The sequence below is a fragment of the Haliotis asinina genome, chromosome 3, assembly GCF_037392515.1.
Source record: "Haliotis asinina isolate JCU_RB_2024 chromosome 3, JCU_Hal_asi_v2, whole genome shotgun sequence".
Taxonomy (NCBI): domain Eukaryota; kingdom Metazoa; phylum Mollusca; class Gastropoda; order Lepetellida; family Haliotidae; genus Haliotis; species Haliotis asinina.
Genome location: NC_090282.1, coordinates 67,608,126 through 67,662,500, shown reverse-complemented (window position 1 = coordinate 67,662,500; position 54,375 = coordinate 67,608,126). Strand labels below are relative to the sequence as shown.

The following is a 54,375-nucleotide window of genomic DNA, read 5'->3' as shown; positions in this document are numbered from 1 at the left end:
TACTTTGTAGAGTCCTGCTGAAGGCAATCTGTAATTACGGGGCACAGAAGGGGTTCGAGAATGTTGCTTTAATAATCCGTGCATGGGGAGTTATGTCAGCTCTATGTAGGAAGTACGATAGATAGTTCTTGCTATGATAATCAAGCTTAATTGTAGTGATAATCATTTTTGCGATTAAAGTTCCCATCGTTATTATTGAGCTTGATTATAGTGATTATGTTCATCACGATGAAGGTGGCATGTGGTCCTGTACCCAGAGCTCAGGACTGGAACCTTCTAGCGCCAAACAGGCAGCTTGGCTTATGCGGGGTAATAAGAATCAGATTCTTATTGACTGCTGCGAGCACAGAAACTGTGCTACAGAAGATAACTTATATTATTATCATTATTATCGAGCTTATCGAGTGATTATCATTATCACTACAGAAGGTTTCCATCGTTCCACTCGCACCCAATTATACTGATAATCATTAACACGATGAAGGTTCGCTGTTTTTGAACTGAATTATACTGCTTGACAAGTATTAGATGAGCCAGAGCATTTTTCGGGTTCGTGAAAAGCTGGCGGGGCAAGTAATCTGGACAAATACACTTGGTTGCTACAGGTAGATTGGCGATTAAGTACGTGCAATACATGCTGACCGTGGCGTGAAATCAATACCGCTACTGTTTAACACGTGTCTCGTAGAACGATGTAGTTCAGCAAAACACCATCACGACACGAGTCATTTTTTGAATATTTGCAGATTTCAGTTAGATTAACATGTCCAAGTTAGGAAAGCATGGGCAAATTGTTGATTCTCAGGCAAGGGAGTTAGCCTATAATGTTATCATTTATAAGGAAAAGACGTGTGCAAGTAAAGCAGACACTATTTCAAAAAGTAGCCTTGTTACTGGTCTTTACAAGGCAACTTTAAAACGCATTAATGCGGAAGGTGATAGGGGTGTGAGTATGGGCCTACTTTTATTAGTTCCACCAAGTTGCGCAAACCCATAACTTTCAAGCATAAACTTGATGACTTTGATTGGTGTGCAGTCCGTCAGTTTACATGGAGTACAAAAAGCAATTGGTTCAAAGGAAAGGTTTCGAAAACATCTGAAAGACATGGGGTTTAGGTGGCGAAAAACGCAGTCGAAGCGTAAGGTTTTATTGGAACGAAAAGACACCAATGCAAAGCGTTTGTAATACGTGTCAAGCAGGAAATTGAACTTTTCAATATTTAGACGACAACCTGTTTCCCTCTTGTTTCAAATGGAAAATGTTCTGGAGGGCTTTTCCATGTATGCAAATTGGGGTCATTTGTCTGATCGTGGTTCATCTAATACTTGTCAAGCAGTAGTGATGATCATCATCAACTACGAAGGTTCCCATCATTATTAACCAGCTTAACATAGCGATTATTACGACCACGTATTGAAACTTCCCAGCTATACTTGCTTTGGTTTGTATTTTTTGAAAAGTAGGAAGAGTATATTTAATCAGTGTGTTCATTACAACTTTGCCCAGCCCAAAATTCTATGAAGAGAACGTTTTTAACGTGGGGCCCATTCTGTCTGTAATAATGCCTACTGTTTTGTTGGTGAGGCAGTTTTTCTTTGGAATAACTACAGCCAACACATTTTATTAAACACTAAAATTTGTAGTTTCACTCATCTAAAAATGAGGACACACTCTTTAAACATTCTTTACTCAAAAAGTGATATATACAGTTTGGTAGAAACCTCTATATATCTACAAAGAAGGACAATGAAAAACATCTTTTCCTGTCTCAACTATTTTCAGTTTTTGTTGACATTGCAGGAATATTGCGAAAAGCGGCGTAAAACCATGCTCACTCATTCAGAGGAGACCATGTGATTCAGTAATTCGTGTAATTTGGGCCCACATCCTACATCATCCATCATCCGTCATCCATCATCCAGCTAGTACGCGAGCAGCAATTTACTCCGTTGACAAACACGTCTCACAGTCACCTCAGACAGTCTCACAGTTATGCACATAAATCAGCCAACCCCGTCTGTGTTTAGATTTACCTCCCTTCGTAACCCGAATCCCCGAAGATGCAGTTTCGTCAATTAATTTGTACCAATATAATCCACTCTAGTACGCTAGATATATAAGTACCTGTTTACATTACAGAAATGGAACTGGTACAAGAGGAAGCACCTGAACCTGACAAAGGTTCCATGGACACTACGGCAGAAGCATCCCCCGAAAACTTGGAGACCTTTTTAACTCCAGACCATGCCAGACCATGCCAGACCCTGCCAGACCATGCCAGACCATCAAGGTAACAAATGTACCAAACCGTACATATCTATGTTACATCAGTCACATGTCTGGAAACCCTGACCACTACAACTGGATTCAGAAATCACATCAGTCCCGAGTCACATTATTCGTGGAGAGACAAATATCTATGTTACGGAGAATGTGTGAAACCAGGGATTTCACGTAATCCGTAATCGCGTTTTAGTCATTAAGTGTGTCGTTGCTTAATGGAATGGTTCTATTCAGACTGACCCGTTTGCTGAATTTTTTTTTTTTTTTTTTTTTTTTTTTTTTTTGATATGGCAGCCGTAGGTTTGAAATGATACAAGTACATGTGTATCGCTGGATATAGTATCCGTATGAAAAAATTATGACGCATATTGTGAATCAGGCTATGTGCAGGATTAATAATATAGGATTCAAACAGAAATGAAAACGGGCATCACAATATATCATTGTAATGAAATACCGTGCTATTTGTACCAATAAACCTTGGGTGAGTGGCGTGGAGCGGAGCGGCGAGAGGAGTGAGGGAGGGAAGGTTGGTTTCTGGCACTACAAGTGTACGCAACTCTGCCAAGTGATGTCATTGTTTCTAATATCCTACAGTTAACAGTCCATTCGTAAGGCGTTTTCCCATTATCACGTTCAAAGCCGACTTAAACTGTCTTTGAGGTGACGGATGGCTAAGTGATATCTCATTCTACTTGGTATCCATCCACTGCTGGCTGAACAGAGACAGATCTCAGACAAATTCATCAGCGTCGGACAGGACTGTACCACGAAACTGTCAGGAGCCACATTATGGAACATAGTGACCCATTCGAGGACATCACCTGAAGAATTTGCCGATGTGGCTTGAATTTTAACAATATTTTAGTTTTTCACAACCTGTAATCACAACCTGTCATCGAAATCTCCAAAGTGATTAATGTGTATTGTGCTGGGATTCGAACTTATGATAATAGCTATCTGGTGTGACTAAGAGACTAACTCTGCTCAGCAAATTGCCCCGCCTTGAATGACAGGGGTACAGTGCCCCATGATTACAATGAATAGTTGCACAACTAATTCGCTTTGCTGCTAGAACACACTTGACTGGCTAAATACATTTGCGATATGTAAAACAATAAAGAAAGATTTGCATTAAGTTCAAGAAGAGAAGGCCCATTGCCATTTCGAGCACTACTTCATTTTAGAAACCATTGGAGGTAACGAAAGACCAGTGAAGTCTGGAATAGAGTATAACATTTTCTGCGCATGCGTAGATTAATTGATTTTGTACACATGCGCACCGGTAACAAAAAGGGCGACAACGCGACAACGCGACAATGCGACATACATTTTGTCGCATTGTCGCGTGTCGCGTTTCAGTCAATTTGTTAAATGCATACTATGGTCAATATTTTAATAAAGCGCGACACGCGACAGTGCGACATCGCGACATTTTGATGAAATGTCGCGTTGTCGCATTGTCGCGTGTCGCGTTTTAGTGAATTCTTACATATCTTAGATAGGGCGACAATGCGACAACGCGACATATTTTGACTTTGAAAAGTGTCGCTATGTCGCGTGTCGCACTTTGGAGGAACAGAGAAACTGTTATTCGAAACGCGACACGCGACATCGCGACAAACAGGCGAAATGTCGCGTTGTCTCATTGTCGCATTGTCGCGTTTTGGTTAAGTTTTGCCTCATTTTGCGTGTTTCTGAGAGGGCGACAACGCAACAATGCGACAACGCGACAATGTCCCTTCTCGGATTCCATACTTGTTGGACCCAGGGCGTATTATTTTCAGCAATACAATCCCCTGGTGGGCCATTCATCGAAATAATTTGTAATATATATCATCCGCTGTGCGAGAAGACCTTCACATTTTAAAAGGTAATGGAAGGTTAGTAACCAACGGACGGAGAATCGTAAAGTTTACGTCTTTCCTTCTCTAAGAATGTTGCACCAGCGTCCTGTTTCTATCGGTAAACTTAAATCTAGGAATTGGAACACGTATTGGTTTGGGAGGGAAAAAAGTTACTGTAGTTTTCACAGCATATATTTCATCTTTGTCTTTGTCAACGTCAGCTCTCCACGAATAATGTGACTCGGGACTGATGTGATTTCTGAATCCAGTTGTAGTGGTCAGGGTTTCCAGACATGTGACTGATGTCCTAACCAATGCTATTCCTTACGTTGTAAATGTTTGAAAGCGCTACTGAAGTGTAAAAATTGAATAATATTCTGTACTTGCAGTATAAATTTGGTTTTCTCTATTTCAATAAAGGCAATAATTTCATGATTTCGCTTGAAAAGTCAGGGATTACATGAAATCCATGGTTTCACTCATCCCCTGTAATCACTTTGTGTATTGTGTTAGTAAATTAATTTCTATTCTGTCACAAAATGTTTATGCAGGATGTCATTGATGACATATGATGATATTTAATACTTTTCATGTCGATTTTATATCCGATTATCGATTCCTTTTTCCTACCCCTCGTCTGCGGTGATTTTGATATATCTTATAAATGTTGTTGATTGAGCTGAACCATAATTTACCTAATCATGCTCCAGTTAGCACGTGTGCAATGGCGTAGCCTATCCTCGTCAGGCCAATGACCCGATTTCGTTTCTCCACATGGGTACAATGTGTGGAGCTCATTATCTGGTTTCCCCCGCCATGATATTGCTGTAATTGCTAAAAGGCGGCGTAAAACCACACTCACTCACTCCATTCTACATGTGGTAATTATAAATATGTATCTCAATATCGAAAACGATACTTCGCGTTATGTATGAGGCTAGCTATTCTCGAAAGGTTCGTAGCCCTACGAACTTCTTAAGCCCATTCTTAACACATTGGCTACGATCAAAGTTAAGAATTCTTAGGGCTACGAACGTTTCGAGAATAAGGGCCCAGATGTAGTTATCAGCTTGAGCACAACCCGTTTCCTTTCCCAGGGCTCAAACACCGGAACTGACGTCACTGGCCAAGGTAACAGTACTAGCATTGTGCATGTGCAACACGTTCCTCAGTGTCGGTTTTGCCGTCGGTCTCGGGGTCGTCTTTGTCGAAATCCTCGACGTCTTCGATGCCAGCCGTGCACAGACGTCACTGATGCAGTCCTTGTGTTTGGGGCTCATATTTACAGGAGGTATGCGGTTTTTTCATCAGTTGGTTTTCTTTCATTACGTTTTCAAAAATTAAACCAAGCAATATACGGCATACAATGCCCGACACCGAGCGGCATACAATGCCCGACAGCGCCACCGTCTACGGTTGTAAACATTCCAGCAAAGGTCAATATCAAAGTAATTACAGATTTTGATGAATAAGCTTAAACATGATTTCACTGGTCAATATCTTACAGGTATGCAACTTAACAATCCTAATCAATAAAACATAACATAGTGAGAATACATTGTGATGAAATACCTTTCAAATCAGCCTGAAATTTGTTGTCATACTGAATTAAACTCAATTAAATGGTTTTGACATATGCCACGCTAGGGACGCAAGGCGTCACTTACGTCGAAACGGAGACGTGCATTTTGAACGTTGGAAGTTGGACCAAGCTCTAAGCGTTTCACAGGCAGTAATTAACAGATTACACTCACGATATCGACAGACAAACAACATTTGTGACAAATGTCCATCAAAGTCAAAGTGCCGTTCACAACCTAATGTTGTTGGGTGAGTGACCAAACTATTTGTAATGGTCAACACAGATGGAACCTACATACTCGACATCCATGTGTTCTAGATAACGATAATCTTGAGGGTTATCTTGGCTTCAGACAGACCGATCTTCTTGAAGGTTGTCATGCATTTACACCGTGAAGGTCCCGGGGTAGAATAGGCCTTCAGCAACCCATGCTTGTCGTAAGAGGCGACTAACGGGATCGGGTGGTCAGGCTCGCTGACTTGGTTGGCGCATGTCATCGGTTCCCAATTGCGTAAATCGATGCTCATGTTGTTGATGACTGGATTGTCTGGTCCAGACTCGATTATTTAGAGACCGCCGCCATATAGCTGCAATATGGCTGAGTGCGGCGTAAAACTATACTCACTCACTCACTCACTCACTCACTCATTCACTCACTCTTCCTTTGCAGCTCTAGTATGCGGACCAATCGTCGCTACGATCGGCCCAGGAAACTCGGTGGTATTGGGTGGCATATTGTCAATGGCTGGATGTGTTGGAGCTACGTTTGCCCCGGACGTGAATGTTCTCATAATCACCATAGGAGTTATAACAGGTAACATTCACATGGGGCGGTATTGTAGTCAGGTGGTTAAAGCGTTCGCTCGTCAAGGTAATGACCCGGGTTCGATTCTCCGCATGGGCACGATGTGGGAATCCCAGTTCTGGCGTCCCCCGTCGTGATATTGCTGGAATATTGTAAGTGACAAGGGCTTATTATTTGCTATCGGTATTCATGTTTCGTGAATATGTTTATTCGTCGCATTTAGTCAATACTCCAGCAATATCATTGTGGGGCACGCCAGAAATGGGCATCACACATCGTACCCGTGTACAGAATCGAACTCGGGTCTTCGGTGTGACGGGCGGACGCTTTAACCACTAGAATACCCACCGCCCATGTCGTGTAAACAAGGGACTTCACTAACAAAATGACAAAGAATTGCAACAGAGAGAAATATATTTCATTACTAGACATATATCGTTCTAAATGCACTGATTATCTCGATTAAATTCTGTTATACAGGCATCGGACACTGCTTCTCCTATCTCTCGTCCTTCGTAGCAGTGGGCCAAGTCCTGACAGCGAAGAAGGGGATGGGCGTCTCCCTCATCACCGCCACTTCTAATCTTGGGGCGTTTGTGTTCCCTCAACTCAACAGACTGGCTCTCGACGAATACGGATGGAGAAGCACATTCCTCCTCTTAGCAGGTCTAAACTTCCATTTATGCATTTCAGGGTTAATACTCCGCTGCCTTACGAAACCTATATACAAAACCAAGTCTGAAAAAGATCCCAAGAAAAAATCGTTTGTTCAGGAGCTGCATCTTCATCTGTTTAAAAACGGACCGTACATGACTGTCCTGCTTCTCCAACTCCCGATCTGGTGTTTCTACACTGGAGAAATCGTCTTCATAGTGGACGTTGCTGAAACCAGGGGCTACGACCTGGAGGCTGCGTCCTACCTCCTCTCCGCCCTCACTGTAGCCTACGTACCCGGGAATCTGGTGGGCGGGATGCTGCATACAGTGTTTAAAATATCCGGGCTTCTCTCGTGTTCCATGGCTCTGGTTATATGCGGGCTCCTCAGTATTAGCTTTGTGTACTTCAGTTCATATGCCGTGATGATGATGTTGGCGATCGGCCATGGATTTCTACTGGCGGTTGTGGAAGTGTCTGCACCCATCATTGTGGAACAAATTACTGATCCAGCCTCTTATTCCGCTGCATTATCCTATCTATTCGGAATTACTGGTTTTGCCGATATATCAAGTGGACCTGCTAGTGGTACGTAAATGTTGCAATAGACGTTTAAGACTAGTTATCATTGCTTGTATTACACTCTGTTCTGTGTGACTGGGCATGGTTTTACCGTTTTACACCGCTTTTAACAATACCCCAGCAAAAGCACGGCGGGGGGCACCAGAAGTGAGCTTCACACAAAGTACCGGTGTGCGGAATCAATCCCGGGTTTTAAGCGTGACAAGCAAATGCTTTAACCACCAGGCTACCCCACCTCTCTCTCTCTCTCTCTCTCTCTCTCTCTCTCTCTCTCTCTCTCTCTCTCTCTCTCTCTCTCTCTCTCTCTCTCTCTCTCTCTCTCTCTCTCTTTCTTATCGGATAGGTAGCAGATATAATATTACACGCTACAGCTCATCTTGTTTGAGGCGCACTCCGGCGCAGTGACGACTTAACATAACATCACTGCTACGAGCTAATTTGCATGTCACGTGACCGGACGTTTCTCTTGTTTGTAAATAAACGCGCATATTTGCAGGTCAATAGAGACTGGCCTAATACAAGTTTTCGGTTGGCTCCTCATTATGTTTTAGATTGTCAGATCCGTAGGTCTTCAGTGAGACCTCATGTAGTATTCAAAGGTCCACAAAGCGATCTCAGAGCGGTGACTGTCAAAGCATCAATAGACCAATTTCAATGAATTAGCGTTAAGATCACTTTGTGGAACGGGTCCCAGTCTTAAGTAACTTTGGCAACTATGCTCTATCTATTTCCAGGTGTCATCAGGGACGCGACAGGGAACTATCTGCTGATGTTTTACCTGGCTGGAGGATTTGCGATGCTGATGGCGCTTGTCTGCATTTGTCTGGAAATATGGATGCGGAGGAAAAGGATGGCGTCAGCTGAAACTACAGTTTCCTCAGAAACTGTGTCTACTAACTTGTGAAATTCAATACATACATTCCTCATACCTATTTACAGAGGATTATATCCTGGAGCTGGCCCAATCTGGGTCTGTTTTGCTTGGGGCCATGGCGGCGAATGGAAGGGAATGGCAAATACATGCTACTCCAAAATCTGACTTCAGTTCAGCATCAACAACATAACTGTGAGAAATATTTCAATGAATCAATCTTTACATCTACTTCGCTATGAGACTGAGAAAACGTATTGTTCCAGAGAAGAACTTATGAATGACTTCTGTCTACTCATGTAAAATCTGTACTACAGGCCTGCGGCCTTTTAAGTACTGAAATACAAATTGATTGATTGACAAATATTTGGCCTGAGGAAATATACTATCCAAAACTAGAAACGCATAGATGAGAAATCTGTAGCGAAAATGTTGTATTTTCAAACGTATATACCTCGTCCACAAATATATTTAGTGTCTTAAATTTTACACCAGTTTAGAAAAAAAGATAATATCTATACAATCAAGTGAATACTTTTAGATAACGTTCTTTTAGAGAACAATCTCTTTCCACCTGATCCGTACAGTTTGACCGGATATCCTCTGAAGTCCAGGAACCCTGGCTTCTGTGCTTTCACCCGTGGCAGTGCGATCCCGCAACTGCAGTACCCGGATGTTCCGATCTTGGGCTGCAGTTGGAGCTCGAGGTCTGACTGTACGGGGAGGGTCATTTGTTATACCTGTTTGGTTGCAACGAACTGCAAACCATGATATCTTGCTCAGACTAACATTCAGACGCCTGGTAACAGAAGATTACTAAAGTAATCTCCAGCATGAATTCTTTCAATGATGTTCCTTGTCGCAGAGTCAAGACGTGGCGTAGTGATTTGACCTTGAAACTCCTTCAAAACGAATGCCAATTTCTGAAAGTAATCTGGACTTTTATTGACAGACAGTGAATGCTCTTTGCTGCACAATTTCAAATGGAAGTTCATATCTATTGCATTATGACGATGCCTTTCTAATTCTTGTAAGAAGTCTCATCAAAATCATTATTTTCAGGTAAAATCGTTTTTTTACTTGTATAATTGTGTAAGATCATGTTATCAACACTTTCGTTACATCTTGTGACAATTGCTTGAACACAGTAGGTAATAAATAGTTTTTCAAAATACAAATCGCCTATGCGTTTCTTTTTTAGGATAGTATATATGAAAGTTGCGACGAAATGAACATTCAATGTACATTGACTTACTCGTGCTTCCTCGAGATGGCAGAGATGACGAAACACTCGTGTGCTTGATAAATGGATTTTGCGACGTCTCAGAGATCACGGGTATTTAGACATGGCGCTTTCATGAACAACTAATCTTTGGCGACTGACATAAGCAAATTATTGCAAAACAAGATATGTTCTCAGGCACAGCTTCAGAATTTCCAAAATTCCAAGTATATCTTGAGACAAATATACTGAATTGCAAAAGAAACGAAATTTTCGGAAAAAATGAAATCTCATAACAGTAAACATTGATGTTTGTGTTCTCTTTTAGAACTTGACAAAAATCCAGTGTTGCGTTTATTCTGTTGTTCAGTATATTTCACAAATAAACAGGTCATCGTTCACCAATGATGTGAAATATGACTTTCAGACATTTACTGCCATTTTTCATAAAGCTACTTCTCCGATATATATCGATTTTCGATCGATATTTCTTTAACGATTATCGATCTCAATGATCTGTTTCGATCCCGTGAAGATCCGGGTTAGAATTGTTCCTCACTAACCCAGTGGTGTATAGTCTGAATGGATATGCTGTTACTCCCTGAATTGTCGGGTCCAGATCCGATTTTATTTACGGATCGCCGCCATATAGCTGAAATATTCCATTTGCGGCGTAAAACTAAACTCACTCAGCTGATAACTGCTCACACAATGCAGGTTATCGCCTCTTGGTATCGAACCCGAGTCTTCGGTGTGACAAGCGAACGCTTTGACCTCTAGGCTACCCAACCGCCCCTGCTATGCAGGATGACAGAAACCTATGATCTTGGGTTTGAATCCAGGGCCACTGCTTCACAAAGCGATCGTAACGCTAGTGACTGTCGTGAGGCTATGCAGTCTATGTAAACTGACGTTCTGTATTATTCGTTACGCTGCTTAAGTCAGCTACGGTTAACTTTACTTAGACTGAAGTCTATATTGAAGTATGGGAGTTTCTCGTGAGTTTCACCACGTGGTATATTATAAGTTGGTCATTATCTGGTCAGCATTTGGTTATTTACAGACCGCTTCCAAATAGCTGGAAACTGTTGAATGCGACGTTAAGCAAAAAACTAACAAACCATGGCACGTCAGCAGGCACGTCACTCATCCTGACTTCAAAATCCCTAAATACGCGACCCCTGAAGATCGGTATTTGAATTGTTCTTCAAAGAGGCGACTAACGGGATCGGGTGGTCAGGCTCGCTGACGTGGTTGACATATGTCATCAGTTCCCAATTGCGCAGATCGATGCTCATGCTATTGACCATTAGATTGTCTGGTCTAGACTTGATTACTTAAAGACCGACACCATATAGCTAAAACAACTCCGAAGCATAATTTGTTGGCTATGTTTTCTAATCTGGAATACAAGCAGGTCCATGTAACGTAATTAAATTTATGGAGTAGTTTTAAACAATTCAGTTTTTATTGTATGTTAATCAACAACGAGTCGTAAACAACTAAGCAATCAATAGTATTGTATTCACAGTGTTTCCTTCATTCATTCAAGAGTACGGTGTAAAACTAAACTCACTCACTCCTTATATAAAGCGTACTAAAAGGGAACTGCCTTTAGTCTTGTCACGCGAGTATTGGGGGTCACGTGCATGTTGACATCATGTGTGACTTTCAATATCGCCTCCCAGGTCTAAAGAGGCTGTGAGTGGCACGTATGTCTGTGCGCACCACAAATAGCTGGATATATATAATCCTTGTGAAATTCTTCAGGCAAGTCTTAGTTCACTATCCAGGTAAGTCACAATCGCATCTGTTACAAAGCATGTAAATAAATAAATAAATGCATTGTATTATTAATTTGAAACCCCAATTAGAAATCACTGGTTCTAGTTGCTCTAGCTTATGTTTGTTAAGTGACAAAATACGCTCCAGTATATTCTACCCAACAGAAATCGTTTCTCACATTCAACGGACTGACATATCGATATGTATTCGAAGAAAATGATATTTCGAATAGGATGACAAGACTAACAGAAAATATTGGATTAACGGATCAGATAAATGCAACCATTAGCAGCTATAACGGCGAAGTATGGGGTCACAAAATAATCAGGTAGTTGCTAGTGCACATATATTTAGTCGTTTTCTGTTCGTCCCCAATTATGCAACAATGGAGTGTTTTAAAGTTGCAATTCCTTCTTATTTGGCTGATCGTTTAGTTTTGTTGAGCCATTCTGCTTAATCTTTGTCTCAAGAGAAACAAATGAAAATCCTCGTCACCTATATTTTGTAGCAATCAAGTTACGCTTAAATGCATACGAACATCGCATATTTTTAATCTGTTTACCCAGTCTACGTAAACTTATCCCCAGTTACACTCCTGCACTGGGTCTAAGAAAACCCAGCAAGAGGTCGCGTCAGGTAACCAACGCGGGCTAAGATTACTAAACCTGTATGTTTACCAGTTTTAACATTTTTTAAACTTTTTTTAACTACAAAGCATAATGTTTTTGTGAATATCGAGTACTCAATTTTTGTTACCTGCAGCACAATGGACTTATCATAACACCAAATATTCAGAACTTGTGTTTGATATTAACTTTAATAAATTACTTCTCATCATCAACAAAATACACCGTATAGATGTTTTGGAATTCTGTACTAATAAATAAGTCACGGGATATCGTGTTCCAAATTACTAATCTGGGAAAACAAAAATGTTTTATGTACCACCTTTATGGCGCAGCGCACATTGAAGATATTCATCTGTATCTTTCACAGGACTTTAATTATAACTGACATGGCATATTGCTCTGAGAAACCAAATACTCATTGTTTTCTAAAAGCCGTACATAATACCTGATTATTCAATAATATTAGACCTTCACAAAATCAGAATAAATAAAATTAATCATGAAATAGTTACCCGAACAAATTGAATACAAATCTTCTCATCTGAAGTCATGAACACTGGTCCCGCCCTGTTGTGTTTTGTTGCTGATGTCTAAAGTTGCACTCAAAAACAGTCCATCTACATGGGGGCTGTCTGTAATTTATCGCGTTTGGTTGATATCATGAGCCCTGCATAACCGAGTCACCTAGACTGACCCAGACTGACCATTAGATCCCGTTAATCGTTTCTTACGATGCATGACAATTGTTATCCTTATCTTAAAGGGTTGACGCCAGAAAGTGAGCTGAAAGTGAAAGGTACCGACCAGTATATATATGCGGATGCTTTCTTCGACAATGTATACAATAACATAATACAAGTAAAACACATCGTAATAAAGGTGAAGCATGGTTTTACGCTTCTTCTAGCAATACTTCAGAAATATAACGACCGGGAAACACCAGAAATGGGCTACACACATTGTACCCATGTGGAGAATCGAATGCGGGTCTTCGGCGTGACGAACGCGTTAACCACTCGGCTACCACACCACCCCGTAGTAAAGGTAGCACTGAAAGGTTTAAACATGAAAGGTCCACATTCAGTAATCTGCGATCGCATTGTATTCCAGGAAAAAAACTTCTATCTGTCAAATAAATCAAAAGCTGAATTTAAAGAATTAACTGTTCAGTGATTTACCAAAAAGGACGGAAACACAAATATATCTTGGTAAAACATATATTTAGTAGTCGAGAAATTTTATGTGTTATGATATGTACGGCTTCAACGTACACAAGGAGATATCACAGTTTAGTTCGTTAAACACATTTCAACTAAACTAAAGAGCAAGTGGGCGGGAACACAGTCACATCCGTCAGTTTCGTATAATCTTGTTCCTCGTTATAAATGTAGTTTGCGACACATGTTTTGGGTTTTTTTTAACCCTCCGTAATTGCTGTAATATATCATAAATATTTTTAAAGCACAACGGAAACATCAGAAGTCCAGGAGTCAAATAGAGTTACTGAAGAAATGACTGGAAAAACACTTTCTACGAACACCGTTACTCCGAACGGATTGATCACAAGGCAGTCGGGGAAAGACATGGGTCAAAATGGACATGCGTGTAGCGGTGAGACCGCAAAACAACTCCCTTCAGTAAGAAATGGACGCCCTTCCGGCGAGACGAGGTACGTTTGTTGATAAATTTGCATAACATTCGACAGTCGTGCTTAAACACGACCTGAATAGTTGTCCAGTTTCACAATGACGTCTCCACTGTCACCTTGCCAAAAAGCAGGAAGTCCGTGTTCGATTGCCCATACGAGTACAATGTGTGAAGCCCAATTCTGGTGTCCTTCACCATACTCTCTCGCCCTCTGATCATAAGAACCTTATCAGTTTCCAGTTTCACCTTTCTCTGCGTTCCTCAATCTCTAACTTACGATGGCCCACCTAGGTATCAAGTCGATTCGGTTGTTAAAGTGACCGGTGGTTGATTAAATAAGACATTGTGTTTGACTTTTCTTCGTTGGTTTTGTATAGATTTTCCTTTCCTCCCTTCCTTAATTTAGTTGATTCCACCACACCTCCTTTCTTTAAGTCATGGGTCTGCCCCTTGATGACTGACAATCGAGAAGCATGTGCAGCTTTTCCACTTGTGTTTTCTTTGTGTTTTACTCACTCGAAGGCACCATATCGTGGCTAATTCGTTGTTCAATACATGACACATGTAGACTTGGGCATTCAAATCCGCAAAGTATTCAAGATGTACAAAATAGAACAATGTAAACTAACAATAACCAGTAAATGACTCATTTTACAGTGCATGGGTGACACAAGGAGTAGCTGGGGGTAGCCTAGTGGTTAAAGCGTTTGCTCGTCACGCCGAAGGCACGGGCTTGATTCTCCACATGGGCACAATGTGTGTAGCCCATTTCTGGTGTCCACTGCCATAATTTTACTGGAATGTTGCTGAAAGCAATAAAACTAGTCATTCACCCACAAGGATTAAGTATATGTGATGTAAATCTTCATGTTAGGAATTGGAAAGGGTCAATTTGATGAGCTTTAAACGTCCATTTTGTAATCACAGTTCTCCTGTACTGGAACTGACGTCATCTACCAAGGTCATAGTACTTGCGTCTTGTATGTGCGTCAACTTCCTGTGTATCGGTTTTGCCCTCGGTCTCGGAGTCGTGTTTGTCCAAATCCTCGACGTCTTCAACACCACCCGCGCACAGACATCACTGATGCAGTCGTTGTGCATTGGAGTGATATTCTCAGGAGGTATGTTCTTTAACCTCATCAGTCTAGTAGGACCTCGCCCACCATACAGGAACTTGTTTGTAGATGACTGTCACGTGATACAGCACATCCTGATGGCAGTCGTGAACAGTAGATACAGATCACTTTTATCTTCTAAAACGATACAGTTAAACAACCCTGTGGCGACATTCGATGTGTTGAACTTCGCTCGTCTAAAAAATGTAACATCTTTCTTATTTAGTCACCGTTTTCCGACTGTGTCAAATATCGGTTTTAGAGGTGATGCACAAAACATGTCAGAATAAGCATGTCAACTTCTTTATTACGAGAAACAAGACATTCCGGGAAATATTATTGCTCCCCCTTCTCATAATAAAGAATTTAACATCCATAAATTCGCAGTTTTCGTTGAAATCTTCACAGAAACAGGCCCGCTCTATTGTACTAAAACGTCACATAAGGTATAGTATGTAAAGCAAAGGCGACTATGCTTGTCGTAAGAGGCGACTAACGGGATCGGGTGGTCAGACTTGCTGACTTGGTTAACACATGTCATCGGTTCCCAATTACGCAGATCGATGCTCATGTTGTTGATCACTGGATTGTCTGGTCCAGACTCGATTATTTACATACCGCCGCCATATAGCTGGAACTCACTCACTAGTATGTAAAGCAGTTCTGGCAGATAACGGGGACAATATATATGAGGTTGTATCATTTAATCTTCAGCTGCAATATGACAAATCATCTGTCACGTCATGGACGAATAGCTTTCATATAATTATGATTAAAGGTTTTGTACCTTAACGTAAACAACCCTAGTCGTAAGTGATGACTAAATTGATTTATAATTGAATCCAATTTCTCCTTAATAGTTGTTTTTTTAAATATTACTCCATGGAGTCAGTTTCTAAAGTATATCAACTGTATTGTACTTTATCAAGAACCAGTTGTTAATGAGATCCACATTTTCTACAGCATTAATATGCGGACCAATTGTGCAGAAACTGAGACCGGGCAACGCCATGATATTGGGAGGATTCCTGTCCATGGTTGGGTGTGTCGGAGCTAGTTTTGCCCCTAACGTTGATGTCCTCATCGTCACTGTTGGATTCATAACAGGTAGTATAAAATACATCTAATTATTCAAGAAAGACAGTTGTTCGGTTAAAAGGAAATCACGTTCCTAAATTCCTAACTGGTCCTTAATCTGCAAATATATTCATAACTATGAATTAAATGATATTATGAAATATGTAAACAGTGGAATTACGTGTTAATTAGTCCTCAGGAAATTACTTGTCATGATTTATCTACGTCCATGTGTATATATTACTAAGAATCAAACCTTATTTCTTGTAGCTGTGGTTGATGTCAGTTTTGTGAAGCGTTTTCTGTTCAGCTTATGACTATGACCGATGGCGGACAAGAACTTTTTTTTCTTGCTGCATATGCAGTGCGTATGACTCATACCGCGCGCGATTGGTGCGGGACAGATGCAACAGGCAGCATAGTTTTGTGCATGCCCAAACCTATTACGCGTACTCACGCGTACTCTGCGCATGCCCGTACGGCTGCGAATGAAAGAAATGTCAATGCGCAACTCTTTGGAAATAGAATACGCAGAAGTGTGTCCATTCACTGTAAATGGACGCTAGACTTTGGTATAGGCTGATGGTACCATTTTGCTAAACAAGATGACGTAAACAAAGTCGCTTGGTCTTATCAAATGCGTAATGAGGTCAACACGAAATCCACACCTCTTGCTTTCACACGTCTGCACCTCTCCTGTCAGAAATAGACACAAAATTTCACCATGACCAGAAATTTGCCTAATACATGGAAATACCAATGTTAATTTGCTAAACTACTAGAGAGGTGCGTAATTACTGAAATCTGTAGAGAGCCCTTTGTGTAGATTTTCAGGTGCTTTTAAACCCCTCTCGCGTTGTAAATTCTTATTCTCAAGTCAACTCTTAGTTCTTGTTCGATACCTGTAAATATATCTGGAGACAACTCATTGGTCATGTCAGACCGGCCCGTAATCCGACCAGTCACAGCGTCGCTCGCCAGACGAATTGACATCATACGGTATAATCATGGCCGACTATCACAAACACGGCTACAGACTATAATTGCCTATTACGTGACCGGACTCTTGAATGTGGACACGCGCACATATTCTCAAATCGAAAGACTGACAATGCAAGCCTTAAGCTTCTCTTTGCATATTGTTTTGCATAATTACATTGATATGTCACTACACATTTATGTCACAACACCACACTGCACTACAGGTGTATGACAACATTTCTTACACACAGACGTGACTTGTCGGTGGACAACAGACATGGACGTCACAAACTGCACACATATGGGGAATCGAGCCCGTGTCTTTGGCGTGACGAGCGAACGCCTTACGCACTAGGCCCCCACGTCTCGGGATATTTTCTCAATGTAACTTCATTCTTCCATGACACATGTTTATCTAAATGTGTACGTTCGTAAACTATGGAACGGTGATAAGCACATGTGATATTTTGGCTAAGATGCCATCACATGTTACCATGGAAACGGTTTTCGGGTGACATGACAAACTAGCTGGGAAGGTGATCTGGAAAATGGCAGTTGTATGCCTTTTCTAATCATTCATATAAGAACAGGTTACCTCGGGATATTCCGTACGACAGTTATGGGCCGTATCGGCAAACACCAAAGTCCCGTGTCTCCGATCAGTCAAAATTCGTAATCTCAATCTTATCGAAATGCACTTACAAAAGTTCCATGTCCATGCTACTGGTCAGTCAGATTTCACTTCTCGTATTAGAGCAGCGTTCGGACTTAACATCGGTTGTTGCCCGAAGCCGACTGAAAACCACTCGGACCCAGGTTTTTGTTTTCAGCAGGTCCTTATGACCAACAGCTTTTACATCCTTAGTAACTAAGAGTATTTAGATATGGGACCAACACATTCTGATCAGGACTCACAACTTTTTATGACTTTGGATCCTTAAGGTTTGCTTTCTATCGAGGCTTAGGGCAAACAGTGGTATGGCCTGCCTTTCTTTCAAACACGATGGTGACTCATGGTAAAGACGTTCTAAACGATGGTCAAGATACACGTTGGCATGTGACGGATCTTTCTGCTAACTTACTTCATCATCTTACTTAAAACATGGAAATATTTAGAATATGTCTGTCGATATCGTCAACCCGGCTGACGGTCTCAGGTTCTACTCATCCCTTTCCCCTATACAAAGCAGGTTTCAGTTACGTGATTTTTCTTTAACACAAAATGTTCAAAATTCCAGTCTTTTTGGACAGGAGTGGAAACTGCATGTTTATCTTAGTTAACTGTCTTGCGTCGGGAGAACGGTTGGGTGGCCTAATGATTATCTCGTCCGCTCGCCACGCCGAAGACCGGGGTTCATTTCCCCACATGGGTACAATGTGTGAAGCCCCTTTCTTCTGTCTCTGGTCGTGATACTGGTGAAATATTGCTAAAAGAGGCGTAAACCATTCTCACTCACTTGGTAAAATGGCATAAGGTCGTCCGGACGTGACTTTTAAAGGGGAGTAATCAGAAGTCATGGTCTGATTTTGCTGAGATTGTAGAACTGGTATGGCATCAGTTGCAATTGCCAATTAAATGTGTTCATCACTCGTTGCAGGTTTTGGAATGTGTTTCGCGCACCTGTCCTCCTTCATTGCAACAGGGCGAGTTCTTGTGAAGAAGAAAGGTCTGGGGGTGTCTCTCATAACGGCAGGGGCAGGGCTTGGTGCCTTCGTGTTCCCACAGTACAATAGGCTCGTGCTGGGGGTGTATGGATGGAGGGGGACATTTCTCCTTCAGGCAGGTGTCAACTTTAACTTTTGTGTCCTGGGACTCCTAATTCGATGCTTAACGAAACCAATCTACAACATGAAAACTTTAGAGGAAGATCCCAACACCCAGTCTTTCGTCAAATCCCTCAATCTTCATTTATTCAAGAATGTACCATACATGATATTCCTACTCTGTCAGCCAGTGATATGGTGCTTCTATACCGGCGTTGTCGTCTTCATCGTTGACGTTGCTAAAACCAGGGGCTACGACCTGGAGGCTTCGTCCTTCCTTCTGTCTGCCATGACAGTGGCGCATGTAGGTGGGAGTCTTCTGGGCGGAATGCTGGACACCGTGTTTCACTTCCCGCCGCTTTTCTCCTGTTCAGCGTCTCTGGTTATTAGTGGGGCCTTGAGTCTCTGCTTCGTCTTTTTCACTTCATATGGCGTGATGATAACGCTTGCAATTGGCCACGGTGTGATGCTGGCCGTGGTGGATGTGTCTATACCGATTGCCCTGATTAAAATGACCACCCCGGAAACCTATTCGTCCGCCTTGTCCTACATGTTCGGACTTTCCGGGCTCTCTGACATAGCTAGTGGGCCAATAAGTGGTAAGTGGATCGTTATTTTTCTCTACTATAACAAGTGGGTCTATAAAAGGTAAGTGAATCGCTATTTTTTCCTCTATAGCTAGTAGGCTTATAAGTGGCTAGTGAATCGTCACTTTTCTCTGCTATGACAAGTGGCTTCATGAAAGGGAAGTGAATTGTTATTTTCTCTGATATATCTAGAATTCCAATAAGCGGTAAGTGAATCGTCCTTTTTCTCTTCTATAGCTAGTGGACTTGTAACTTGTAAGTGAATCGTCATTTTTCTCAGCTATAGCTAGTGGGCTTATAAGTGGTTAGTGAATCGTCATTTTTCTCAGCTATAGCTAGTGGGCCTGCAAATGTTAAGTGAACTGTCATTTCTCTCTGCTATAGCCATTGGTCCTAAAATTGGTATGTGGTGGTTTTTCTGCTACAGACGGTGGGCCTATGGGTGGTAACTATCATATTCACACACGAAAGACTTCCGGGTCCAAACTGTATCTACTCCCGTCTGAACAGCGGTTATAAGTATAGGTCGCATTAAGTACGTTTTAGTTCGCATTTGGTGTTACTTAAAGACACGGGTATTCTTTCAAATCCTCAAATAAGAGAAATCCAAGTCAACTGGCAATCCGAAAACAATACGCACAGCCTGTATTCACTCATAAACAGGGGTACAAGCCTACATCGTAAGCGCAAAGATACATTTAAATGCTCAGATAGTGCTGTATTTATGCTCATTGCTTGTAGCTGTCAGTCGTGTAGCAAGTCGTATTTTTCGTATAAGCCCGATAGGTTGCAAAGCTTATATTCAGAGAGAATTGCTCAACCTCATGTGTAAGTGCAGGCTTTTTATAATAGCAGCTAAGGCCCTGGCTGTGACAAAGTGTAATCATGGCTGGAAACATCCACCTGTTTATCACAATACAGTTATGAGAGTTCTCCTTTGGAACTGAAAGTACAACTCTTTTCACAGGCGCCATCAGGGACGTGACTGGAGACTACCTACTGATGTTTTACCTTGCTACAGGAGTGGCCGTGGTAATGGGGACTGTCTTTCTCTCTCTGGAGCTCTGGACACGACGGCGGAAAACCAGTTACATGGAGGAAACTATTTCTGAGGAAACTATTGACACCAAGCTGTGATATGTTGAATGTACCGTTATGTCCAGTTGCCAGATCGGGTGTGATTTTACTGCAGATTCAGCTTGATTCCAGCAGCATCACGCCGGGAGACATGAAGGGACTTCTCATAGTGTAGGCTTGTGAGGACTTGAACCCCGGCCTTACAGTGACGTATTAAATTTACGCAATAATGCCGCGAAAATAAAGATCGTGACACGTATCCAGTCGTGACATGGGTATCGTAATACGTATCATGACATGCCTAATAAAATGCCATACTGTTTATAGATGGCAATCTGTGTATTTGTGATAAAAGGTTGGAGCAATCAGTGACAATGGTCAATACTACACTTCATAATGGTCAGCTATAAACCACATACAATTATTAATCAGAAAATAATTCCATAGAAAAGTTTGTGTACCTCCGATTCTCGACCTGTAAGCAATGCCGACCCCACACTAGGAGTTGTTGGCAGCGACAGACACCTCTCCTGCAAACCGCGTGCCATGTTTGGAACACATATCGTCTGTGGAAATCCAGTTGCGTATAAGATCAACATTCTATGATTCTTTGATTAACTACTTGGCTATCGATTAACTACTTGGCTATCGATAGTCGATGATGTTTAATTGTGATGTGGTCGGAACGTCGATGAATCTCTCGTGAGTGAATAAATGTATGATTGTGTTTTGAATATTATATATTCATACTGCATTTCATATTCCCTTGTATTCATCACCAATCCTGGTATCCACATCCTACACTACAGTCGCCGTTGTCGACGTCGATGTTTGACAAGAAACCACAACTTTCACAAGTTGAAACGCTACGGTTAACATGGCAATTAGTTCGTCCAGAACTAAATTATAAAACCATACCCACTAACGTGGAGTGTGTGAGTGAATTTACCTTGAGACCGCTTTTAGCAATATTTCAGCAATATCCTGGCGAGGGACACCAGAACTAGGCCTCACAGACTGTACCAAATTGGAGAATCGCAATTAGACCAACGTTTCGTCTCTGAATATGTATAATTGTGACAGAAACAAACAATTTCTTTTCAAATGAGAAGAAACCATTGTGATTAAGAAATCTAGACTTGTTTCACTAATGGCTTCAGTAATGCAAAAAGGACAGAGCAGAAAATGAAATAGTACTTTTCATGGACTCTGGGGCAGTGAAATGCGTGAATTCCTTGTCAAATTTGCGAATCCACATCAATCAAATCCGACCAGCTCACATGCCTTGATGGAGTACAGTTCGTCCAAGTTTCAAACCATGCCCCTGACATTTCATCAAGAACGCCCTGCGCCCTGGGCACTTATTCTCGAAAAGTTCGTAGCCCTAAGAATTCTTAACTTTGATCATAGCCAATGTGTTAAGAATGGGCTTAAGAAGTTCGTAGGGCCACGAACGTTTCGAGAATAGCTCTCCTGGTTCATTGGACTGACGGTATTGAGCGTAGTGCACGAAATGCACGAGTTACAAAGCATAATATATCGGGGCACAAATAGACCATGGACACCGTGCAACTGACGTTTATCAAACTTCAAAATCCACTCACAACGATAGCAACATGCCAGTGTCAGGACTGATCACGAACGAAAGTCACTGTCTCCAGGAAGACTGCAATGTGTACATTATAGATGATGACCTAGATGACTTCAAACCTAGCCAGCAGTTTTGCTTCTTGTTTCGCTTGATAGGAAGGTACAGTTCAATCTAACTTTTATTCAGGGTAACAGAACTTATATTTGGAATGAAATTTTCTTAGGTACTATGTACAAATGTACGAAATGTAATTCAGAGCCAGGTACGACTTTTGGAGAAAGATGGAGAGGGGTGCGCGCTTTTGAGAAATAGCGAACGCCTGTGTGTTAAACAAACCAACAATTCAAACCAGTAAATTAAATCATAGTCCTAGGCCAAATGGTAGAAAGGTGCCTATCTTTTAGGATCTCTCAGCAGCAGTAAACGTGTTATTCAGTAATTAGTATGACACCTCCCACCCGCCAAAAATTCTTGTTGATGTGCAACTAGCTACAGGAGGTATCAGGTTACTAAAAACTAACTGGGTTCAGTCCACTGTTGAAACAGTGTCCACATGTTCATAAACAAACTGCTTGGGAATTGATCACATTGTCTAATGTGTGGTGACAAGCACTGGTGTTCAACATGGTCAAGATATGCAGTATGGGTGATAAGGCTGGGTGTATCATATTACCTGATTTTCATGATATCTCTACATTTGGCCTAGGAGTAATCAGGTCAGAGGCGATAGTGAGTGAGTGAGTTTAGTTTTACGTCGCACTTAGCAATATTCCAGCTATATGGCGACGGTCTGTAAATAATCGAGTCTGGACCAGACAATCCAGTGATCAACAACATGAGCATCAATCTGCGCAATGGGGAACCGATGACATGTGTCAACCAAGTCAGCTAGTCTGACCACCCGATCCCGTTAGTCGCCTCTTACGACAAGCATAGTCACCTTTTATGGCAAGCATCGGTTGCTGAAGTCCTATTCTACCCCGGGACCTTCACGGGTCGTCAGAGGCGGTAACTCAAACCCAGACCCTAAGGACATTCACCAAACGTCCATGGTAGGAACGTTCAGCTCTCTAAAACACATGGAAGGTCTACAACTGGACGTCTTGATCGGGTACTTTATGTATGGGACGTGCGGTAGTCTTGTGATTAACGTATTCACTTGTCACTTTGGGTTCGATTCCGTATCTGCAGAGACCATATAATAGACCATATAATCAATTATATGGTCTTTGGTGTCTGTGTCATCAATTTTGCACAGATGACTAGTGGGGGTCACCGATTCTGTACATGAGATGCTGGGAGGTGGGCACTTAGTTTGCACATTAATTTTAGCGGATTTCATTTCCATCATGCATGCTTCTCCATGAAAGTCATCATCACGTTCCCAAACTATAAATTATGCCTGAACTCTCTGACTTTGTGTGCTTGCAATTAGGTGCAAGAGTCTCAGGGTGTGGGTTAGAATCCAACATGGGACACAACCAAAGAAAAGTACTAGACTCTGTACTACACTGAAAAAATGTAATCCCAAATATAGCATGTGTTACATTTGACCACTTTCTAAATGACACTGTGTATTCGAGCTGAAAGGCCAAAGATGATGACTGAAGCAAATCTGACATCTCATTGGATCCTGGCATTCAGAGGGATGCAACCCTGCACTGCCAATACAGCTTCTTTGACTTGACAGCTTTCTTTGAGTATAATAAGAGCATCTTAGGATCAAGAAGAAGAGTCATATATCCATGACAGACATTTTATTAACAAAACAGAATTTGAATGGGTATATAATGTTTTATTCCAGCGGCATTGCTATATCACAGAATGTAGTTTTATGTCACAATAAGCAAACATGAGGACATGCATAGGTGTACAAGGAAAAAGTCAGGATAAAATAACAATACCACAGTTGACTTTCACAGCTGAAAACTAAAATGTATACAATAAAACTGGCATTTGTATCAGCAGTCTCAACCTTCTGTATATGAGTGAAGCTATTTTCTACAGTTCATGTATTAACTGTGATGAATGGTTTCCAGTTTATGTAAAATGGGCAAAATGTCTTAAAATTAGTACAAAGATGATAAAACACAAACATTCAAGGAAAAAAACAATAATCCTGACAGAAGCTGGATGTTTCAGTTCCTTGGTAAATATGATTTCTTTAAAACATGACATAATTTTTGTGTTCAGTGTCCTGTGAAAAAATTACTCCAGTGTCTTTGTGTTCAAGAATTCAAGTTATTGGTTAAGTGTTTGTAGAAAAAACATTAGATACTGACAAGTGTTCATATTTCACTGTTGATATATTCAGAATGTTTTCTGTACAGTAGAAGTTTTCACCTGGTATTTACAATTTCAAACAATATACACTAGGACTATGGTGATTTATGAGCTCTCAACAAATCTACGGAAATCTTCCAAGCTGATTCTCCCTTGACCATCAACAGAGCACTGGCTGACGAGCTGAAACAAACAAAACACATCTCCTATAACACAGGTAAACACTATGAACAGCAGAGATATTTGGAAGTGTTGTTCCACTTCCAACATCTACTGGCAAACAAGGGTAAGTTTGGACCGACGCAGAGAACATGCTTACGAAAGTCTGATTGGTGTACTATCAGCCACCCAATCTGTACACGAATCAGACTCATTGGCTTCTATTGCTTACCCACTTAATTCTCCCTAACAACACCATATCTGCTTTGGTATACTTCATTTTCTTTTATCATATAATCTGTTGTTTATTGTAAATACATGCTTGAAGTCATCACTCTGGATTCATGTATATATACATATGCTTTGTCTTATATGCATTTTGAATAGTATCCCAATTACACTACAGTGAGTCAGTTATAAGTGCAAAGATAATTTCAAAGTGATGCAGTTCTGCTAAAGAGACAAGTGAAAGTTTGACCAAATGGTGAATATTGTAAAAATATTTAGAGTACTTCTAAAGATCAAATAAAAAATCTGAATGTCATGTTTCGATGTTTTTACCTGACAAACCAAAGCCAGTCTTAGCACCATAACTATCCTTTGAGTAAAGAGCATGATAGTGTCATTCTTAGCACTAACGTCACTTTATGTTTTTATTTATTAAAAATTTGGAAATCAAGAAATAAGTCACAAGTTATTTTTGGTAGTCATTTTCACATGGAGACTTATAAGTGTGATTAACAACATATTCATATTCAGCTGAATACAGGCACAGATCTGTGGTCTGTCAGTATGTCTTCTACTTACTGCTTCAATGACATCGTCATCGACAGGGAGTTGTAGTCTGCGACAGAGGTCACGCATGTTGTTACAGTCGATGTAGCCTGTGCGGTCTGAGTCATATCTGAGGAACATTTCGTCCACTCGGCTCTTGTCAGTGATGGCTATCTTCTTCAACTGGGCACGAACCTGTCGGACAAGATTGTCAAGGTCGCCTTCCCTGTGAGGAGATAAAACAGTTTATTTCAGTAAAGTTTATCTTGTTGCAAATAAAATGTAGAATGACACCAATGAAGTATGATTCATACAAATGAACTTTATTGTATTGCGCACTTAACCATTTAATAATATGCATTTCACACGGTATATCACAAAAAAGAGGACATGCTTTTATCGAATACTTACGCTCTCTTTACTTTCATGAGTCCACCCTTGACAACTTCTTTCTGTGTCTGCGATTTGCCCAGAGCGTCACGCAAAGACTGGATGGTTTGCTCTGAAATCATTGAACATCTGCGTCAAACACTGGATTTGTCCTTTATGGGAAAATTTTTTTATAATTTGTAACCATCATAACCTTCAGTGTCCACACATCCACTTTGTGTCATTGGTGATTTCCTATGTCAAGAGGTGGTGGTAAGAGGCTGCCAGCAGTGTTTGCCCTTAACCCTAAAAAGCTTCAGTCTCTAAGGGATCAGAATCATAAGAAAATGTGGGTCCTGATCAGATTGTGTAGGTCCTTCATTTCAATGTGAAAATAATATTTTTATTTATCGTGGATGAAAAAGCTGTCAGCCATAAGGACCTGCAGAGAAGAAAAGATCTGGGTCCAAGTGGTTTTCACTTGGCCTCGGACCCAAGGATGACATTAATTTCTAACACTTGTTGCTAGAAAGACTTTCTATTGCAAAAACACTGGAACAAGCCCTCCATCAAAAATGTAATGCAAAACGTCAATATCAAATATATCATCTCTTACAATTGATGTGATTCATACATATGTGATTTGAGAATTGTGTGACCATATTTGCTAACATCATATGAACATGGGTAACAGCACAACAGAATGAACCTTGTTGTCATGTTTGTTTCTGAGAATAAACTAGTATTTCATTCTCTATTGATCTACATGTGCTGTTCAGTTATTCCTTGTGGGTCTGTTTGGTCTGTTCATTTTACAGTGATTCTGTGGTTTTTGCGATACTTATTTCCATGCTTTGTCCGCTTTGTCAGCTCTGAAGTATTTGCACGAGTCAACTAATCCCTCAAGTAAATAATGCCATGTTGACATACCTGGGAACTGGCTGCTGTGTTCCTGCATGTAGTGAAGCACATAGGCATCAGCACCAACAATGATGAACCTGTGTTTGAAGACTTCAACGACTGCTCCAATGTGGAAATCCTGAGGCCCGTAGAACTCGGGTTTCTCAGGAGTAGTTCCAGGCTTAGCCACGCGTGTCCGTTCCAAGAACTTGCCACCAATGATGCCAGAGTTTCTAACTGGAGATTCATAGATGGTCATCATGTCATCAGCAAGACGGTAAGCCAGGATGAACCGACGTCCTTTGTCCTCTGGCCTGACTGAATCCTGGATTCATGGGAAAACAACAAAGTTGAAGGAAGCTAAGGAATGGCAAAGGTACACAGTGTCAGTGGACAGCTTTTGAAATTCCATTCTGACATTACTCTATAAACACTATATACAGGTGTTAACTGTTGTTTACAGGTCTGAAATTGCCATCTAAATTTTTAAGAAACTTCCATAATGTTCATTTTTAGAGATTATATTCAAATGACTACATGCAAAAGAAAAATCAGTTTTCACACTACAAAAGTGTCCAGTGATGACATTCTAAGATCAATTTCTTGATACCTTGAAATATTCACAAACTGGGTCTCCCTTCATTTTGACCGCTATCCAGTTAACAGAATTGGAAGATAATCAAACAAGTTGAAGCTTTATAACTTGCTGTCTGTAAATGGTGCTGTCATAAGTTAAATTGAGAAGAAAGAATTTTTTTCATGAATTTTTATTTACTTCTTTGAAACATATGATATTCTGAGTCCACTGATTTTCCTCTTCTAGACCTGATTTGCATGTATACCAGTTACTTCATTGCTAAAGTTTCATATACAGCATAAGACATCAGAGATAGTGTTGTTCATATCATGCTCACCATGATGGCTTCAAATCTGAGGACTTTGTGGTCATTTTCCAGCATCTTGATGAAGTCTTTCTTGGGTGGCTGAGGCACCAGTGACAGACAGGACTGGAGGGAATCCTCCATTGACCCAAAATTGTTGTATGGTGGAATCTCCTGGAATGGAAAAATATCTAGAGCTCAACAAATGCTTTCATGGTTCTCTAGCAATGACACTACAAATATAATGCCATAATATTAGTTCTTCAAAACTGAACATCTAAAATCCTGACACCTTACAGTTAGACTGCCACCAGTGTGACAGAATCATTTCACAACTACAGAGGTATGAATAATATCAACCATACATCAGTTAATTTTGTCTTTTGAAACTGGATATTTGAAAAATTGCCAAAAATCATGACTGTTGGTTTCTTACAAATATTTGAGTATGGGTCAGGTTTAGATGATGTGGTGGTGTCCCTGCTATGATATTCCTAGAATATTGCTAAAAGTGGTGTAAAACCAAAGTCACTCACTCATTAGTAAGTGTTAAGCCCTGTGTCAGAGACTCAGGTGCCCATTTAGGGGACATTACTCATATCTCCAATTGTCTCAAGTGATAGAAAAAGTCTCTGGATACGTTTTACTTTGATGATCTTCAGAAGAAATGTTGACTGCTTGACCATTGCCATTGACATAGGTCACTTGAGTCGAGGTAATGTTTCTAAACCATTTTCCTCAAAGCCATTTTCACCCTGACTTTCCAGCAAAGTATAACGACTTTGACTTCAATGCATGTACATGTATATTGTATTGTATGTACATCAATTTAAAAAATTACTCACCATTTTAGGAAGATTCTTTGTCAGGCCTTTCACATCAACTGTGTTGAAATCTGTCACTCCAAAATTGTGATAATAGAAAGCTTTTGTGAAGTTGTCACAGTCATACAAAATGAAGCGACGTCCATAGATTGATACAGTTTTTCCAATTGTAAAGTCCTTTGGTGTGAAATAGTCCTTGACCTCATGGTCTGACAGCTCCATGACAACTGCTGGGAAGGATGAGGGAGCAGAGTAGCGGTCCTTGGGGACCTTGTGACGGCCAATCAGAACTGGGAATGGATCACGGCCATCATTGGGGGAGTGCATTTCACGTACTTCCAGAGTGTCATCAACCAAGTAGTACTGAAACCAGGAAACAAGTTATCAGAGCGGTTGGTTGGCTGCTTGTTTAACACTGCACTCAGCAATATATGATGGCAGTCTGTAATAATGGTGTCTGGATCAGACAATCCAGTGATCAACAGTATGAGCATCAATATGTGTCAACCAAGTCAGTGAGCCTGACCACCCAATCACATTAGTCACCTTTTACAATATGCATGGACCAATTCATTCATGTTACAGAAGATCAGGTGAATGCATGTGGGAAGGTCAAGTCGATGGAATTTACTACTGACGAAATCCATGAAAACAACTCTGATAAATTGATAATCAAAAGTTAATCACAGTTAATCTCAAATTCATATCTTCAATAACAATTGACTCTAGCCTGTTTGGTCAATGGGAAGAATTTTAACACATTATGGTGGGTATTGTTATGCTATAACTATGCAGGCTTGTAGACTTTGGGTTCACTTCTATACTTGCATAGTATTTATAATTAAAATGTACTATTAACACATTACTTGTTTCAGTCACCATAAGGCTGTATTTCAATATCTAATGGTCTGTGCCTAACCCAACTGACATACATAATTCTTCAGATATCAAATAGCATCAAAACAGGATTAACTTGCATATTTCAGTACAAATTTGACACAGTATTTCCAGCGTTACATGCACCCAGTAATGCCTTTGCATCTAGAAAACGTACATGTACTTGTAAAATTGTGCTGTATACACCAGAAAATATGGTATCCAGCCAGTCAGTACCACCAATCCCTGCAACTTACATGTAAAATAAATGGCCTCATTTCTCCAAACATGCTGTCCCTGTCATCCCAGGCGCAGTAGAACCTCAGGACCTTTCTGTCAAGTTCCAGGAACTGTCGGGTCTTGTCGAATGAGCTCGGAGCCTGGTAGGTGCGCAGTGCCGCTGCTTGCTTCCTTCTTTCAATGTAGGGATCGGTCGGCATCTCAGTTGGCTCATTCACTATCATACCTTCACTCTCCAGGTAGTTCTACAGGATAACAGAAAGGGAAGGATTATTCTCTCAACTGAATCGTGCATGGAAACCTGATTTATCCAGGCACTATCAATTAAGACACCATCTTCCAGGCAACAAATCTTGGTACCAATGTGATATTTATCTAGATAGTTGTTCCGGCCAAGAGTTAAAAGGAACATGTTAAATCTGTAATTCAGAATACATTTCATTTGTGTCAGCCTGTAATTTACAACTAATGAAAACCTGTTGCAAATTTATCTTTAAAACTCTAAAATATTTCAAAAGCACAATGAACAGCGGTGAATCTATGTAAAGAACAAGGGAGGTAAGTCTAAATCTACTTCTCCACCTTTTACACCCCAACTCTTTTAATCACTAAATTGTCTCTCTGAGCAAGTGTCAAACATATTGGCACATGCAGTTTTATAATTCTTGATGGGCAGTTGTCATCACTGTAAGCATTAGTTACTTTTACTTCTTCTCTCAATAACATGAAATCAATTTGATGATTTTAAGATATTATTTGATGAGACAAGTTATTGCTATTGCAAATCAAATCAATGCTAATGCATGAACGTTTCAGTCACACACTTTCCTATTTCCTTGCTTACCTTTGTGAAGCCATCACAAGAGACAATATGGAACACCTTGCCATAGAAGGTGATATTCTGGCCCAGGTTGATGTCCTTCCAGTGCCAGTGATCCCCCTGATCGTTTTTCGGGAGACGCTGGCGCTTGATCAGTTTCCCTGTAAAATAAAAATAAAATTACAAATCCAATTACAGAGTACTGTATTCCATGCACAAACATGTTAAAAACATTTAAACCATAATATCACTTCCCATGGATCAGTACACACTTGGTACATTAGGGAATGTCATGACATTTGGGAGTAACAATTATTGTTTGGTTAATTTGTTTTTCACTTCAGTGCCGCCCACAATGTGATGGTGACCTATAAACACCTGGAGTACAATTCCAATGACTGATGTCATGAACATGACAGGATATACATCAGGATATACATCAGGATATACATCATCCAGCAAACAAGTCTGAACTCCAAAATGCTTTTTACGCCTCATACACACAGCACTAACAGATTTTGCATATTTATTGTATGGTACATATTAAAAGAATAATTCAATTTTAAAACTCTCTGGGACTTCTTTTCGCAGTATTGCCTATACTGTTTTATTATATAGCTCAGCTTGCCAAAAACATGACACAATGAGTCACAACCCACTTACAAAGCATGCTTACTTAATTCATGCTAACTGCAGGTGCACTGTTTAATAAAATAGCCTGACAGTTTCAGTGAGTGAGTGAGTCAGTGAGTTCAGTTTTATGCCGCATTCAGCAATATTCCCGCTATATGGCGACGGTCTGTAAATAACCAAGTCAGGACCAGGGCCTAGATTTTCGAAGCTCTCTTAGTGCTACGATAGTCGTAAATGCCATACAGTAACATTATTTTACAACTATCTTAGCGCTAAGTGAGCTTCGAAAATCTAGGCCCAGATAATCCAGTGACCAACAACATGAGCATCCATCTGAACAACTGGGAACCAATGACACGTTTCAACCAAGTCAGCGAGTCTGACCACCCAATCCCATTTATATAAGTCACCTCTCACGACAAGCAGAGTAAGCTTTTATGGCAAGCATGGGTTGCTGGAGGCCTATTCTACTTCAGACCTTCACTGGTCTGATCCCTTCAGCATAATTTCAACTTTCAAGAACTCTTGTCTCTTGGGACAGTTTGGGTCATATTCGTTGGTTTCACATTTATTTCAGACTCGCTGTGAGCATGCGCAGAGTGTGTAAAAAAAATCTGGCTAATTTCTGCTTTGGTCGTACGTTTACCAATAGTGTAAACACACTCTAAAGAAATTGAAAAATCAAAACAAACACATAGTTTTATGTCAATTACAACTTATTTTATACTTGTATGCACCAATACCGGGAGTAGTGAAATAAATAGCTTAATTTATGTCAATAAGTTCTTGTATAAACACATCTCACCACCACCATTCTTCCCGCACATCCCCATCTCACAATAACAAGACACAAATTTCTGATGCAGCTACAACCAAAATAGGACATCAATAACTGAAAAGTATATGCAAATCGATATATTTAGTGAGATATGAACAGTTTTGTTTTGAGTGTATTTACACTATCGGTAAACGTACAACCAAAGCGGAAATTAGCCAGTAGATATTTTTACAAGTTCTGTGCATGTGCACAGCAAGTCTGAAATTAATGGTGAAACCAACGAATTCTGGACACCTTTATAGATCTGTTGGTCACTCCACATTCAGTCTTTGGAAAACAAACATTTGTGTTTTGGGTTCTGAAGGAAATTGTCTTTGGATATTTTGGCATTGGATAATATTCAAAGTTATGGTTTACTATTGATTTGAATATTACATCTAATAATTGTACATGAAATTTAACTTAAAGTTATTTGTTATTACGGTGAGTCAGTCACAAACAGAAATAATGGTATTGTGGATTAAATATTTTTTTAATTAAATTACCAAGTAAATACCTTAAATTCAGTATAACTTATAAGCATTAAATTAAAAGATAATATTTGTAATTGCTATTGTAGTTGTAGAGCTCATTTGTGAAATAAGAGGTGAGGTAACATTACATCCCGATGGCAAATGAATGAATATAAGTATTGATGAAATGAATGAACATAAGCACAAAAGGGTGAATGAATGAACAAGGTCTTGGAGAACATCTCTGAAAACATCCCATTACCGGTCAATGCAGAACTTAAACTTTTTATTGCCTAGTGTCATTGCAAACAGTAAGAGTTCCATCCGTAACCCCTGCTTGAAATGTCAAAATATAAATTATGAGTGAAAATACAAGGGTTAGGGTTATGGGGTATAAATAATTGTACCTTCTTTTTAAAAAAACATCCATTCTTAGACATGGAATGTTTAAAAACAGGGGTTACGGGCGAAAGGTGTTGTACCCTTCTCTCGAGGCAATCTGTCTATCCACTCTTGTTCTGGGGATGATGCAGCTTATATGGATACTCAAGTATGATGTTCAAGTCCAGTACACTTACTCTTCCCAACTTGACTTTATGTTTTCTTCAAATGCTTATCAAATGTACATAAAGTTTTCAGTTCCAAAATCCTGATTAATGGTTATACACGTGAACATTATGAAAACCAGTGACAGTCACCTTGTGGCATTCCGCTGTTCTCCACATGAGGCTCGACCACTGCGATACTGTCATCCTCCAGATAGTAGTAGATATCCACAGGACGGACACGATAGAACTCATCAGGTGATTCATGCACTGTCTGCTTGAAGTAGCCATTGAACCGCAACACCTGTAATTTCATCACAGGATTAACAAATATTCAAGTGCATAAACAGATTCAGAAAACAATTGACATCAACAAAAACTGAATTTGGCAAAATGTTTCAAATGAATATTCAAACAGAGTCTTCGTTGGCGGTAATAAAGCATTCCCATGGTTATATCAGGTTATGAAAGAACAAGGATAGATGCAGTCACATGTTCATCAGAAGCTAGTGATAACCTGCAGGTCGCCGTTTTAACCATGTCTAGAAAAGGAAGTCACCTTTTTATCCCAGGCCACATGTCCAGGCACAAAATCTTCTGGAGGTGCTTGCTTTGCTTGACCATAGGTGAGAGTGGGATTGAAGTTGGCCAGTTCATCCAGGTCTGCCTGGTTCAGCTGATTGTGCAAAATAGTCTCGCCACCTATCCCAACTTCTGGACGTTTCTGGATGGCGTAGCCATTCTTGTATCCCAGTGAATGTGGTCTGTGATACTTTCCCCTCTGTAAAAAAACAATAGTAACATATCATCAGTTAATAAAAAAAATAAAATAAAGGTACTAATAATTACTTTGCAGCAAGCAGGCTCTGTTGGACAATTAGTGTCCCTGGACGTCAGTGTACATCAGTGTAAATTGACTGTTCCATACCAGAGATTTGTAAGAGAGATCTTTTGGCAACTGAGACCAGTTGTGTTCAATTAATATGCCTGAATTTTCAATCCCATCATAATAAAGTGCAAAGAAGAGGAAAAATACAATTTAATTGACCTCGAGGAAGTTCGAAAACTAACAGTGTTACCATTGCAGCATTGATACATCTGGTGCTTTGAAAATAATTTCAACTACTTTCCTTTACGCAAATTCTTTGCAAGATTAAATTGGCTCCCTGTCCTAGTGTTTCACTTCAGCTAGCTAACAGTGGTAGGAGACCAGTCTCTGCATTGGATAAAATTCTCAATCAGAATTCCATCAGTGAATTTATCATGTAAAGATGTTACAATACAATTTTTTCAGGGTTCAGGAAAATTCTTTTGGTTAGAATTTGATGACTGACTGTTAATCTACTGACTGATCAAAATGGCCAATCTCTGGACACTTAATTTCCCGTTTTAACTGACATGGCTGGTCCTCTGGACAAGCCTTTTCATATGCAAACACAAACAATTAAAACAAAAACCAGAAAACAAATAGAAAGACCAAAAGCAGAGAAGGACAAATCATGCAAAAACAAGAATGAGAGTTTCAGTATTCGTGTGTAATGCAAGATCGATTGGCTGACACAACAGCAAAACTTTTTGTCACATTGCCATGATCTAGTAAGGCAAGTTGAATGTAAGTTTAGCTATATTACAGTTCATCATGTTTACTTGCCCTGGTGTACCTATAGCTCCTTGCTATTTAACAGCAAATCATGACATGAATAGGAAGCAAAAGAGAAATGGAAATGCATCATTACCTGTATAAATGTCTTGGAAATGTGCATAATAAATGACATGGACATATTTGGCACTAGACCTATGCCTATGCCAAACTAGGTACAGTTACAGAATACTGGGTACCTTGTGTCACGTCACCCTAGCCCTTACCAAACATAACCTTGCTCAGTGCTTTCAAAGATGGCTGACCAAAAGGTATCGGTGGTATCATACAGGCCTGGAGAAACTTGCCATGTTAGATAGTCTTTTGCTGTATGTTAGCACTATATATTGAATAATATTGGCGAAATCTGTTATAGTCTCTATTGTGGACTATATCTGTTATAGTCTCTATGGTGGACTAAATAAATATACATTGGTGTACATTGATGTGGTGTTTTCTTGTCCCGAGATGTAGGACAGGTGCAGACAGTGTTTGAATAATAGATGCTAAAATGGTGGAAACGCAAAAGCAGACATCACATTGGCCTACACGCGTATATCACTAACCTCATACAGGAGATAGCACCGACCTGGTAAAATGGAGTCCTGAACCAAATGGAAGAGAGAAAGTGCTGTCGATTTCAGATTCCCCCCGGTATACAAACAGTAATAATTCTTCCTACCAGTGAAATTCATACCAACGTGTGTCAGGGTGATTTTGACCAAGTTCATCATTTCTTATCAATAGCAACAAGGCCGCCAGAATAAATTGAACAACCGTGGCTGCAAAGGTGCATCAAAATGTTACTTACAGTTGGGTCAATAAAGGTGTTTCCGGGAAGAAATGGTAAACCTTCCATCTTCAAATTACTGCCTTCGAACTGGCAGAGGCACACACTAAGTGTTGAGCGTGTTTGGTTGTTGATATTCTAAGCCTGCGTCCTTGTTGCCCGGTGTTGCTAAGGTACCGAGTCTCGTTTACAATCTCGCGTGTTTTGGCATTAAGCTTTTCCTGCCTCACGCGTTAGAGAGTCAAAATACTATTTGATTACAACCCCTTCTTCATCCAACAACCCCGTACGGCCTCATGCGAAAACTTTAAGTCCATGTTAATTAACAACCATTAGAAAAGTTATATCAAATACCATATCCTCCTAAGGTCATTATTATAAATGAGGACTGAAAACAAAACCAAAAGAGATATCACAAGGCGACAGATAAAGAATGACATAAATGTTCAAATGCTGGGTTTTTTCCAGGTTGTTGTTGGTGAAGATCAACATACTTCATAACTTGTTAGTCATCATTCGGTTCATAATTATTTCTGAAACAAAACGATTATGAAAATTGTGTTTCATCAAAGTTGCTAATGAATTTTGTCTTACATTAAACTTGCCTAAGTAGACCAATTCCAGTGAAATAATAAAATAAGACGAATGAGGGTGATGCAACCACTAGAGCTTGTTTCTGCATGTCATGTGTGAAATGCACATTGTCAGGACTCACCGTAAAGTGTTGGGAGTGATTATATATGCATCTTGAACTTGTATTTCTACTGAATCAAAAAAGAGAGGGCAGGGGAGGAAAAGGGAAGGGTGCGCACTCATGCACGCGCACGCGCACGCGCACGCACGCACGCACACACCCTCTGGATCCGCCTATGTATACCACTTCTTATTAGGCGATATTACGGATACTGACCTAAAATAACGCTCACGAAAACCTCTCGCAATAAGGAAATTGACATAAAAAATCCAAAACTGCTGGTTATCTGAGACATGACAGAAAAATGTTCGAGGTTTGGGACACGAAACGTAATACCAAATTCAAAGGCATAGCATACATTATGGCATTCAAACGTGAAAATTTAAAGAATACAGGTTTGTTCTTGGATGTTTCAAGAAAAACTTTGAATATTCAACAACAACAGCAACGATGAAAAACCTGACTAATTTTCTGCTCATTATTCAAAACCACATTTGCTTTGAGTTAACATTGTAAACTTTAATAATGTATGTAGAGAATCGGTCAACTGACATTAATAACCACGCGCTGATCGTCGGATTAAAGCGTTAATGGTTAAGCCTGATTTTACTATGTTACCACGCTTTTATCTTCACGAGCTTAGTAATTACGTCACTTATCATTGTTCACATATTCATTCAAGATTGCATCCATGAACCACAGTGGCAATGGCTATGTCAGCCTCCGTCCAAGAAATCCACTACCAGCCAAGCCTGCTCGTATCTGTTGTTAGGGTAGGCACATGCGTTCTTGTCATTACGGGGATTGAAGATTTTTTTTTTAAATATGAAAATTTTGAGATGACCCCGACTTGAAACGCTTCACAGTACAAATATATCTAGAATAAGTCGGGGTCCTCCCAATATTTTTATATTTAAAAAATCTTTCATCCTCGCAATGACATGAGCGCCTGTGAGGGTAGGTCGTTACCCGACTCAATAAAATGTTAAATGCTATTAAACCGAATGTGATGCCTCCACGCCTGTTATAAACTCGAATATTAGAGGACGCTGTCATCAATGTAAATACTACCGTAGTTTAAAACCCAAAATTCATTCATTCGGTCCCAGTGATGCATCCAAATGCAGCGTGTTGAGTCTGATGTCCATATCCTTATTTCGACACATTGAGTGTCTGTCTCGTCACAGAGACTGTATACTTCGATATACTAAGTGTTCGTTTTCTCCACATTTAAATCTATGATATGTGACAGTATGTGTATTTATTTACCCGTGGCACAGTGTAGTGTCGACTTGCTACATCCAATTCGCTACGTCAGAAAATGTCGGGACGAGCTAGTACATAATCTTCCTTAACCTATATTTTCCTTAAGCTATATTTTGGGGGGAAAAAACGAAAACACGTGTGAATTATTTAACGTGTTGTGTGTAAATATTAAGCATTTGTAACAGGCATGCTGCTCCGCTGTCAGATGTTTGTGCCTTATGCTCAATGATGTCATTTGTTAGGAAAGTAGTCTTCGACAAATTTGTCTCTTCGGAAAGTGATGTGATGGAATGCTGTGCTTGAAAATGACACTTGTAGAACGTAATTTGAGACGTTGGTGCCGCATAATTATGGTAGACTGAATATACAGAAAAAATGACAGAGGTACTGCAGTTACTGTAAGCCTATGCACCGAAAAATAGACAAACATTTCAGCACATTACCGTCTGCGTGACAGATCTATCGGCCACGAGTCAAGTTTGACAGTTCATAAATAGCTAGTGCATTTCCTCCGACAGTCGGTGACTTTGAGGGATATAGCTGCAGTGCTGCTGCTGTCACAAACACACAGCCAAATGTATGGAATGTATTGTATGATGAAATCGGGGAGAGATCTTCAGTTGTCTTAACACCTCTCACACTACTTACATTCTTGGTAGAAGTGACAATTAAAACAAACACATTAAAGAGAGGACGTGGGTTGCCATGTAATTTGGTCCTTCCCTTCTCCTGAGACAATCTGAGACATATGTATGCATCATTCAGCACTGTGTCTTCAGGTGTCCATCTTGCACCAATGTAACATGAATATTATCTTTTAGTTTTCTTCGTATTAATTTAACGTGGCAATGATAAGAACATTTAGAAAATCTTGTCAGGTTTCGAGAGAATTCAGTTACAAACTTATCATAATACTCTATGATTTGTGGAGTTGTATTATCGAGATACAAAAAGCAGAACAAGTCTTTGTACCATCATTCTAGAGACAGGGTCACAGGGGTCATCGGGTTGTGCATAAGCTCTTAATTATGTCTACATCATACAGTGTCATTGAATTTGTGCAGTGATGGTGAGAGTGGTCACATAGTTCATAACAAAAGCATGCATCACTTTGGGATTTCCTCCCCCATCTAGTTGATGCCTGTGATAGAACTCTTCCGAGTGTTCAAAGCTTCATTGTCAGACAAAATCATGAGATATAAATCTGCTATCACAAGTCATTAGAATTTGACAAAATGTCTTGAAAATCATGTCTTGAATTAATCGGATGTTATTAGATCAAGTACCAGATAAATACTTGAAGATTTATTAATTTTTTCTTATCCAACATGATGCTTGAAAGGATTATGTCTTTAAATCAAGTTTATCATAATTTTTAAATAATGTTGGGTGGACTTGAAAATTGATTAGATTATGAAGCATTATATAGCCCATAATTTTAGGGGATCTGCCCATGTTTGAACTATGCTTATTCATACTGATGTTATTAATTTTAATTTCCTACTGCTGTCTTTGTAGGTTAAGTGTGGAATTGTAACATTACATGATGGGCGAGGCAAGGCTCAACCAATCAGATTACAGTTGATGACAGAAACTCTGGTCATACAGAAGGAGGAATGGGTGACAGCACCACTGGAGGAGGAAGATGAGGTGTTCCTCAATATGGTTAGTACAGTTTGTTGATATAGAAATAAGAAAAACAACAAAGTGCATACATATTTTGTCACGTTTTACCTCACCTGAATCAGCCTTCCAGATTCATGCAGGTTCATAAACCTGAGAGTACTAAATTGTACTGGATAAAAGCAAACTTACAATGATGGTCAGTGGCATTTTAGGGCTGTTAGTCTGAACCAGTTCTCAGTGTCTCAATTTTACCGAAACAAGAGTATGTTTTTCATTGCTTCACACCTTTTACCCACGTGGGGAATCGCATGATGGGCAAATGCCTTAACCACTAGCTGGACCACCACCCCGCTACAACAAGAACTGAATGTAAACTCCCAAAACTGCATGTACAGTTAACAAATTTACATTTTTCTCTTGTTCAAGCAGGCCCAGTTGCTAACACTAGTTACAAAGGTCAAGAAAAATAAAGACATTGTCAGGACTACTGTTCTCAGTTTGGCATGTTTGTGTTTACTCTTTTCCAATGCTGTAAAATATATACTGAAAATGTTTAACAAATTCAGAGAACAGAGAGTAGTGATTGGATCCAGTTCCAACTAAAGATGTTATAAGATGGTACTTATTCTTAGCTTGCCAGGCTATATGGGTCATATACATACAGGTCCATGGTTAGTTTTGGTTGCGGACTATCTGACAAGTGGCTAAATCTATCCCTGCAACTAAATATATGCTGTTACAGATTCGTGAGGTGTCAATCAACCGTGAGGGAGCCAGTGGTTTGGGTCTGTGCGTGAAGGGAGGGGCAGAACACAATCTCCCAGTCCTCATCTCACGGATCATCAACGGCCAGGCAGCAGACAGGTCTGGGGAGCTCATAGTGGGAGATGCCATCCTGCAGGTAAACATACATTTAGATACAGCTAACTGTCTATGCAGTAACGATGAACATAGCTTCATTCCTTGCTTAGTTTCAATGGATCAGTTGTCTTTCCTTGCCAGGTTTCAGTGGAAGAGTAGTCTCTCCTTGTCTGATTTCAGTTGAAGAGTAGTCTTTCCTTGCCTAGTTTTAGTGGAAGAATAGTCTTTCCTTGCCTGTTTTCAGTGGAAGACTAGTCTTTCCTTACCTGTTTTCTCTGGAAGAGTAGTCTTTCCTTGCCTTGTTTCAGTGGAAGAGTAGTCTTTCCTTGCCTGGTTTCAGTGGAAGAGTAATCTTTCCTTGCCTGGTTTCAGTGGAAGAGCAATCTTTCACTTGCCTGGTTTCAGTGGATGAGTAATCTTTCCTTGCCTGGTTTCAGTGGAAGTGTAGTCTTTCCTTGCCTGGTTTCAGTGGAAGAGTAATCTTTCCTTGCCTGGTTTCAGTGGATGAGTAATCTTTCCTTGCCTGGTTTCAGTGGAAGAGTAATCTTTCCTTGCCTGGTTTCAGTGGATGCGTAATCTTTCCTTGCCTGGTTTCAGTGGAAGTGTAGTCTTTCCTTGCCTGGTTTCAGTGGAAGAGTAGTCTTTCCTTGCCTGTTTTCTGTGGAAGAGTAATCTTTCCTTGCCTGGTTTCAGTGGAAGTGTAGTCATTCCTTGCTTGGTTTCAGTGGAAGAGTAGTCTTTCCTTGCCTGGTTTCAGTGGATGTGTAATCTCTCCTTGCCTGGTTTCAGTGGATGAGTAGTCTTTTTACTTTGATTGGTTTCAGTTGAAGAGTAGTCTTTCCTTGCCTTGTTTCAGTGGATGAGTAATCTTTCCTTGCCTGGTTACAGTGGAAGAGTTATCTTTCCTTGCCTGGTTTCAGTGGAAGAGTAGTCTTTCCTTGTTTCAGTGGAAGAGTAGTCTCTCCTTGTCTGATTTCAGTTGAAGAGTAGTCTTTCCTTGCCTAGTTGTAGTGGAAGAATAGTCTTTCCTTGCCTGTTTTCAGTGGAAGAGTAATCTTTCCTTGCCTTGTTTCAGTGGAAGAGTAGTCTTTCCTTACCTGTTTTCTGTGGAAGAGTAATCTTTCCTTGCCTGGTTTCAGTGGAAGTGTAGTCATTCCTTGCTTGGTTTCAGTGGAAGAGTAGTCTTTCCTTGCCTGGTTTCAGTGGATGTGTAATCTCTCCTTGCCTGGTTTCAGTGGATGAGTAGTCTTTTTACTTTGATTGGTTTCAGTTGAAGAGTAGTCTTTCCTTGCCTTGTTTCAGTGGATGAGTAATCTTTCCTTGCCTGGTTACAGTGGAAGAGTTATCTTTCCTTGCCTGGTTTCAGTGGAAGAGTAGTCTTTCCTTGTTTCAGTGGAAGAGTAGTCTCTCCTTGTCTGATTTCAGTTGAAGAGTAGTCTTTCCTTGCCTAGTTGTAGTGGAAGAATAGTCTTTCCTTGCCTGTTTTCAGTGGAAGAGTAATCTTTCCTTGCCTTGTTTCAGTGGAAGAGTAGTCTTTCCTTACCTAGTTTTGATGGAAGAGTAGTCTTTCCTCGTCTAGTTTTGGCATAAGAGTAGTCTTTCCTTGCGTAGTTACAATGGAAGAGTAATAATTCAGTGGAGCACTAGTTTACTTTTCAAGTTTCATCGGAGGATTTGTTTTATATTTGAACTGTGGATTGCTGCCATAGATACCAATATGCTATCTCTCACTATTATTTTGAGGGCAACATTACATCATTTCTTTTGCTGTTCCAGGTGAACGGCAATAATGTGGAGGACTTCACCCATGACCAGGTTGTAAAGGCGATGAAAGACACGGAAGGAAACATCGTGAAGCTCACAGTGAAACACTTCCGCCCTGCATCACACTTTCTCAACAAAGGTAATTCCTGTAAGTTGCGTGTCTACTAACCTTTTTCATAAGTCACATACTGATTAGTAATTAACCTGCCTGAAATAATAGTCTTAAACAAGGCCGCCACTAAATACTTGAACCCTGACTACATTGTCTCGGTTATTTTTTTCTTTCATTTGTCTCCTGCTTGGTTTCGGTGTGTTAAACCTATTTCTAAAGGTCCCTGTCTTATTGTCACAGGTCACCAATTATGGCCACTCATCTGAAAAATGTTCACATATTTCTTTTCTATTTTAGGAAGAGGTTGTTTTGCAAACTTTTCCAGAAAATTCCAGAAGATAATGTATGTAATGTACCATACTAATCTATCATAGTTACATGTTGGATTTTTCATTTCTCATAGATCTTCCGAACTGGGGCGGTTTACAAAGCAACCTTTACTATAGTTTGGCATGAAATGCATGTGGACTTGGTTTTTTTTGTAAATAACTCTTCATCCAATGATCCAATCGATCTCAAACTTTGCAAGTGGATGTTTTGTCAGACAACCTAATCACATTGTAAATCACCGATTTTATACATCTGTATGAAAGAATCTGTCTATGTAAGTGTCAACAAAATAGACAGCAGAATGCAGACTGCTGCCAGAGGGAGGGAGCCAATGACCTGTAACCGCACTCAGCAACTGTAAGACTTAAGACCTGTGGACATTTGGTGCTATATACAGATTGTTTCATTTATCTCCTAGGTAATCAAGTGCGCTCACAGAAAGATGATCCTCCAGTAAGTTGAAACTCAGGAACTTCTACAAATGTTTTATGAAAGGATTAAAGTCTTCTGTTACATATCTAATTAGGAGTAAATTAACATTTTTAAAATGCATGAAAGTAAATAACATTACAGATGTGTATGTTTGGGGTAATTTGGGTATGTTTTCTGTCTTGGTGAATTGTAAGACTTTATCAGTCTGATTGTCTAAGGTTTTTGAAAGGTCAGATTAAACTTGGCTATTTGCCAGTTAATAGACTGTTATTAGCTGACATTGTTATAAGACTGTTATTAGCTTATATTATTATTAGACTGTTATTAGCTGAAGTTACATAACTGCTGCACAAGAAGTATACAGTTGTGCCCCGTTTATCTGAACCTCAGATATCTGCAAAACTTGCCTTCCGAACGAAAATTCCTTAAAATGAATTCACAGCGTTGTAAAATTACTCACCTATCCGGAAATTCGGTTTCCGTAACCGTGCAGTCATTTTCACATACAAAACACTAAATTGTGTGCATTTTTTGTCTCATACATCCGGATGGTTGAACACCTGTATGTTTACACATGCGATTACCGAGGGCCTTGCATGACGTAACAAAGAAGTTGGCAGTCTTTGAAGCGTGAGAAGATTAACTACCTCTGAGTTGCAGGGTGACACTGAGTTAATTTTGAGGCGTGTCAGTTTGTGGGTAGCTATAATTAATTCATCCAGATAATCAAGCAAGCCTGGACAGCTGTGAGCGAAAAGACAATTGCTTACTGCTTTTGTCATGTGGATATTATCCAATCAAATGAGGACTCACAAGAAGACATAGCCTTGTCGGATCTTCGCAATGTACTAAGATCCTGTACACAGGTTGCAACTGTGACTGTTACTGCCGATGTTCTTGTGAATGTCGACAGTGACAAACTGACCGGCGAAAGTCCTCTAGCTTTTATATAAAGCCAGTGCAAAAGGCTATGATTGATTTCTTCAAGCGAGCATAACTGCATGAAGAGGTATGAGACATTGTATGCACTGATATTTGTTTATGTGTAATCAATAAAGACAATGTCTGATGCCTACTATGTTCGTTTCTTTGTGTGTCTCTTTGTACATATGGCCCATGATTCAGATATCTGAAAATTCGCTTATCCAGACAATTTCAGTAAAAACACAAGTGTTCGGATAAACGGGGCATGAATGTACCCTTGAATTTTGGATCTGACCCAAACATTACAAATGCAAACAAAACGCATTGCTAATTAAGAACAGTCACTGAAACACTCTGAACTAAGACATCACCATTGAATAATTGGCATTTTTTGTGTGTGTTTTGTTTGATTTTTCTTAATTTGTAGAAACACATGAGAATACTTTGTTTATCCTAGCAGTTTTAACTAAGCGGAATGTTACTGGATTGAGGATAAATGTATCTGTGGATGTGACAAGCATTTATTTGATTTGTACATCAGCTGTCGGGTCCTCTGATTCCTGGACTGCCGAGGCTGGAGCGACAGTGGACGACAGTCACCTCGATACCACTACTTTATGGCAGACTGACCAGGTTCCTGCCAGGCACAGACAAACTCAGGTATACCCACCATGCCCAGAAGCCTCAGCATTAGAATTCAGCTTGTGAAAGCAATGTGGCGGTGTTGTTATGACAGTCTAAGGTGTATCACCATCATTATGCTGTTGTTCATGGCAGAGTGCTCCGGTTGAGAGAGATGTTTATATTGGTTGTACCTATCCTTGGACTATTCATAGGAATTGACTACTTTTGCTATCGAAAATGAAAACCTATGTGACTGTGTATACATGGGCAAATGTTAATTGTAGGATGCCACAAAACAACACTGCTTTTTCTAAAACGATCTTGACAGGGCTATCATGATACAAATGAATTCATGAAACTTTTTTATCATGACATCCCTAGTGGGGACTCTTTCAGAGTGTGGTTTGATTTTTTGACAGAATGAACAGTTTTGAAGTGTTTGGCTGTGATGGCTCCAGCTCGGGTGTGTTACACTGTGAGGACAACCGCATGTTGGCTGAATGGATCCAATCCATCACATCCATCATCGACAATCTCCTCACACAGATGGTAGGTGACATCCTCGTGCTGGTTGAACAGGAGAGGTGGTTACAAACACTATTTTAACTTCTTTGAGTAACCACTGAAGATGCAGGTTAGAATTGATCTTCAGTAATCCATGCTTGTCATAAGAGGCGACTGATTAGATTGGGTGGTCAGACTTTCTGACTTTTGTTGACACATGTCATTGTATCCTAGTTATGTTGATCTTTGCCCACGCTGTTGATCACTGGTTTATCTGGTCCAGACTCAATTATTTACAAATTGCTGCCATGTAGGTGGAATGTTTGTAAACATGGCATAATACTACACTCATTCACTTGCTTCTGGAGTGGCATTTTAGAAGTTGAGACGTCCAATAGTGACAAACTTTATGGATAACAACTTTTCTTTCTTTTCTCATGTTTTGTTACGTGACAAGTTTTCAGGACACTGAGATGCTACTATTTTCTGTTTGTAGGTTCAGATGACCAACAAGATGTTGCTAGCTGAGGACCATGTAAGTTCAGAACCTATGGATTTTGTTTCACAAAGGAATACTTCCACTTCAACAGTCCTAAATATGCTGTTTTTAAGAATGAAGATTTTATGGATATCAACTTCTTTATATGAGAACACAACGTTTCGGAGCTAATGCTTACTCCTTCATCCACTTGCTTTATGTATTTCACTCATAAATATCTTCATTCTTATGTATTTCACTCATAAATATCTTCATTCTTATGTATTTCACTCATAAAATCTTCATTCTTATGTATTTCACTTCTAAATGCCCTTCAAAGACTTGATATGCTGTTTTTGATGACCTTGACATTAAGTGCCAGCACAGGGACCTCAACCATCTCAAGGATGTTACTAACTAATTCACTGGCTATGACTTATGCTCATACACAGGTGTCAGATTCCAATTATTGCACTGAACACACACGCGGTGAGGTAACCTAGTGGTTAAAGCGTTCACTCATCACTCCAAAGACTCAGGTTCTATTCTGCACATTGGCACTATGTGTGAGGCTCATTTATGGTGTTCCATGATATTGCTGGAATATTGCTAGAGGCGGTATAAAACTAAACTCACTCACTCAGTGTTGTGGGTGATGCTCTGAGCACCAGATAATTTTACAACATCAGAAGTACATAGTCCTTATTTTTTCAGTATAGTACTGGAAAACTGTAAGAGTACATTTAATGTGCTAAATGCAATTTAATGGAGTACCAGTAAGCTTGTGAGAAAACAATTCTCTTTCAGATCAATACATGTAAATGATTCTAAGACTTTAAATGATTACTTTTATAATAGTGCATATCTGCTATGTTTTTTTAAATTATTTCTTTTCATATCTTACATATTTTATATCCATAATACGCCAATATGGCCCTTATCTGGAGCGCTGATTCAATTCCTGTCATTACAGATAGCACACATGTGCTGGAGCCAGCAACGTATGTCAGCCGCTGTCCACAACCAGCCATGGAAGGCCAAGTTCATGGCTCTCAAGGGACCCGAGGTCTTTCTCTTTGATGTTCCACCTGTGAGTATCTTGCAATCAACACTTTGTTAGGTTAGATTATTTACAGACTGCTGCCATATAGCTGGAATATTGCGGAGTGCAGCGTAAAACTTAACTCACTCACTCATTCTCTAGACGGAACATTGCTAGTAGGAATGTGCAAAATGTGTCCCCTCAAACCAGGCTATTTGTAGGGACTGTGTAATGACAGTGTGGTTCCTCATGATTGTATGGCATCTTACCTGTACAGTGTAGTTAATTGTCACTGGTGTAAACCATCTGTATCAAACTGTGATGCTATGGTTCAAAGGTGACCTTGAACTGTCATGCCCCTTAGCTCATTAACACCTTAATAAATGTTGTTATCTCCCTTAGACATGAGGTTAACAGCTGGGGAAATTAAGTTCCCCAAAGTTATCTCCCTTTACCTGAAAATCAAGTCTTAGGTAGGTTATGCTGTCAGTTTTGATATTTCAGATGCATGCTCGTGACTGGACTCGCTGTGATATGAAGTATAAGGTGTATGAATGTATGTTCAAGATGTTGAAGGTGAGCTGAACAAAAGTGAAAAGCTGAGAATAAGTATTCATTAAGATTTTCTATGATCTCCAAGGAGTTGAGATTGATAATACGACATGCCGTTGATATTGACATACAGTGATCAAGGGGGAAAACAAAGCACCTGGGAGCAGCTGATGTGGATATTGGCAGGGGATATAGTATCAGATATACTACATATGCACAAATTGGATTATCTTATGAACTGTTGACTAGATTCTTTTCATACATGGTACCTTAGTTCATCACAGTATAAGAAAGGCTCCAGTCAGATTTGGTGACCTTATCCTTCATTTCAAGGTCTCAAAGGGACTTTTAATGTTTTAGCCTTGTCAGAGAGATATCTCAATTAACATTCACAGGATTTTCTACATACTTGTCACTAAGCTTCATCAAGGGAAGGCAGTGGGCCTAGTCGACTTTCGTGACCTTCACTTACTTGTCATGGTCATGGTGACACTTTGTAGATTTCAGCATGTTAAACTTGATGTTAAGCCTATAAGCAAGATATCTCAATAATGTTTCACTGGATTTTCTTCATAGCCTTTCAAGACTTTTCTTTTGAACTTTTTTGGCATAGTCCATACACCATGACATTCATGTCAAGGTCATAGTGAGTCTTGAAAATGTTTGTGTGTTGGAACAACTACAGAGCTTGATATCAGAGAAGATCACTGGTGATATTTTTATTAACATTTAATTTCATCTGAAACTATGGGATTCACTTTCATTACTTTTAAAGTTTGATTTGATAATTTGTGGTGGGAGGTTATGTCACCTTAGTGACAATGCCTTTAGGAACTAGTAATTTTTAGAAAGGTCTGAAACTATCTTCCCAAGAAATTATCTTATATGTTTGACTAACAACTGCTATCCATTTTGGAGATTTTCAGAAAGCTTTGTCTTGCGCTAACACGTTTAGAATTTTTGGAAACAGTGATTTGAATCTTTAAAATTTGCTTTATGAGCAAATGTGGATTGACAATCTTGAGAGTGTTGAGGTCTGATTCATGCAGTTTGGTGAAGTTGCGTGACACTATGTGGAAACATTTCCACAATACAAATATTCATTCCTGTAATAGTAGTTTAATCAGAAATGTGTCAGTAACTTTCAAGGAACTAAGTTAATAAGGACATATCTGTGATATATCTCACCAGGATGAGGAGCTTCCAGACGACCGCCAGCATTGCTGTTCTGTTCAGACAGGGAGTGGCGAGTCAATTGTGTTGAGTGTTGAGTCGAGATCAGACCTGTTACATATTGAGAGAGCATGGTACAAGACCAATAGTCTCGCCGTCCATAGGATCAAGGTGAGTTGTTAGCTATAGTTGCCATAATTATAATCACAAGATACATGTCTAGGACATTTTCCCATGAAAGTCACCAGATGTTTCACAGCTCCAAAAGGAGGCATAAATTATCATATATACCCCCAAAAAGTAGGGGATATTCCATTTTGCAAGCGTACCACTAGCCAGTGCCAATACATATGAGAAAAAATATATATCCATACAGATACAACATTTCCAAAGGAATGGAGTAAATTGTCACAATTCCCCTTAATTTCTCTTCATCATGTGTTTGGCTTCATCATTTGCAATTTATCAATCTTGTATATTCAACATCCCCTACCATTTATTAATGGTATATTTAGCCTCCCTGGATTTTTCACTGCAAGCCCAGATGTATTAGGTGTTTAGGAAGAAACCACCAAGATATCAGTTCGTGTGTTTCCAGCTGTCAAACTGTATAGTAAAGCTAGAGAACAGGACACACAATTTGCCCTTTACAGTCAGGCCGCGTTAATCCGAACACGTCCGTTTTTCATCAAAAACGTTCGGATAGTGAAACGTACGGACTACTGAAATGAACTTTTATGAACACAACTACAGTAGGGTTACTTCCCTTTGACATGGCAATACAAAAACATACGAACGTATACAAGTTGGCTGAATGTGCGATGTGGTGGTTGGGGGCAAGAAATCAACTTTCACGTTGGTCAGTTTGACATTGGCATACTTGTGACTAGCAGCATTGTTACGAAGTGAGATCACGTGTCAACCACGTGATTGCATCTGTCTGTCAAACGATCATACCAATCACAAAACATATCCGATGTCCGAAATTGTGCTCTTGCCGATAGACTGTTCGAATTCTTGACCAAAATGTTTACACATAAGATCAAAGTTGGCTTTAGGGTTTTCTCTTTTTTCTTTGTGAGACCTACTAATTGATCAAAATCACAAACTAACGACATCTTCAACTCGCAAGTGTCATTTAACAATTTTACCACTGAATGGGGCTTATGGTGTGAAGGGATTATCCCCACCTTTTTGATGTACCGCCGGATTAATGAAGCAAAACTATGTGTAATTAGCTAATCTGTTACCGCTGATTAACGTTCGGATACGGAGAGTGAAGCACCGGATTACTGAATCAACAGGTAATGAGTTTACATAGTAAACAAGATTGGTTACAGTTAGCTATCGTTCGGATATCGCGGGAATCGGATTGTCGGGGTCCGGACTAACGCGGCCTGACTGTATATGGCAGTGTGGATACTCGGCAAGGCAGTGAATTAATCTTAATCTAATGCTTTTGTAGTTGTAAATTGATGTGTCAAGTTACCAAAACTGTTTTCAGAATATAACATTTGGCTGCTCATGGCGAGGTCGTTTGTCCGGCCTCACTCTGGATCTGGAACATGGCTTCTCATTGGTCGACCATGAGACCAAGACCTATGTCTGGACCTACCGCTTCTCCCAGCTGAAGGGCTCGTCAGATGATGGCAAGACCAAACTCAAACTGCTCTTCCAGAATGACCTGAGTAGGAGTGTAGAATCTAGGGTATGTACTCCTTCCCTTTCTGATACTTTTAAACAGAATAGGTATAAAGTACAATTTCTCATCTCATGCAGAGTTACATCTGTAATGTTTCTAGGTTTGTTAGCACTATACCCATACCATAGCAATATTCCATCTATATGGCGGCGCACTGTGAATAATCAAGTCTGGACCAGACAATCCAGGGACAAACAACATGTGCATCGATCTGCGCAATTGGGAACTGATGACATGCATCAACCAAGTCAGCGAGCCTGACCACCCGATCCTGTTAGCCGCCTCTTACGACAAGCATAGTCGCCTTTTATGGCAAGCATGGGTTGCTGAAGGCCTATTCTACCCCGGGACCTTCCCGGGTACTTTGATCTGAGACTGCAGTGGAAAATAGATCAGTTCAACAGACCCAGACAAGAATATATCTCCAGCATTCTGCTGCCTGTCTGCAGAGGCAACTTAATTGGATTGGGTTATCAGTTGATTAATTTCATGTCAGTGTTACCTGATGATCATGATAGTTTCTCATGCTCACAACCTCTATTTTGTTTGGTCCAGATAATTTACAGACTGATGCAGCCTGAAAAAGGCAGTATTAACAATCATTCTTTTGTCTTTGTTCAACTAGCAGCTCCTTATTCCTGTCTTTGATTTTTAACTGTAGGCACATTGTTTCAGTGATTGTAATTGATAGATAAAGTAAGCATAAGTCTATCTGTAAATATTGTGGTGGGTAGTAAACATACTCTTAAAAAAAATAAACTTGACATAGAAACAATTTGAATTTCAGGAATGCACTTTACACGAACTAGTCCATGCTGAATCCCAACATGTGCAGGAATAGGGGCAGACGACAAAACATTTAAAAAATGACACATTGAACAAAAACATAATGTAACACTCACGTTTGTAGTGAAATGCTAAAATACACTCTGCATGAAATGTACCTGCATCATGAAATTGTGTATCACCCCGTTTGTGACTGGGGGCTTTGAAAAGCCTTGTCAGTGGTACTTCACTTGCATTGTTTTAAGTCACTATGGATGACAAAAGAATACAGGATGTCAGGACAGACCATCATCCACAACAACCTACATCCGACTGCGCCGATTCTCCAACCGGATAGAGCGCAATCGTTTACGAGAAGTCAGACATTGCCCTAGGATCAGTTCAATGTAGTGTTTTGACGTTTTGACACAATGTCAGTGGGTGATCTTTCCAGCATGACAATGCTCAACCTCAAGCTGGTTATGTTTGCCAGGACTATCTCAAGCAATATAACAGTCATGTAATACCATGGCCTCCTTAATCACCCGATTTGTACCCCTTTCAATATCAGTGGGATACTCTTGATCGACACTTGCGCCTGCATAATCTGCCACCTCAGACACTAAGAGAACTGCACAGAGCACTTCAGCAACAGTATTAAAACATTCACCCTGACAGCATCCGGCATCTCCTTTCTCCTATGGGCCACCGCTGCCTTGCTGTCATCAATGCTCATGGCAGTCACACCACATACTGGCATCTTCCTCCAACCAAGTGTTTTTAATAGCCATCGTGGTTTTACCAAACACTTTTTGGATATTCAGATTTTGTGGAAGTCTGTGAAGTGATGATTGTACTGCAGCTGAACAATGATGTCATGTTATATGCACTGAGAAATTAAACTCCAGCATGTCAAGATGGTTTTGGGGGGAAGATTAAAGTTTAAAAGAAAACATATAGCCAAGAGTGTTTGTGTTAATGTTCTTGGACCTACATTATTTTTGCCTGTTTTTCTACAGGGGTAGTTGGGGTAGCCTAGTGGTTAAAGCATTGACGTGTCAGGCTGAAGACCTGTATTCGATTCCCCACATGGGCACAATGTGTAAAGCCCATTTCTGGTGTCTGCTGTCATGATATTTCTGGAATATTGCTGAAAGTGGCGTTAAACTCTCTTGAGATGTAGCTGCCATATAGTTGGAAGTAGCTTTCAAAGGTTCATTAATATGACATCAATATGGCAACATCAAATTAAGAATTGTTTTCTTTATTTCACAGTTTTCAAACTATGTGAAAAAGATTATTTAATCAAATAATTAAATATTGGTACCTAAATAGCTCCTGGTCTTTGTTTCTGGGGCAGTCAAGTAGCCTTGTGGATAAGCATTAGCACATGCCATTGATTCCTTGCTTGGGTACAAAATGTGTATCCATTTCTTGTAATTCACTCACTTACCCACTGTCTATTTCTGTTATCACTGTAGCTTATCTCATAATGACTGTTTTGTATGTTTCTTCCTTACAGGAGATCGAGTGCACAAGTCTGCATACACTGATGTTCTGTGTCCATGCATTCCTGTCTGCGAAGCTATCATCTGTTGATCCCAGTTTCCTTAGCAACTACTAGACCAGCCCAGCAAGCGTTTCATCTTACATATGGTCATATAGATAACATTTGTAATGGTGCAGCTTTGTGTTGTTTCAGCATTGCTGTCAGCATTGTTGACTTTAGGTACAGTATTTGAATGGATAGGGAAGAATCTCATAGCATATGTTTGTTACTGTATTCAGAATATGATATGGTTCAGTGGCCCACCTTCAGCACTGTCTGTCTTTACCAGTGATATTATTGTCACAGGTGCTAAGACTTATTTACTGTTAATAACATGACAGTGTGCCTCGACGTCAGGTGGTGCTCATTACATCGACCTCTGGTTAGACTGACTTGATTATGTACAGATCACACTGATGTTACTTGCTTGGTCATTTAACATATAATAAGGAAATATGTCACTGTTCAAGTGCTTTCAACATCAGTCAGGTTTTGTGGCTCATGTGTAGGCAAAATGTCATGCTTTTTTAACAATATTTTGGTCAATATATTTTGGTAGTGGGGCACATACACTCACTTTAGCTTTCCATTGATAGAGTGATAGACTTATTATCCCTTATGACTTACCTGAAATCAATACTAGTAATTGAAACTTCAAGGTGAACAGCTTCTAAAGAGAGAACATTTGCCCTACATGGAACTTAAGTGATTTCTCTGTACATCTGAAACTGTCACATGCAGTGTTGTCAGTGTGCCTTTAAAATGGATTGTCACAATCACACAGTAGCCTGACTCACCCTTCAGATGGTTGAGATGTTTCCCTAAAACTCAGCCACCTATTAATATGCCCCAGCCCCAGCCCTACTTTTCCCAGTTTACTGCAGACAGCAGTTAGCTTTAAGCACTTTTTGCTGTTATTGTTCTTGTCAGTTTCTAACAACTATTTTTCCATTAATGTAGCGTGGAATTGAAGCTAATGTTACCATAGTGTGCCAACGTACAAAATAGATCTATACTTGATCTGTTTAGCTCTGTAGTAACCCTTCAGTTTAGAATAAACCCTGTACTAACTGAAGGATTTAATGACAGCTGCAGAGAAATGACTCATTGTTTCTGACAGAAACTATCTAGATTCTAAAGCAAAACATGGATTATTTAGTCAGTGAAAAAGTTAAAAAATCGAAACTCTTGAAAGTTATGGCGAAAAGGTTAATTAAAAAAAATTCATTTTATATTTTATGAGTTTCTGGACTGTTTCAGAACAGTTGTCCTTCCTTGCCTAAACTCAAGCTCCCTACATTGAAACCTCATTCCTTGCTTAAGATACTCTGATGAAAGTGGGAGGGTTACAGAGGTGGCATGTGGTCTGATTGGGTCAGGGCTTAACTATGGGAACATGGTTGAGAACATTGATTGTTTGAAAGAAGAGAATATCTCAGTTACCTAGTCATTAGAAATTATCTTTGATGACCGTAAAGCATAATGCTGCCGTTAGTGTATATTTTTTATGGACAATGTGATATTCCCCATGGCAATGGTTGTGCTCATTAGTATTGAAGTAGTTAGATATATAATTAGTTTAGTACAGACTGCGTGTTCTCTTTCAGAATTTATTCAGTAATGTAAATATTCAGAGGTAATATAAGAAACTTGCAATTTTTCCAAGAATTCATTAACATTTGCTTTGATTTCTGTGCATTATGGTTGTTTGACACAAAAAATCAGGTTTAAATGAATGAAATATTTTTTTATGTGTGCGTACTTATTTTTAGCAATTATTTGCAGTCATGACAATCTTCATATGATGTTATTTGAAGTTTTAGTCTTTAGTTAATGATTGAGACAGAGTATAAATGAACTGGTATACCTGTCTGCTTGCTTCCTTACAATCTGTATAGATATGTACTTCATGAGTTAGATCTGGACACATTGTATCATGGTGTTACTGCTCACCTTACCTTCAGACTTGTACAATAAAATTTCCATGTGAACTTACATGTACATGCAAGCTGCATCTATTATTTAATCACTTTTAACTTGTACTGAAAGGACGTGTGGAATTATTTTGAATTATTTAATTATTTTCATCATTGTCAAAACCAATTTGCCTGTATGTTGAACCAAGCAAGATAGCTCATAAGAAATAAAAATAGACTTTGAGCAGTAATTTGGCAGAGTGAGGCAAAACAAATTCTGTGTATTGATTTATGTTGGGAAGGAGAGATTAGAGGTGTAGGTGTAGATTATCAGCACCAACACTCCCACAGAGCCTTTGACATTAATCATTGCCCAGTTGCCCATCTTCCATCTTGTTGTCATCTGTTAACTTCTCCAAAACAAGTGAAAGTTTCAAATTCCTACAGTAATATCTCACACCATCATGGAAGTTTGATCAACAACCAGACTCCAGTGCCTAGATATTCAAAGTTCTCTCAGCACTAAGATAGTCATAACTGTCATACATTGATATTAACTCACAACTATCTTAGCACTAAGAGAGCTTCGGAAATGGAATTCCTGGTAATTTTGAAATGTATGTCAGTTTTGATAATTCCGTAATGGCACTAGTCATGGTTGTTTGAACTGGTATTGTTTGTCAGTGTGTTACATGAAACACTGTATCTGACAATGAATGGCTAAATTGATATGAAAATTGATGAGCTCCATAATTATGATACTGATTTTGACATGATGAGATATTTCCTCTGTACTGAAGAATAAGATAAAGTGACAACACACATGTGAGGGGAAGGGTAGTTTTTCAAGCATGACGGATATTTGAGGAATTAGTTGGCTGTGAAGAGACCAAATGTTTTCCTACTTGCCTGTGTTTGAAACAAGCAATTTTGCAAAA

General features: G+C 39.8%; 4 protein-coding genes across 5 annotated transcripts; 3 read left to right on the top strand and 1 right to left on the bottom strand.

Annotated features, from left to right (window-relative positions):
• Window positions 1-5,268: 5,268 nt before the first annotated feature.
• Window positions 5,269-8,658, top strand: LOC137277003 (monocarboxylate transporter 6-like). Its single transcript, XM_067808662.1, has 4 exons — window positions 5,269-5,422; window positions 6,384-6,527; window positions 6,999-7,760; window positions 8,489-8,658. Exons 1-4 carry the CDS (start codon window positions 5,284-5,286, stop codon window positions 8,656-8,658), a joined length of 1,215 nt encoding a protein of 404 aa, XP_067664763.1. The 5' UTR covers window positions 5,269-5,283.
• A 5,071-nt stretch (window positions 8,659-13,729) lies between these two features.
• On the top strand, window positions 13,730-20,569 carry LOC137277002 (monocarboxylate transporter 6-like). Its single transcript, XM_067808661.1, has 5 exons — window positions 13,730-13,930; window positions 14,836-15,029; window positions 15,987-16,130; window positions 18,680-19,444; window positions 20,400-20,569. The coding sequence occupies exons 1-5, from the start codon at window positions 13,773-13,775 to the stop codon at window positions 20,567-20,569; spliced, it is 1,431 nt and encodes a 476-aa protein (XP_067664762.1). The 5' UTR covers window positions 13,730-13,772.
• A 3,305-nt stretch (window positions 20,570-23,874) lies between these two features.
• On the bottom strand, window positions 23,875-35,366 carry LOC137278335 (EF-hand domain-containing protein 1-like). Its single transcript, XM_067810608.1, has 11 exons — window positions 35,145-35,366; window positions 33,254-33,475; window positions 32,848-32,998; window positions 30,251-30,387; window positions 29,424-29,651; window positions 28,312-28,653; window positions 27,500-27,640; window positions 26,616-26,910; window positions 25,728-25,818; window positions 25,350-25,542; window positions 23,875-24,566 (listed from the first exon to the last, which is right to left on the bottom strand). Exons 1-11 carry the CDS (start codon window positions 35,190-35,192, stop codon window positions 24,489-24,491), a joined length of 1,926 nt encoding a protein of 641 aa, XP_067666709.1. The 5' UTR covers window positions 35,193-35,366; the 3' UTR covers window positions 23,875-24,488.
• Window positions 35,367-37,331: 1,965 nt separating this feature from the next.
• On the top strand, window positions 37,332-53,242 carry LOC137278334 (gamma-1-syntrophin-like). 2 transcript variants are annotated; one of them, XM_067810607.1, is made up of 13 exons: window positions 37,332-37,467; window positions 38,602-38,748; window positions 39,452-39,610; window positions 41,347-41,473; window positions 42,195-42,229; window positions 43,674-43,792; window positions 44,176-44,305; window positions 44,757-44,795; window positions 45,712-45,828; window positions 46,285-46,356; window positions 47,524-47,676; window positions 49,010-49,213; window positions 51,495-53,242. In XM_067810607.1, exons 1-13 carry the CDS (start codon window positions 37,459-37,461, stop codon window positions 51,594-51,596), a joined length of 1,413 nt encoding a protein of 470 aa, XP_067666708.1. In that variant the 5' UTR covers window positions 37,332-37,458; the 3' UTR covers window positions 51,597-53,242. The 2 variants fall into 2 exon arrangements, with proteins under 2 accessions (XP_067666708.1, XP_067666706.1); XM_067810605.1 differs by having other exon boundaries at window positions 37,348-37,467; window positions 41,347-41,482; window positions 51,495-52,700.
• The last annotated feature ends 1,133 nt before the right edge of the window (window positions 53,243-54,375 follow it).

What these genes read in the sequence shown, in the direction of transcription:
- LOC137277003 (XM_067808662.1), top strand. Translation starts at nt 5,284, where the DNA reads ATGTGCAACACGTTCCTCAGTGTCGGTTTTGCCGTCGGTCTCGGGGTC. An exon ending in GGGGCTCATATTTACAGGAG is followed by an intron (nt 5,423 to 6,383) that starts GTATGCGGTTTT and finishes CTTCCTTTGCAG; the next exon opens with CTCTAGTATGCGGACCAATC. An exon ending in CACCATAGGAGTTATAACAG is followed by an intron (nt 6,528 to 6,998) that starts GTAACATTCACA and finishes TCTGTTATACAG; the next exon opens with GCATCGGACACTGCTTCTCC.
- LOC137277002 (XM_067808661.1), top strand. Translation starts at nt 13,773, where the DNA reads ATGACTGGAAAAACACTTTCTACGAACACCGTTACTCCGAACGGATTG. An exon ending in TGGAGTGATATTCTCAGGAG is followed by an intron (nt 15,030 to 15,986) that starts GTATGTTCTTTA and finishes CATTTTCTACAG; the next exon opens with CATTAATATGCGGACCAATT. An exon ending in AGCTAGTGGGCCAATAAGTG is followed by an intron (nt 19,445 to 20,399) that starts GTAAGTGGATCG and finishes CTCTTTTCACAG; the next exon opens with GCGCCATCAGGGACGTGACT.
- LOC137278335 (XM_067810608.1), bottom strand. Translation starts at nt 35,192, where the DNA reads ATGGAAGGTTTACCATTTCTTCCCGGAAACACCTTTATTGACCCAACT. An exon ending in ACACCTTTATTGACCCAACT is followed by an intron (nt 33,476 to 35,144) that starts GTAAGTAACATT and finishes GTTTTTTTACAG; the next exon opens with AGGGGAAAGTATCACAGACC. An exon ending in CTCATGAAAGTAAAGAGAGC is followed by an intron (nt 25,543 to 25,727) that starts GTAAGTATTCGA and finishes ATCTCCTCACAG; the next exon opens with GGAAGGCGACCTTGACAATC.
- LOC137278334 (XM_067810605.1), top strand. An exon ending in ATGAGGTGTTCCTCAATATG is followed by an intron (nt 38,749 to 39,451) that starts GTTAGTACAGTT and finishes ATGCTGTTACAG; the next exon opens with ATTCGTGAGGTGTCAATCAA. An exon ending in TGTTGCTAGCTGAGGACCAT is followed by an intron (nt 44,796 to 45,711) that starts GTAAGTTCAGAA and finishes CTGTCATTACAG; the next exon opens with ATAGCACACATGTGCTGGAG.